Here is a 72,089-nt window from a genome sequence, read left to right as displayed (position 1 = left end):
TATTCAGAACTTCTCAGCTCTTGGTGCGCGCCCACGGCGTAATGTACGTCGTCCCCTCCGCTATGAAGCTTATGAGACTGACTTCCCCGGGCTTGGTGCAGGTTACCAGGAGGAAAGTGGGACAGGAGGCGACAACCGTTCTTCCCACCATCCTCCGTCTGATCCCTCTGATGACGGCTCACACGGCCATGTCACACCATTGAGAGCAGAGTTAGAAGATATACAGCGTGAAAGGTTCCTGTTCCAGCAGTCGCATGACGAGATGAGAGCCGGGCTGGCTAATTTCCAGGCCCTTCATGCTAGTTTGCTGCAGTTGCTGGACCGTGCAGAGAGTCTGCAGCTCAGTCCACCGCCCAGAGTCCCTGCTGTTCATCTCCAGCCACCCCCTGCTGAAGAGGAAGAGGACTGGCCTCCACCACCTCCTCCTGTTGTGTTCAAGGAGGAGTCTGTCTCCAGCCAGGGTCCAGTTGCGGACCGCATCGATACGATGCTGAAAGAGCTCCAGGATCTGAAGAGGGAGTCTATGGCTGCACAGGAGAGTCAGATCATCCCCCCACATGAATCTAGGCCAGGGTTCACTTCTCCTCAGCCAAGGATCACCTACCCTCCAGCGCCGCCTCCGAGAGCACACACCCCTCCATTGCAACCACTGCCAACTCCACCCCCGTCCTCATCTACTCCTTTCTTGACCTACAGGGGGCCTTGTCCAAGCATTCCCAAGCTCTCACGCCGTGATCCTGGGGAATTTGCTCGTCTAAAGATGGCGCTAGAGAACTTATTGCCCCCGGAGAGTTCAGAGCTCTTCAGGTACCAAGTCTTGTTAGATCACCTACACCTGGAGGAAGCAAAGTTGATAGCGGACGCTTACCTCCATTCTGCCACACCCTTCAGTGACACTATGAACGCTCTTAACGACAGGCTTGGGCAGCCCCACCAGCTTGCCCTGAGAAGAATTGCTGCTGTCATGGACTCACCTGACATCCGCCGAGGGGATGCAGCCGCATTTGAGCGATTCTCTCTCCACATCCAGTCGCTCGTGGGCATGCTGAAGACTTTAGGCCCTGATGGGGAGGTCGAACTCCAGTGTGGCTCCCATGTGGCTCGACTCCTTAGTAAGCTTCCTTCAGAGCAAAGAGCTGATTTACGTCGGTGCATGTATAACCATTCTGGTCAGGCTTACACCCTGGATGACCTGGCTACCTGGTTAAAGTACGAATCCTGGTGTCAGGACTATGACGGCCTGCCCACTCCAGCGATCACCAGAGAGAAGCCTGATGTCAGACCAAGCAGACGCTCTGTTGCGGTTCTTCACAGTGGAGAGAGCTCACCCAGGTCACTAGGTACCACTCCAAACAAAGCTAGGCAGCCACCCTACTGCGCCTTTTGTGATAACCGTGCCCATCACCTGAGTCAGTGTCAGGAGGTCATCAAGCTGAGTCGCGAACAACTCACAGACTGGATAAAGACTAACAAGAGGTGCTGGCGTTGCGCACGCTCCCATCAGGCAGCACAGTGTACCCTCAAGAAACCCTGCAGCCTGTGTCAGGGTCGTCATCTGCAGGTCCTTCACGACGTGAATTCGAAGTCCTTGAAGCCACATGGCCCAGTGTCTGCTCCCCCACGAGAAGGTGAGAATCCTACGGGCGTCCTGTACCTCGATCGTCCTACAGAGAGCGGCCAAGTCCTGTTAAAGGTTGTCCCAGTCATCCTTCACCATAATGGCAAGACTTTGAGCACTCACGCAGTTTTGGATGATGGGTCAGAGAGGACTATGCTGCTACCCACCGCTGCCCAGAAGCTTGACCTTCAAGGCATCCCAGAGACACTTCCATTGCGCACTATCAAGCAAGATGTGCAAACTCTGCATGGATCATGTGTCTCATTTGAGATCTCCCCTGGTGGCAAACCTAAGCTGAAGTACAAAGTCCGCAACGCCTTCACCACCACCCGTATCGACCTAGCCGAGCACAGCTACCCAGTGGAGTCCTTGCAGCGGAAGTACAGACACCTCCGAGGCCTGCCTCTCCAGTCCTTCAAGAAGGTCAAACCTCTCCTTCTTATTGGCAGTGACCACCCACAGCTCATCACTCCAACTGAAGCTGTCCGTCTTGGTCCACCGGGTGGTCCTGCTGCTATGCACACCAGGTTAGGGTGGACACTACAGGGTCCCTCCAGCCTTATAGGTTCCTCTTCGCTGCCACAACAGTGCCTCTTCACGACTGCCCTTCCTCCCCAGGTGAGTGAGCTACTCAAACATGTAGAGAAGTTATGGCAGGTAGATGTTGTCCCGGTGCCAGAAGGCAAGGTGGTTACCCGTTCAAGAGAAGATAACTATGCAGTTAGCCTGCTAGAGCAGAAGACAGTTCGTGTAGATGTCGAGGGCATCCAACGCTATGCCACCCCCCTCCTTCGCCGCGGGAACATGCCACACCTTAAAGCTAGCCCTAACGCTGTCGTTCCCAGTTTGAGAAGTGTGGAGAGAAGGCTCCAGAAAGATCCAGAACGAGCTAAGATCTACCGGGCGGAGATAGAGAAGTTGGTCCAGGCCGGTTCGGTGGTTAAGGTGTCCCCCTCTGAGGTTGCTCAAGCAGATGAGTCATGGTACATCCCTCACAACCTTGTTAGCCACAATGGCAAAGATCGCCTTGTGTTTAACTGTTCGTTCCAGTTCCAAGGCCAAGCCCTCAACGAACATCTTCTACCTGGGCCTACCCTGAGCGCATCGCTCCTTGGTGTCCTCCTTCGCTTTCGAGAGCATGCCGTAGCCATTAGTGGTGACATTAAAGGTATGTTCCACCAGATTTGCCTTCTTCCCGAGGATCGTTCCCTCCTGCGGTTTGTGTGGCGGGATCTGCACCCCGAGGAACCGGTGGCCGTTTATGAATGGCAGGTCCTCCCCTTCGGTACAACCTGCAGCCCATGCTGTGCAACCTTCGCTCTGCAGCGCCACGCCAGGGACCACACGGAAGGAGATGATCCGCTACGTCACTCTGTGGGACAGTGCTTCTATGTTGATAACCTTCTCCAGAGCGTGCCAACCCCTGAAGAAGCCCGGGAGCTAGTGGACAGGCTAAGAGCCCTTCTGTCTTCTGCTGGATTTGTCCTTCGCCAGTGGGCCAGTAATGAACCCAGCACCATTGGCCACCTACCTGAAGACCTCAGATCCACAAGTGCAGAACTTTGGCTCACTCAAGACAAATCAGACACCTCTGAGCCAACTCTGGGCCTTAGCTGGCACTTCCCCATGGACACCTTGGGTTACAGACACCGCAAAATCAGTTATGGCGCCCCCACCATGCGGAATATTTATAAAGTTCTCGCAAGCCAATACGACCCACTTGGCTTTATCCTACCGTACACCACCCGAGCCAAGATGCTGGTGAGGCGCCTTTGGGATCAACAGAGGGGATGGGATGACCCGCAGCTTCCACCAGAACTACTCCAGCAGTGGAAAACCTGGGAAGAGGAATTGCTGTTCCTTGCACAAGTCCTGCCTCCTCGCCCGTATCTCCCAAAGCACATCATGGAGGCAGTTAGTGAGAGAGAGATTCACATATTCTGTGATGCATCAGAGCAGGCTTATGGCGCAGTGGCCTACATGAGAACAGTGACAGGTGATGGCAGCTCACATCTAGCCTTCCTGATGGCTCGCTCCCGTGTTGCCCCTAAACGCATTCTCTCCATGCCTAGACTTGAGCTGTGTGGTGCCCTCTCCGGAGCTCATCTTTCCCGTCTCCTGAGAAATGAGCTCACTCTGGACATAAAGAGAATAGTGCTGTGGTCTGACTCCACAACTGTACTCACCTGGTTGAGGTCCCAGTCATGCCACTTCAAGGTCTTCGTCGGCACCCGCGTGGCTGAGATCCAGGAATTAACTCACTCGCACACCTGGCGCTATGTGGACTCAGCCCAGAACCCCGCAGATGATATAACCCGGGGGAAGTCCCTTCTCGAGCTGACCAGACCCAATAGATGGAGTCAAGGGCCTCCTTTCCTGCTCCTAGGTCCAGAACAGTGGCCTCCAGAACCAAGTGGCACCCTGGCTGAGCCTCCAGGCCCATCTGAGCTCCGTAAAGAGACCTTTTGTGGATTTTCTACCACCTTCGACCCCGCCACCTCGAACTTCAGCAAATATGACACCTGGACACAGCTGCTGGAAGCTGCTATTACGCAGTTGCATGGGGCGGCCAAAGGCGGTGGAACTTCATCGGCTTATGACTATGTTCGAGCAGAGATGAACATCCTGAGAGAAGCTCAACAGGAGAGCTTCCCTGAGGAGTATCGACTTCTTAAGCAGGGGAAATCCATCAGTCGCAGCAGTCGTCTCCTCGCACTATCCCCTGAGTTCGACCACGAGAATGAGGTCATCCGTGTAGGTGGACGTCTTCGCCGCTCTGAAGATCTCGCCTTTACCAGCTCCCATCCTTTAGTTTTGGATCCGACACATCCAGTCACCCGCCTGTTCATCCAGGACGTCGACAGTCGCCTGCGCCATCCAGGGCCAGATTCGGCGCACTCATTGGATCCTGAGAGGCCGGGAAGCAGTTAGGCGTTTTCAAAGGACCTGTCTTGAGTGCCGCAGATGGAGAGCCCGACCAACTGTTCCCAAGATGGCGGACCTGCCAGTTGCGCGCCTCCGCCTTTACAAACCTGCCTTTTATTCGACAGGCGTGGACTGTTTTGGACCCTTTGAGGTCAAAATCGGGCGCCGTGTGGAGAAGAGGTGGGGCATCATCTTTAAGTGCCTAACTATCAGAGCGGTCCACCTTGATGTCCTAACCTCCATCGATACAGATGCCTTCGTAATGGCACTTCGCCGTTTCATTGCCAGGAGAGGAACTCCAGCTGAGCTGTACTCAGACCAAGGGACCAACTTCCGTGGGGGAGAAAGGGAACTCCAAGCAGCTTTTGCAGCCATGACCTCTGACCTGCAGAAGCTCCTGGCTCCCCATAAGATCGTCTTCCACTTCAATCCACCAGCGGCTCCTCATTTCGGGGGAGTGTGGGAGCGGGAGATTAGGTCTGTCAAGACGGCACTCTACACTACAGTAGGATCCCAACCCCTTCAAGAAGAGGTCCTCCGCACGGTCCTTGTGGAGGTGGAGGGCATCTTGAACTCCAAACCACTAGGTTATGTCCCGTCTGACATCAGTGATCCTGATCCAGTGACCCCCAACTGCTTTCTGATGGGGCGGCCTGACAGAGCACTTCCTCAAGTGGCTTACCCCAGAGAAGAGCTCCTGAGTCGCTGGAGGTGGAAGCACTCCCAGGTGCTGGCTGACCACTTCTGGTCTCGATTCATCCGGCTGTACCTTCCAAGCCTGCAGCTTCGGCAGAAATGGCGGTCATCCCCCGCAGATGTCACAGAAGGTTCAGTGGTGATGATCGTAGATCCTCAGCTGCCTCGTGCTTCCTGGCTCGTGGGCTGCATCTCCAAAGTCCACCCCAGTCCCGACGGGCACATCAGGTCTGCTGACATCAAGGTGAAGGACCGGACCTTCACCCGACCTGTGGCGAGGCTGGTGGTGCTGCCTGCCCTCCCGGACGAAGACAAAGGACAATCACCGTGACTTTGTTTGTAAAATTGCCTTTTGTTGTGAGCAAATGTACTTCATACATTTGGGGGCGGCTGTACAAAAGGCCCCGTAGTTATGGTTTTATTCTGTTCAGCTGTTAGTTCACCTGTAGTTTTTAGAGTGGCCAGTAGAGGTCACCCCACCGCTTTGTATGAGAGACTATGTCCAGGGAGAAACGTGGGCAAAGCACCTGAGCTTTTCTGCTCCAGATTACCGGCAGAGAATTCGTTATTCCGTGAGAAGTGTGCATTAATGAGCAACAGACCACACACACACACACACACACACACACACACACACACACACACACACACACACACACACACACACATGCCCACGTACCTAAACCTGTATGCAATACCTGCTCCTCTGACAATCCCTGTTACCTTCAACTGTGTGAAGTCAATACAAGAGTCTGCACTATCCTCGGTGTCTTCATTGTCTCCCTTCTGAACATTCATCCGGGCCTTGAGCAGTGTTCTGGCCGACACTCCGGGGAGTGGTAGCTGCAAACCTGAACAAGCACCTTACAGTCCTTCCAGTACAAGCTATCTACCCAACACTAACAGTCTCTTTCACTATGATTAGAACACACATTATGAAGGTGAATAAAGCGCAGACCATCTCACCATACAGATGTTTTGGGAGGTCTTTGATGAACTGACTAAGAACAAGAAGAAAGCTTTCCTTTGTAAGGACTGTATTTCATGTTAACGTGTAAAACAATAAGTGCGAATGTTATTCTTCAGTATGTCCCAAGAGTCACAACAAAGCAACGAATCACAGGAAGTTAATAAAGTAAAATATTGGGGTTTTATGACCTGAGTTTGATGGAAAAAGCATTTGACCAACAGCTGAGATGGTTGAGCACTAATGCCTGAATTGACAGACTGTGATGATGGTGTAAGAGAGACGCCTGCATCGCTAAAGCAGGAAAACAGGAGGAGATATGACTAAAGAAACTGAAACAATAGTGTCACAAGTCAGTGATTCATCTGTATTTCATTACATGAATATGTTTGTGTTCTACACACAGATTTAGAACAAAGGATGAAGGTCTGGTTGTTTTAAAAACTCTTAGTAACATTATTATTATTATCATTATTGCTGTTGTAGTTATCATTTGATCATTAATTACATTTCCAAAACACCATGTAATAAAATGATTGATTGATTACAATTAACTTAAAAGAAAAGTTCTGGAAATGGCTTTAAGGCTCCTGTGCTTTCCTGGCTGGCACATCTCTGCAACATTGTGTGCAAGTCTGGCGGTGGAACACGGCACCAGCACTTTATCCTCTGAAGAACCCCGCATGTCTTGGGGTTGTTTTGTAGCATGTCTGTTCTTACAAACTGAGCATTAGTACAGATGCAGTGACAGCTTGTTTCACATTGTTAGAATGATTCTGTTCATAGAGTTTGAGCAGAATTTCTATGTACGTACAGTGATGTGAAAAACTGGTTCAGATCATTAAACAAATTTAAATATAAGACAATGATAACACAAGTGAACACAAAATGCAGTTTCTAAATCAAAGTGTTGATTATTTATGTCAAGATGCGTGGCAAGAACCGGTACCAAATGCAGGATTTGACCATCAGAGTCGGTGTGTTTATTTACAGTGAGAAATGTGAACAATCGTGAAACAGAAGGAAAGAAGTGGTTTCCATGAACGTGCTCCTGACTCCCGCTCCAACACTCGAAATTTACAATTTAAGTTTGTAACAAGACAAGACAAGATCTTCTTCTTCTATAGACATGTTCCCTGTTTAATGGTGCGTTTGGCACCAAACTCAGTATTTAGATCCAGCCGTCAGTAAAAGTGTTTTCACTCACTCCCAGCAGAGGGCATGCAGACATCTCACCTCTCATCTTCATCTTCAGTTCTAAAACAAGCTGAATAAGATTGATGATGAACTGTCCTCCTGAGGTCTTGGCCTTCTCTCTGTCAGTCAGATTAATTGTGTCTATTGACAGTGATCAAATCCAGCACACCTCAGAGCTCCATTAGAGCATACAAAGACTCAATATATTTTATAGAGTCATTCAATTGTTGATCTGTCCTGTTAACATTATGGATTAACTAATCCCTCTCTCTTTCATCCTTTAATTACATTAAATGAGGGTGCTGTACATATTTTTAAACTACTATACAAATAATAAATGTCTTTGTTGCCTCTCAGTCTAAGTTTTATGATGATTTCAGGTGATTAAGTTCAGCGTTTACCCTTAATTATGTGTGACTGTCATCACATGCATCATCCACCATTCATGTCACACCCCTGGCTGAAGGGGAAAGACAGAAATGGACACCTCACTGAAAAAATGAATGTATTTAAAAAACAAAGTCAATGTCTGTAATATGTGAAGTAAATAAAATTCAAATAATCCCAAATGACCTGTAAGAATGAGCGATAGAAACCGAGGTTGCAGACGTCCATATATAGTCTCAGTTGAGTAACTAAGCATGGTGACAAATATTGCTCTAAACAAGCCAGATTTGATTGACCTGACAACATTTTTGATTTGTGCATGTAAAGAAAGTCAATTAAAATGAACAAGAAAAAAAGAAGAAAATGCCCGTGTTATGTAAGCTTTGGATGAGATGGAGATAATAGCTAACACATTAATGAGCCCACTCCTGCAGCATGATAAGTATGAAGGCTTAATTTGTTACCCAGATGATTTCAATGAGAAAAAATACATCTCAGCACAGGACACATGAAGGTGCAGCATGAGAAGAAATACCACAGGAGAAAGATGGTGCAGAGATAATCGTGGACCAAGTAGAAGAAGCAGACAGCAAACTGTGAGCAGACAAAACAAACTAAGAGCTCAAAATTGTTGCGCTGATTGAAGAAAAGTTACATTTGGTTAGTTTGGGCTCTGAAGCTCCAGCTGTGTGGTTAGTTGTTTTGAAGATGAAGATGAAATTAGTTCCAAAAAGAATTGGAGAAATATTATATGTGAAAGTGCAGAAGGCTTTAAAGATCTGGGTGGTTTATTCACAGCAGAAAAAGAAAATAGGATGATCATGACATGATAATGTGGCAAAAAAATGTCTTGTTTCCTTAATCAGCACGACAGTTTAGGTCTCAACTAAAAAAACTTGGAAATGGGTTGCCTTATGCTCAGTGTGTTAAATGTTTAGTCAGTTCTCGGCAGTCTTCCATTGTAATGGTACATTTAATTAATGTAGTTTATTTGAAGAATTGTAGGCCTTAGTGAAATGGAGACACAGCTCCTAAACTCTGAAGACAAACATAAAAAAAAAGACAGCTTCTGAAGTCGTTCAATGTTGCTTAGCCCTTTGAACGACAGGAAATACAATAACAAACGTAAAAGAAATTGTAATTTAAAAATAATAATTTCATTTGGCATCTGTTGAATTTGTTGTCACAACGTCTTAAAATGGGTGGAAGTAAAGGATTTTTAAAATTTTATATCAGGAAAAAAAATTATGTTTAGACATGAAAATTCTTTCATAAATGAAGCTGATAAAAAGTTGAAGGCAGTGGCACACCCAAATGTTCACATTGTTTATGGAAAAGTGCCAACTTGGTTTAATCCGTGTGAAAAGAGAAAATGGGATGATCCACACAGTAATGAGTCCAATGTATTATTTTCTTAATCAGCAAAGTAGTTTTGGTCTGTGCTGATATCTTTGGAAAAAACTTTTGACTGATAAGTTGGGATTTAACATGATAAACTTACAGTAGATAACAAAATGTACCACTGGAAGACAGGAGACATTGTTGCTGTAAATGGGCTTTTGTACATCTGTGTTAATATTCCATTAAACCTCATTCATGATTTATGGTCAGTGTTACTATTAAGTGTTCATATTTCTTTAATTCTCTGATTAATTATGTGTTACTCAACATTAAACTAAAAATAATGGTAGTCATAGAACAAGACGTTTTTAATTGTATTTAATTTATTTATTATTAACCCTCTGGGGTCCAGGGTATAATTGGCCGCTTTTGACTACTTTTGATTTTACCTCTATATTTCACCTTTAAAATATGTTTTTCTTGCCTTGTTTGGTATCATTATTTTCAGCACAACCTCAAATATCTGAAATTTGAGTTATTTTTTCATTTTGGTATACTATATTAGCACAGTTGATCTAAATTCAGACAAAAAATTCAAAATCAGAGTACAAAAAAGTTGTATTTTTTACTGTAAAACCCACAAACATGTTTAACAAATGATTTTCATAACTTGAAATGCAAATACAAATTGTACATTTCTAAAAAATTATGCACAAGTTTTGCAAACAACAAAGTTATATGGTACTATTTACCTAAAAATGCAGCCAAGGCCTCAGGCGTTTTTTATATAACCAAAATCTATTTACAGAACAATCAGGTGTGCTGCATCAAATAAGAAGGCACACAAATTATTTGTGCCAGTCCAAAAAATGTAGTTTGTGTTCAGTACAGAGGCGGAGCCAGACATTTGAAACACCCAGGGCTTAGCCCTAAAGGGTAGTATGCATGTGGGATTTTTTTTTTTTTTTGGGGGGGGGGTAGAAATGACTGAAAGATTAATAGGCTGTGTTTTGAGTTTTGTTCAAAAAAGAATGACTTCATATAGGAAAAAAATATATCACATATGCAGGACACCTTAAACTAGTTTTTTAATTAAGCAGCAAGGCAGAACAAAATCAGGGCTGTATCAAGACACAGGGACTAAACCCCAATTCAACCAGACCCAGGACTGATCCGGAATTAAAATAGGACTACAACAGTTCAAAATCAGGACTACTGAGGACTTAACCAAGACAGAATAAGAATCAGAACTAGATGATAATAGAACTAAAAATCATCATAGACCTGCACTACACTTATTTTTTAATTCTACCAAAGTACACTATTTAGATTGAGAAAAGTTTATATAATTATTTAGCCTTGTTGTGCAAACAAGCCTGCATAACTTAATAAATATAGAATTTGAAAAATAACAAACCTAAAAAGAAACACTAGGTACGAGATACATGAGTACCTATGATATGGTGATACTTTTGGTAAACAATCATTTGACTAAGGCTATGTCCACACGTACCCGGGTATTTTTGAAAACGCAGATTTTTCTATGCGTTTGCACCTTTCGTCCACAGGTAAACGGCGTTTTTGGTCACTGAAAACGGAGATTTTTAAAAACTCCGGCCAGTGTGGATATTTTCTAAAACTCAGTTTTTGCATTTACGTGTGGACGAGAAAAACGCAGAAAACGCAGCGTCAAAGATGTGCGCCTTTTTTGACGTCACAGTGTGCGCCACGTTATTGTTTCGGTGAAATGAATTTCTACAATACTGTTACTGTTAATTGTAGCCTCTGCAGTGTTTAAATGCTTACATATACACACACAGTTACTGTCCCTCCACACATACTGGGTTCTGCTTCTATGCCCCAGCTTTGTTTACTTTTTGCCACCGAGGCTTCTAGACTTTCTGATTGGCCAACATTTCTACACGGTTAGGAATCTAGCGCCATCTCCTGCTTTGGCATGTTCCTAGCAGCGTTTTCCTTCATTTCTGCCTTTATGTGTGGACGGGATTATTTTTTAAAACGAAAGATCTCCGTTTTCAAAAATACCCGGGTACGTGTGGACGTAGCCTAAGAGGTCTGTCTCACCTGCTCTTGTTCCATCTCTGTTCTGTCCTCATTCTCCTCTCTCTCACTCTCTGTTCCTTTCTCTCCCTTTTTGTGCTGACAATCATCAAATATACAGTTGAAACCAGATATTTACATACTCTTCAAATAAAAACACTTTTTTAATTGTAACATCAAATCAGACTAAATGTTTATTTTTTTTAGATTGATAAATATAAAAAACGTATTTGTTAACTTTAAGAGTAAAGAGAGAAATTGTCTGTATTTCTTAATTGTAAATGGCACCAAATTGTATTCAAAACTGAGCCACACTTATGGAGCTCCACAATTCTTTCCCAGGTGTTTTGGTTGATATCTCTTGATTTTCCCATTTCAGAGAAACAGGCTCTGGCTGTGTCCCAATTAAGAGACTGCACGCTTGAAGTACGCGCACTACTATGTACGGTGCGTACTATGAGGACGAGAATAACCGGACGGACCAGTTGCACGAACCAAAACATGCTAACAAGTGCACTGGGACTGGGAGACACTTCAAAGAAGTGGAAGCGGGGCGGCCAAAGAGTAAACTTTCAAAAGTAAGTTCTGAATATTATGTCACTTATTTATGTGCAAATGTTTAATAATGAAGAACATTAAAACATTACTGTTGGCCACATGCCGGCAAAGTTATGTGACATTAGCGATGTTTGTACTTTCAGCATTTACTTTGTTTTAAAGCCTTTACTTTATACGCCGTTCGATAGTTGACCTTAATCTTACAGAGAATCTGATGATTTTGTGGATAATTAAAGTCAGTCATATATCCACAAACACAACAAGCTGAAAGTCAGTGATGCTGCTCGGTTTGCAGTCCTGAATATCACTGCACAAGCAGGATTCACTGCACTGTTAATGTTAGCTATGTTATATTGCTGCCTCTGTTCAGTGGTGTCGAGCCAAACTGACTTTAACGTGTGTTTGAACGAGCTGACGGTTCACTCGTTAAGCTGAAAGAAAGATGCTTTAATCACAGGAGTCACACATGTGTCCACTGTACCATCTGGGAACTCTTCTTGTTTAGCACTTGTAATAACACAAACACTAAATCCTCCTTCTCTTGTGCTGTTTTGTAGCAGTGTGTACTCCTGAGACTGTCACCTGTCTGTCCTGCACTCTCTCTCTTTTTCTTTTTCTCTGATTGTGGAATAAAAGTATGAACATGTGTTTATAAGTTACACTTGTGTTTGAATCCTGTAGCTTATCACACATTTGATTTCCATATGTGACAACTGCAAGCAAGGGTGTAGATTTGGTTTTGGCATTGGTGGGGACGGATGATTCAACCACTGAACGCTGCCCTGTTTCCTTTTTTTTCCTTTTCGTCTTTGCTTCTTGATAAAACAAAAAAAAATGGAGAAATATACTTGCCTACATATGCTATTCTACATGCTTTTAAACCATTTAAAATGACAATTCATAGTTTTATATGTGAATTATATAATGTTAAGTTTCCCGATTCTTTTGTCCCCATGATAGAACAGAGAAAACCGACTCATAGTGTGTTAAAACATTTATATTTCTTTTTATTCAATCATCTTCTGGAAGAGAGAGACCCCTGCACAACTCAAACGCCAGTTGCAAGAGCTCTAAAATTTTTAGCTCAACATGTGTCTTATGTGGTATTATTTCTGTACTTCAGACGTCACACACAGTTTCAAACATTGCTTATATGAAAAGTTCCTCCTTTCTGTGTCTTTATCTATTAATATGCCTGTGCACTAAAACTTCCTGTTTTTTAGTCTGGGTGATCACTTTGTGAGTCAAAAGTGGCCTTGCTCTACAAGCCTTCATTATTAAAGCACATAAAACAATATAATAGGAAAATAAGGATACCAAGGATATTGATTTCATGACAACAGTCATGAAAATAAAAGAATATGACCTTAAGGACTTAACAACATTACTTCAGTTATACTACACTAACATCTCTTATACATTAGCACTAAGGGAACACTGAATGACCTGGTGGTTTTTGTCCATAAAACTACTCATCTAAGATTACCACAAAGTAACAGATCTCTTAGCAAAATTATGCAACCTTTTAGGCACACTATTGCCCCTATCAAGTCAGTGATCTGGGATGTTTTACTCTAAACATGAACTACTGTTACAGCAACAGACATGGACTACTGGTGTCCCACACAACAACTCAATGTCCACTATGTGAAGGAGCCAAACACATGCCTTCTCCTCTCATTAACTGAGATAAACTGCTGGCATATTTGTTTTACATCTATACTGTCCAGTCTCTCCTGGTGGACATGGCAACACGTTATTCATGGTTACATACAATTTTAGACTGATGTGGGCCAAAGCCTGCCGGGAGTTTGCTGTTCTCCCCGGTTCAGGTATTTGAAGTTTGCACAGCTACGTTCTCGCCTAGAAAGACTAATAAGAGGGACACTGAAATTCGGGATTGTCCGAGAAAAAACGGGAGGGTTGGCATGTATTGCCTTGCATAGCCTGTAACGTTATTATGATGGACAGGTTTTATGAGTGAACTTGACTTTAAGTCACTTACAGGTTTCTTTGAAAAATAGAAAAAATAGAAATATATATATGGTGGATACAATCATGCATTCCAGATGCAAGAATCCATTTGAACTAGCCACTCAGCAGTCTAAAAGCAACACACACTTACACACCTTGGAGGGACGAGAAAGAGAAAACACACTCTGATGTAAGAAGCCAAACATAAAAACAACAGACATTGATTTTTGATCATAACAGCATTCCCCCAGGGATCAATAAAGTATTCTGATTCTGATTCTGATTCTGATATTAAGCATGTAAATATGTTACTTGTTTAGGAGATTACAGTGTCCAATTAACATATATTATATATGACCATGTGATAGGATGTTAGGTTGACTTTCTGACTTTACATCATGAAGTCATCGGTTTGTCTGCTTCATCTCCTCCTCTGCATGTATAAATCTTTGTTGGCAACAAATCTTATAGTGTTGAAAAGCCTGTTTGTTTACCTTGAAATGATGCCACATTTGTGTAGAAAATGCATTTGTGGGTTGAGCAGCAGTGCAACATATATGTGTGTGTGTGTGTGTGTTGTTGAACCGATTTCTTCGGCCTGGTCCCCACACAGGGACCTCCAGAATGGGGAAAAACAATAAAACAATGCACCACATTTGATGAAGTTCAATTCTGAGACACAAGATGGCAGTAGTGAGACTGTTATGACAGTTTAAGTTCAGATTTCCACAAAATCACCACCTTGAGTGATTAATAATAGCGACTATTTCTACTACTACCACTGCTACTAATAATAACAAAAAAAAAAACCTACTATATTGTTGTTGTTGCTGCTGTTGTTGTTGCTGCTGTTGTTGTTGTTGTTTTTTGCAAGTTCTTTCACATGACTCTAATTATTGTATGTATGCCTAGATGAGAAATTGAACCAGCTTTATATGCAGTATAGATTCTCAAAAAAAAAGAGGGGATTCAAGAAAGTTTTTTACAGAATAATGTTTTTAATGCTTTGTCAATGTGGTGATGAAGGAGTGTTGGAGATTTAGTGTCTCTGTCTGTTATATAACAACAATAACAAAAAAATAATGTGATTAATTAGATTAATCAACTAAAGCAGTGGTTCTTAACCTGGGTTCGATCGAACCCTAGGGGTTCGGTGAGTCGGTCTCAGGGGTTCGGCAGAGCCTCCACCATGACATGCACGGCTCATTTTGTGCACCAATAAAAACATATCTATGTCTTGAATTTGAAAAAAAAAATTTTTTTCACTAAAGAGGGGTTCAGTGAATGCGCGTTATATAACAACAATAACAAAAAAATAATGTGATTAATTAGATTAATCAACTAAAGCTATGGAATAAACACAGCAAAACTGATTTCTGATCTGATGCAAGGAAAAAATGCAAATTCTCAAATAGACATATAAACATAGAAATATGCAGCACTTGCTTTCCCCCCACTGAATGCTGCAGCTTGTCCAGGTATTTAAATTTATGGCTGTTATAGTACAACTTGAGTTCAGCTGCTCCAGATGTTAAGATCAGTGCACCTGAAAGAAACTTTTGGTGGACAACATCAGCAGATTCTACCAAGATTTGAAGTCATCTGAAGTTTGGTGCCAGATAGTCACATAAAAACATGAAGTATAGGGGTTAGAGGACAAAATGATGATTGGAGTTCATGCAAAGCAACTTTGAAGCCATGAAAGAGGTGTAAAAATACTACATTGCACTATCTGATCACCCATAATATCTGAGTGACTCTCTATTCATACACAAATGGTGTAAATCATTAATGAAGAGGCCTGGATTAGGAAAATAATTCATCAGCTGTAGAAGTCATTTTAAATGCAATGTGTTATTTAAGTTCTTCTGCATTATAATGGAATACAAAAATAAGGTAATATGATATGGAAATACTCCATACTCAGAGTTCTTAACCTGAGCTGCAAAAAATCTTAATTATGTTTGGGTTGCTTTAATAATGCTTAAAAAACTGTGCTGTGTATTTGAAACAGTTGTTTTACATATGATATGCTGAATGATTCATTGACTCATTGAGGAATGAGTGCACGGGAGCTTTTGCAGAGCAAAGAAATCAACATTGTCTATTATGAACACAGCTGCTCATTTTCTACTCACTGTGCTGCCCATTCCAAAAAGCGAATAGTCAGTGGAAATGCAATGTCTCTTTAAAAGGTAAAAGCAGTTGGAGTCCATCATAGCTGTTTTGTTTTTCTGATGTTTAGCTGCAAATTATTATTATTAGTAGTAGTAGTAGTATTAGCATTATTAAGATGGTGGAGAAGAACTCCCCTACTGGTGGAAGAGGCCTCTGGCAGAATCACACTCAGGGATAGGCAGTCATCTGCACTTTACATCAATCATCACTGACCTGTTATCTAATAAGACTTTAACCTAGTGACTGAGACCATAAACTCCACAGGAAAGTGATTACTGAGGTCATAGATCAAGGGAACCAAGTGCCATTTTCCAAAGATTTCCTTCCAGCTTATGAATGCCAAAAACCGTAATTTTCCATAGTTTAATTGACTGTGGCTCTGAAAGTAAAGTTGGTTGCCTATTAGTTGGAGAGTGAGTAAGTGTGTGATTGTTGGAAAATAGCTCTGCATGATTTGTGTGTGTGTAAATGCGTAGAGAATGTGGCTTTTAGTAAAAGCATTTTGAATGCTCGGTTGGAACAGCAAGTGTACCAGTCTAGGGTACCAGTTTAGGGTGGTGATTAGTGCTGACGCTTCACAGCAGGAAAGTTCTTGGTTACAACAAGTATGTAGGTTCCCTTCAGGTAATCTTTCACCTGTAGTCCAAATTCATGTATGTTATGTTAAATGGAAACATTAAGCGTTTAAATTGTGTAGAATATACAGAATAGAATATTATTTTATGGGTAAATGTGACTGTAGTATTTTAATGCGCTTTGAGTTGTCCATAAGACTAGAAAACGTTATATAAATGCCTGTCTACTCACTCGCCCTTCCATAGTAAGTACAAAATTAACGGTAAATGGAGACCTATAAAGATTATGCTAATCATGAGTACCACATTTTTTATTCTTGGACACTTTTATTCAGTTAAAATAATCCTCATACATCTTCTGCTGTCTAAAGCAAGACATTTTATCTCCCTTCTTTTCCTTTTTAAGGCAACTTTCTTCTGACTGGCTGGCCCTCATAAACAGCGTGAGCCTCTTGAACACCAGGTAGGCTGGGTGGGCGGGGCTTCTGTGCTAACTGCAAGAGCTGGGTGCTTGAGATGACCATATTGGCGATATCTTCTCTCCGTGATGTCACACAGATCTCACTGCTTGAAACTGAACATTAAGAACAGTCTGAGCCCAAGCTTTGGCTCACAGATATTACATGTTCATATAATGAACTCATTATTTGATTATCATATTGTATAATTTTTCTATGATAGAGAATAAGTAAAAACATAATTGGTTCCTTTTAAGGTCCATGCAATAGACAATGTTGCAAAGTGTTGCAAACTTCACTTGTATCTATAATTAATCAGATAGTGACGGCAAAGTCTAATGTATAGTAAACTTTTTGGGTCCACCTTTATCCATTTTATTGATTTAGAGGCAGAACGGATCATCTTGATGACACTGGGTGGAACTTAATCTCTTGTATGTATAGCAAAAAATTTAATTTTGTGTAGTAACTTTTTTGTTCTTGTAGCAATCATGTGTGTTTTGTTGCCAGCTGTATCTACACAGTATGCATGGATATGTTTTGCCCACGTGAGAAAAATCATGTGTCTGTTAGGAAATAGGAGTTTCTGCAAGCTCGGCCAGTAAAGGGGAGGAGGACCTCGCTGCTTCAGCCATTCTGCGCCTGTGTGTTATTCTGGGTCAACCATTTCCCTGGAATGTTCTGCCTGCTGCCAATGACAAGTCACTACAAAGGAATGCACACACAACAGCACAGAAACACAAGGATGACTTAAAAAGGCCTGAATATGAGGACATAGAGCATTTCTCCTGTGACTGCAACCACTGGCAACACATCCAGAATGCTTCCTCTATTTGGCACTTAGAGGCATAAATGTTCCAAATGATACCTACAGTTATGAAATAGGTGTATACAGTATGGATAACCATTTGTGTTAACGCTACAGAATGCTCCCATGAGGATAATTAATTTGATAAGAGGAATGGTTTTAGAGAAGCAGAAGTACGTGTTTTTACCAAAGGCAGAGTATAGCACTGCTTTACCCTCTGTCTCCTCATCCTCCCCATCAACAAGCTTTTTTCATTCCTCCCCGAGCACAGATTGTTGCAGCAAGGATGGCTCTTCTGCCTCACATTCAAAATGGGCTTAATCCTTCAGCCGTATACATTGTCAGATTTGTTTGTGTAGGCAAAGGAATGTGTGTAGGAAAAGGAGGTGTTCTTTGACATTGTGAAGTGACTGCAGTACACTGGAATTGTATGTGATTGTACTATGCGGCAGGTTGTGGGGGGAGGAAGCAGCAAGGCAGCTGCAGCATGAAAGGTGGAGGTGGTGGTGGGGGGGTAATATGGATAGTGTAGAGAAAAATGAAGAAATGGGAAATCCGGGGAACCTGTTTCCAGGGCAACAGAGGTCTGGAAAAATACAGGCAAGCTGGACTTTTTATTCTCCACACTGCACTAGCCCTCTGGCAAGACACTGCAGACACCTCTAATGACTCCAAAACACTCACTGGCCCTGCTGCTAAAATACTGCCAGGCATCAAGTGATATACGCACCTTTTCTTAGTGTGTGTGTGTGTGTGCATGCTGCCTAGGAGCCAATACTGTCAAACATGTGCATTGCAGGTGCATGTATGATGGGAATGAGTGAAAAGCACACATGTTGCATGGTGCATGAATCAAACATAAATGATCATTAGCAGGTGACGTCATGGTCGATGATGCCCCCCCCCAACTCCCAACTCCCTCCCTCTCGCCACAACACACACAGGCAACATCGCTCCTTTTCTTGTGTAATGACCTGCTGCTCTGGTCTGCAGTCACTCAGCCGCCAGACTTGTAGGAGGAGGGACGTGAAAATGCCTTTCTCTGTGGGAGACAATGACTCTGTGATCTCATGAATATATTAGAGGGTCACTGAGCAATGAGCAAGGTATACAGAGCAGCCATTCTCTGCCTGCCAAAGCACACTGCAAAAACCTATTGTAATTGACTCAGCTGGAGTCATCGTGTGTATTGACACACACGAGAATAGCTGTGTTAATATATAAACACATTAGTTTACCTTTGTGTGTGTGTGCAATGATAATTGCAAAAATGCATTATAAATCGCCCAACTAGCCTCTGCTCGATAATACGGCCATCAAGCAGCTTTGTCTTAATGACACGACTGCGACACTAGTAGCTAAGCTAACGTTGTTTAGCTAACGTAACTACCTACAATCAAGCGGCTTCGTTGTCTGGCAGCTGGAGCAGATACGGGGTGAGTTCTGCGGGCACTTATTATCAGGAATACCGGTTCCAGGAAATTAGTAAGGCGCTTTTATTATCGCGTGAATAATTACTTAGTTAGTTAAACTAATTACTTAATTAGTTTAGGGTAGGAAAATAGAGTGTTACACAAACTTATCAACGCGAGCTAAGCATCCTCCATTTAGCTAACGGTGCCAACCGGCGGCGTGTTCACATCCCTCCACAGCTCTGTTTCCACTTCTCTGCTGGCATTCACAAGACAGCGATACACGGACTTGCTGCTAGGGTCACAACAGCACGTTGCAGCTAACCAATACGGGACTATTGCATTGTTTCCCCCCACCGTTTCCTTGCTTTTAAATCGCCATTCGGAATCAAAACAACCCGAGTTTGATCATCAGTCCAGGCAGGTCGGTGAAACAAAACATCTGCTATTCTCATCTTGTTTTTTTTTTAAAGTGACGCTTACACACTCGCGCAGAGGTTGAACTCCTCCACACAATCTATGCTGCTGATTTTTCCTCCCGTTCTGCTGCACGTACATTACAGCCGCATGTTTTGTTTGTACTGCGATACTCTTGAGTTGAGTGCTAGTGTTGATTTGCATGTTGTACACGGCTCTGATTATCACCTTATATTCACCTTATCATGTCTAAATGTATGTCACCATTAATTTGCAGTCCATTTCGTTAACTGGGTGTTTCGGGACATTTATAGGCATAGGTGGTCGTTGTTGTTGCGTTGCGATTTATATTTCTGAGCTGAGGTAGCCAGTGCCCTGTTTTTTGTTTTGTTTTTCCTTGGCCATGACTTCCTGGATTGTGTGAGGGGTACAATAACATGTTGTTCTGGCATGAAGACAGACTGTTATTTTGGGTCAGCGTTGACATGAAAAGACAGATTCTTACCTTTGTTAACCCCGTTATACGTTCAGAAAAGGCTCAAATGAATATTTATGGTGAAGACTTTTAGCTGCTTTTTCCTGATTTATTTAGTTTTTAAGATGAAGTTGGGCATACATTCTAGTTGGTGACTTAGTGAATGTAATTCAACACTTTTTTTTTTTACTTGTGTCTAGGATTGTATTTATGCCTAAGGTATGTGTGCTAACGGAAAAGGGGCTAGTGGAATAACTAGTCTAGTACAGTATAATATAGGATAGAAAAAACCAAACAAACAGAAAACATGAGTGAAGTTTGTTTAGGATTGAGTTGCACTTTGTACTCTGGACTATGACTGCAACTTATTGTTTTCATTAGGGGTGCACTGATTGTGAAATTTTTCTCTAGTATTAATGTTTAAAAACAGCTTTTGTTTTCCTTATTGTTCAGTGGAAATAATTTTTTTTCTTTTAGATTTTTTTTTCAAATTACTATAGACCACTCACACTGGTAAATGCCATATTATTTTCTGTTATTCTGATACCAGTCAACAGGCTTAAGGTTTAAGAAAAAAAAAGCTTTGAGCTTTTCTCTACACTTCTGTCCAAAATGTTTTCAGGTTGTTGTCACATGTGATGTAGGTGATATTTGGGAAGCTGACACCAAAGATTCGACCTTTTTTTCCCCTTGGAAGTGACAACTGTTTGTTTTCAAAGTTGCTTGTTAGTTAAATTTATCAATTGTTTCATCAGTTGGTATATATGAGGGGAATAATGAGCTTTTAGCTTGTTTTGGAACTGCATTTGTTTTAATACTAAAGACACAAACAGACAAGAGGCATTATTTCTTGTTAAAGTTGGCCCACAACTTCATCTAGGATTGCTACAGACAGGCAGACACACACACACAGCCCGCTTTACTAGCAGTTAAAGTAGTTAACAATAAACAACAGTAGGAGGAATTTGGAAAGGTCAGTAAAGTTTCCTTCTAAACAATATTGTCACATTAAACATTTTCATAAAGGTTAACCTGGCCAGTGTACACACTGATGTTAGCTGCTTAACTATTAGTAGTTACTAGATCGCCACAAGCGTAGTTTCAGGGGCTCAAAAGCTAGTGTACTCCAAGTTCTGGGCCTACACTCTGATAATTCTGAGGGTTGCAGCTGAAGGTTAACTTAAGCTAGTGAGTAGTGGCTATGGCTAATAATAAAAAGCTAATTTTAATTTTGGAGCTACCCAGCAAACATCAGTCGTGTCCGTCTGTAACATTATAATTTATGGTGTTAATTTGACAGGATAACACAACTATTTGTGTCTGAAAGTTATTTCAAGAGGAAAGCTTAGCAACTAGAGCGAAAACTGGTATCTTATCTTACCAGCTTTATTTGATCAGCAATGAAAATGTGAAGCTGAAGTTACTAGAAGCGCGCTTACCTCATACAGTCTAAATATAATCACTTTTATTTTTTGTTAGCGTTAGCATGCTGTCTTCACAGATGCTTGCAAAGAACCAAAGTTGTGTTAGCAGCATAATGCGGTTGTTTTTGTCCTGGATGCCGTTTTCCACTTTACCATTTATCTCGTCCTTTTGTGCAATAAAAATAAATATCCATATGTCTCTTTATTTTCCTCCACTGACACACAAAGTAAAATCAGCTGATTGTAGTGAGAGTGCAAGAACTGATAAGTGGGGTCAATAGGCAAGGAACTGTAAACTGGTTTTCCACAACCACCGGTTCTCGATTCCCATTCCTACTCTTCACCACAGTGAGGATTGCAGCATATTAGTTTAACATTGGTATTTGGTTGCTGCTCTGTATTGGCAGATACTGTGAGCAGTGAATGTGAGTGCGAATGGTTGCCTGTCTCTGTGTTAGCCCTGCGACAGACTGGCGACCTGTCCAGGGTCTAGCCCGCTTCTCGCCTTATGACAGCTGGGGTAGGCTCCAGTGCCCCCCGCGACCCTGAAACGGATAAGCGAAAGTGGATGGATGGTAATCTAAAAGTGCTGGCTGAGTCTGCACTTGCTCAACTTACCTGTTTTGTTAGAACAAGACACAGTCAGAGCTTCCATCCCATCTCCCTCTTGTCAGAACCTTTCTTGCTGATGTGCTAAAGAACAACTTTTTCATTTTCCATCTTTGAATCACACATGTTATCCAAGGTAGAGGAAACTTATCTGTGACAATGCTAAATCACTGAAGCTATGTCCACCAAACATGGAGAGCATAAGTTTTCTAGCGAAACTGAAATAAGCACAGTTTTCATTGACAATATTGGACTGCGGCCACAGAATGGCTGTAATGTAAAGGATGGCTGCACATACTAATTGACAGACAAGAAGCTTTATGATACCGCTCACTGAGATTTAAAAAAACAAAAACAGAACATATATTTTTTTCTTATCAGTGTATAGGGGTGGCGCTTTTTGCATTTTTAAAATTTTGGCTTTGAAAGGTATCATAAGTCTCCAGTTCTTGATCTGAAGGTCAAAGTCCCAGAGACCTTGACCTCAAAGTTAAGATCAGAGGTCAAGTTGTCTAAAAGATCTAGACAGTTGGATTTTCAGATACTGTGAATTAGGAGTCAAATGTGTGTCAAATTGTTAAGTGGCTTTTTTTGGAATTTGCATCAGAGGTTTACTTTCTTTTCAGTTGTGTGTGTGGGAGAGAGAGAAGTGAAGTGTTAAATAGGGCTGCAGTTTCTAATTTTTTGTGATGGATTAATAGTGTTTTGTTGAATAGTCCAACTTGCACATTTTCAGAAAAGCAGCAATTATTTGCATTTGACAAGCTTAAATTTATTAATTTTAGGCATTTATGCTTAAAAATTAAAAAAAAAAACTATCTGAAATTTTCTTAAAACGTTCTTAAAAGCAGGAGCTGGAAAGCAGGAATGCAGGTATAGGAGCAGAGGGTCAGTTGTGAGTTGATTGAGTGGCTTTGGTGTTTTGGCTGGCAGTGTGTTGACAGTAACAGAGAAGCAAAGAACATATGGTGAGAAATGAAATGCTGCTAGACATCATTTTGTCATTTCTGTACAGGTAGTCTGTGCTGGTTGTGTTCACATTAAACCTGTGATAAAGTTAGACATCATAGATGTTTCATATTTATTTTTGTGTGGTTTTTGCCATCCAGCTGTAATGAGACAACAATAAGTTGTAAAGTGCTGGAAGTGCTTTTTGATGAATGAGAATTCAAGTATGGTGGTTACATGATCCAAGATTCAACTCTCTCTTTCTTTCTTTTTATACAAAATATGAAGTGTCTGACCTAAATCTACAAAGTGCAAATAGAAAGCCAGAGAAAAGATACAGTGGGAGGGGACGTTCAAGGCTCTGATGTTGGAAAATTAGCATGTCAGTTGGTAACTGTCAGATAAAGAAAATCTTGAGTGGGAGAACCCAGGAGGAGAGCAGTGGCAGAGCAGTGAGGAAGAATGTGCTGGGAAAAAAGCATCTGTCATTAAAGGAGGAAAAGGCACAAATAAAAAAGCAGCGGTGTTAATATATTGACCAAGTCAAAGAACAAGTTTAATCTGTTCTTGCATGTTCTCATGTGGTGTAACCTTTTTTGAACACTGTAATTAAGACATGCTGTGTGTGTAGATTAAAATGGTCCAAGCGTCACATTTGTCTGCACAGTAGAGCTGCAGAAATGTGACATTTCAATTTATGGAGGTTTGATGCTTTTTTTGTCACATATGACAGGGTGTCTTTTACAGATGTACCAATATCAGGTAATTTTAACCTTTTTCTTGTATAATAATATATTGGCAAATATAAATTGCATTTATATTTGCATGGATGATAATTAGCTGTTATGTCAATTTTGCTTTAGCTACACAATAAAAGTAATTGAGTTGTTTTAGGCTTTTAGCTTTTCATCACACGAAGTCTTATTTCTTTATATTGTTCTTCTAAGGAGCCACACTTTCTTGCAGTTTTTCTGAAGCGGTCTTGAGACGGTAGTTCAAAGTTTTACTTTTACAGACAGACATGTCTATAGGAGATGAAAGTCATACATTCTTCACTCTATTGCTAAGGGAGAGGCAAGCCACCCTTGATAAAAACCTAATTTCTGTCACTTGGATACGCAGTCTTGCTCTTTGGGTCACTACCCATAGCTCATGACAAGAGGTGAGGGTTGGGCCATAGTTTGACCGGTAAATCAGTAGCTTTGCTTTTACGCTGAACTCTCTTTCTACCATAGCAGACCAGTACTGCATCACTATAGCCACAGTCCCAACCTGTCTGTCAGCAAGACCATGAGATGCTTAAACTCCTTCACTTGGGGCAGCACCTCGTCCTTGAACCAGTAGACCATGGCTTCAGACTTGGAAGGGCTAATTGTTATACCCATTGCTTCACACTCAGCTGTGAACTGCTCCTTTTAAATCTAAAAGACATGGATTGAAAATACACTATGCTTCAAAATGGATCGTGTTTTTTTTTTTTTTTTTTTTTTTTTTTTTATATATATATAATACTTGTTTATTAAGGCCCTCTTAAAATAAATTTGCACAAGTAAAGACAGTGACAAAATCTTTTAGAGAACTGAAATATCAATTGACTGTATATTCAAAACACTAGCATTTTTCTACAATATTACAACTTTGAAATGGCACCGAATAGTAGGAAGGACACGGCAACCTGCTAGTGATCAAAGAAATCAGAACTCAGAACAGCGCTATATATGCCTTTTTAATCAACTTCACACTACCATAAACCTCCAGCAACCAACTGGGAGAGTAATATACATTGTTCCCTATTGTCCCCCAGTTACATGAGCTTAGAGTCCGGGTGGCTTAAATTGATGTCACTTAAACACAACACAGAGATGTTCTGGACATAAAGTTAAAGTGGTTGTTTCTTCACATTCTTTTAATGGCTTGAGTTCATTTTGTAAGGGTTTGGACTCCTTTGAACACAGGAAGCAAAAGAAGTACCTTTTGTATTGGTGCCCTTTTATAACTATGGGCCCTATTGGCTGATGGAGTTAATGGTTAACTCGTGTTTTTTTTTTCATTAAAATTTCTTTTAGATTAATCTTTAAAATGACTGTAAATTTATTTATGTATTTATTATTTGTAAAATTATGTTCACACATAAGGTGTGTTCAGATGTGTTACCATACTCAGATGTTTGGGTGACAGCAAATTATTTACCCAGGCGATAATAAATTTGATGTTTTGTTTTGTTTTGAATAATGCTTTTTATTTTTTAATAATGAAAAGCATCAAATTGTCTAATTGAAATATTTTAAACGGCAAATATTTCATCTTTTCATCCTTATGATTTTTTCTAAATGATCAACTAGCTTCACTTGTGTTTTGGATTCAGAAATAATCAAATTGATAGTGATCTCTGTCTTCAAATAAAAATAAAACAGGAAAAAATTCTGCTTAAGCTTTAAACGTTTGTGTCGGTAAGTGACTATTGTACATTGGTGTTCTGAGAGAAGACGGTGCCTCTCTGTTCTCTTAAATTTCTTTTGATATCAGCAGGCTAAATATAGCTCGCAGCACCCCTCCCCCTCCTTGACGAGGTATCAGAGCCAAGAGAGCAGTCAGTGATAGGCTAACATTTTGATGTGCACAGTGACACACACACACACATTAAAGTGAGTTGCTCAGAGTGGGACGGCACTGTCTTTGTGCACAGAGTACGGGCTACAGTGATGATAAATTGCTGCTGTTTGCGGCACCAAATGAGATTTGAGTATTCGTCTTTTTCTGTGCGTCTCAGGGCTGCCACTGGAGGATGGTGGGGGTACTCCGATGAACCTCCTCAAGTGCATGAAACCCTCCTTGCCTCCACAAAGGTATCCACACACTCACACAAGTGTGACCATAAGCTCAGTGTCCTCAGGTGAATCATGTGACCCTTCACCTGCTAAGCCAAGCAAGAATGAGTCTTGCATTACTAGGCAAGCCACTACAAGTTATAATGGAATGAAATTTTTCCCATTAGTTGTTCACTTATTTAATATGATTTAAATATACAAATTGGTTATTTCATTAAAATTTTCAAATTATTTTTATGTATGTTTGAAGTGTTCTTAAAACTACTCTTTCCACATCATATCTTCTAAAATTAAAATATGAATAACTTAAATAACTTTCATTTTCAAGCAAACGTCCCAAGCATTTCAAGGCTCAAATAGACTAAATCAGTTTTCTTTGGATTTTGGAGAGCAATCCTGCAGTAAGCTTTTTAAAGGTCTTACACCAGATTTGTCTATAACTGATTGGTTGTCTGTGATACCTACACTACGCCTGGTACAATAAAAGAAATAGTTATGTTTTTCAGAATTTTGAAAGTATGGTTTATTGTGAAATTCCCAATATAAAATCTTTCTTTTATGGCTTTATGCCTTAAAGGGACATTGTCATCTCCAGTTTCATCAGTGCCGTCTCACTTGATGGGGAAGATGTTTTTTTTGAGACACAGGTTCAGAGGGAGAGTGAAGTCAGCGCTGCACGACTTGTAGTGTCAAGCGATAGGAGTGTGCACTGCGTGTGTTAGCTATTCTGACCAGTATCAACCCTTCTTCATTCTGTCTCCTCCTGCACTCCATGGTCACATTTTGCTGTTTTTATGGAGACAAATTCATAACACATATGAAATTATGATAATTTTTATTATGAACTATTAATTTAACAAAGTTCCTAAACATTACATGTTAAGCAGTCATTCGTAAGCAGTCTGTTTTGTGCTGGCTATAGCTGATGTTCCCCTGCAGGCCTTTCCTCATGCAGTCATGGAAAATCAAAGGAAGAGAAGTCCAATTGCAGAACCATGCTGGCAAATATAAATCAATGCAGATGGATAGAGAATGGATGGAGAATCTTTTGACTATAGACATGCTCAGTAAGTGTATGTGCTGCACCTCCGACCAGGAAGAAAACTTGGATGCATGGATCTGTAAATAATAAAGGAAAAAAAAGAAGCAGATAACTGAATTCCCTCCAGTTTGAACTATTAAAGGGAATCCAGAGTGTTTTCTGTTAAGTCTTTTTGGATGCATCTGGATTCGCTTAAGCCGAAACAGTCTTAATTGAGTGCAGCCATACAGCTTGATGACTGCTGTTTCACTACAGAAAGAAGTGGAAGAAATGTGTAGGCAGCTCAACAACAAGCAGTAATGGTTAAAAAGGGGGAAAATGGGGAAAAAAGTTACAGAAACATATTGAATCTGATTATTAAGTGAACAAATGCCAGATTAAACTTCTATGTCTTTACCAAAATATGGAAGAGTAATTTAAAAATATTAAAACTAAAACATCCATAATGGTGTTGAAGGTTTCAGTGTCAGTAAGCCTTTAAATATTGTGCTCTGAGACCGGTGCTGTCCTTTCCAGTAAATGGTTTTCAAGGAGGAAGCAGAAACCTTAACTGTGAGATAAATAAACCATGTTATGGTTCATCATTAGCTCGCCAAAGTAAAAGGTGCAATGATTACCTTTTACTCACGTCCTTGTGCTACAGCAGTAAAATGAGCTGTAATAAGGTCTGTTTTCATCATCTATTTTCGTTAGGAAATAATAAAGTTATGTCTGATATTCTGACATTTAATGTTATTGATATCTAGATGAAAGCTCTCTCTGCCTCTGCTGAACCTCCACAACTATCCCAGTGACTCGTATTCATATCCTCCTGCAGCATTGGCGGCTCCTTCATAAATGAGCCAGTCTCCTGGCAACCAGGCACCAATCAGCACGCAGGATCTCTCTCTGTAGTAACCACTGTGTGGGGTGTGACCAATCACACACACAATCAGGTAACACATGACTTGGTATCCTGGGTATCCTGGGACATTGTTCTCCTCCTGTTGGCTGTAACTATACAAAAGACTAATTTCAGAAGTATATACAAAGCCTGGGTTTAATTCAGAGTATAAAATCAAGGGCTGCTATTCTGACTGAGAATCTAGAAGTGAAATATTTCCCTTTACTAAAAGGGCTAGATTTTGTAAGAGGTACTTGTGCATATTCAGTTTGTTAACTAAAATAGATGGTAGTCAGGCAATCCCCTGTTTGGAAGCTTATTGTAGTGGATGGGGTCAGCAGCGAAACGGATGTCGGCCCCTCCAAAAAGAGGAAAAATCTGGTGTAAGTGCACACTGTGTATGAGATTTTCAGCCCTGTTCAACAGGGGACTAAAATAATTGTATTACTCTCCTTAAAGCCACCAGAATCACTTGACGAAAACAGTAATTTTGCCTTGCACGATATGAGAGCTGCTCGAGCACCAGTGTTTCAGTGTGTTGCTCGGTATTTTTCATCATGATTGTTTTTTTGTTTTGTTTTTTCATAAATGTCCCGTAATCTACTATTAGAAAAGTAAAGATTAGAAAACAATAAAGTCATCAATGGGCTAGCTGCTTTTCTCTGAAAGACTTTTACTTTCAGGACACTGATATGGCTGAAGTTGAGCTGCTCTCAACGGTTACATCCACATTTCATTGTTAAATGTCCTATTCCTAACCTACAGTGCTGTTATAACTTTCACAAATACTGTTTCGTCCCAAAGACCAAAACATGTTTGAGTCTACTTAGAAGTACATGTGTAAAAAAATTACTTAATTATTTTAAAATAAACTGTCTCTCTTTAACTTTCAGTTTGAGTGTTAAGAGTTAACCTAGGAAGCCCACACTTTGGTCTAATGAATGTCTCCCACCACCTTGTCTGCCTTCATATCTTCCCGTCACTTTATGGTTTATATGACTGTTTGGGGTGAAATTATTCCTCCTATTCCTATGTAGGTGTTTGGTGCACCCATGGGCCCTGGCGATAGCTCTGGCAGTCACATGATGCCCGGTGGTAGCCCTGGTATGGGTCCTGGGATGGGCTCCCAGTTCATAGGTCAGCAGTCATATGGAGATCCTGTCTCGAAAGGTTATGGCCAGCCAGTCATGTATGGACGTCCCAGCACTGCTTACAACCCAGCCTCCGCCTACAGTGGAAGGTATGCCATCCTATTGTTCTGATTATTGGCCAGTCTAGTTGGTGCTGTGAAACCACATTTTTTTATGCTCAGAGAAAAGGCAAAGAGAAACTACTAGTTGTAGTAAATTATGATCACCAGTTAATAGGTTAATATGCTTTTTCATGTCAAGTTAAAAGACATTGTAGATCCTTCAACACCAATTATTAAAAAGATGTAAGTGAATGTATGTATGCATACATTTTACCTTGAACGTCATTAAAAGATATATGCTGTACAGTCATTCCACCCTGGAAAATGAACATTCAAAGAAATCATGTGTATTTTAGTACTGACTATTTACACAGGCACAACTCCCCTAGCTTGCTGACTACATCCCATAGAGATGGTTTTATACTGTCCGACTACCAATATCACCGTAAGCAACTGAACTCATCTTTATCATTGCCAAAGTAACCTTACAGGGAGTGCAGAATTATTAGGCAAGTTGTAATTTTGAGGAATAATTTTATTATTGAACAACAACCATGTTCTCAATGAACCCAAAAAACTCATTAATATCAAAGCTGAATGTTTTTGGAAGTAGTTTTTAGTTTGTTTTTAGTTTTAGCTATTTTAGGGGGATATCTGTGTGTGCAGGTGACTATTACTGTGCATAATTATTAGGCAACTTAACAAAAAACAAATATATACCCATTTCAATTATTTATTTTTACCAGTGAAACCAATATAACATCTCCACATTCACAAATATACATTTCTGACATTCAAAAACAAAACAAAAACAAATCAGCGACCAATATAGCCACCTTTCTTTGCAAGGACACTCAAAAGCCTGCCATCCATGGATTCTGTCAGTGTTTTGATCTGTTCACCATCAACATTGCGTGCAGCAGCAACCACAGCCTCCCAGACACTGTTCAGAGAGGTGTACTGTTTTCCCTCCTTGTAAATCTCACATTTGATGATGGACCACAGGTTCTCAATGGGGTTCAGATCAGGTGAACAAGGTGGCCATGTCATTAGTTTTTCTTCTTTTATACCCTTTCTTGCCAGCCACGCTGTGGAGTACTTGGACGCGTGTGATGGAGCATTGTCCTGCATGAAAATCATGTTTTTCTTGAAGGATGCAGACTTCTTCCTGTACCACTGCTTGAAGAAGGTGTCTTCCAGAAACTGGCAGTAGGACTGGGAGTTGAGCTTGACTCCATCCTCAACCCGAAAAGGCCCCACAAGCTCATCTTTGATGATACCAGCCCAAACCAGTACTCCACCTCCACCTTGCTGGTGTCTGAGTCGGACTGGAGCTCTCTGCCCTTTACCAATCCAGCCACGGGCCCATCCATCTGGCCCATCAAGACTCACTCTCATTTCATCAGTCCATAAAACCTTAGAAAAACCAGTCTTGAGATATTTCTTGGCCCAGTCTTGACGTTTCAGCTTGTGTGTCTTGTTCAGTGGTGGTCGTCTTTCAGCCTTTCTTACCTTGGCCATGTCTCTGAGTATTGCACACCTTGTGCTTTTGGGCATTCCAGTGATGTTGCAGCTCTGAAATATGGCCAAACTGGTGGCAAGTGGCATCTTGGCAGCTGCACGCTTGACTTTTCTCAGTTCATGGGCAGTTATTTGGCGCCTTGGTTTTTCCACACGCTTCTTGCGACCCTGTTGACTATTTTGAATGAAACGCTTGATTGTTTGATGATCACGCTTCAGAAGCTTTGCAATTTTGAGACTGCTGCATCCCTCTGCAAGATATCTCACTATTTTTGACTTTTCTGAGCCTGTCAAGTCCTTCTTTTGACCCATTTTGCCAAAGAAAAGGACGTTGCCTAATAATTATGCACACCTGATATAGGGTGTTGATGTCATTAGACCACACCCCTTCTCATTACAGAGATGCACATCACCTAATATGCTTAATTGGTAGTAGGCTTTCAAGCCTATACAGCTTGGAGTAAGACAACATGCATGAAGAGGATGATGTGGACAAAATACTCATTTGCCTAATAATTCTGCACTCCCTGTAGAAACACTTGAAGAAGTAGGCTGGAAGCCAACATCAGTTAACACTGGAATGATGATAGTTGATCTAACTGTGGTACAGAAGGTCATCATGAGAGATAGGTCCTGCATTTAGTAACCTTTTACATAACCTCAGTAAATATTTCTTGCCCACAGTTGCTAAACAACTGCAAACAGCTATGCAGCCCACCACATTTCTTTCTTTCCATTTCTGTTTTGTTTTGATTCCCTGCTATAGTTTTTTCTGCCTCAGGCTCTTCATATATCGGATGGCAGAGGGTGATCTCCCAAATCAGAGCCATATCAAATATAAATATCTTGTTTTGACTCTAGTGGTTAGGACTGAAATGCTTTTTTTAATTACATGCATGTAATGTAATATGGTTGCTCTCACCCACGACTCTGACTCATGCTAGTGACAAAACGTCACATAGTTATGTGTAGTTTACTAATCCCACTCATCTCCCAGTTTTCCTTTCTCTCCCCACAGTTACTCTGGAAACAGTGGAGGTGCCGGTCTAGGCGTTCGTCCACCCTCAGATTTCACTCAGGCTGCTGCTGCTGCTGTTGCTGCCGCCGCTGCCACAGCAACTGCCACTGCTACAGCGACTGTTGCAGCAATACAGGAAAAACAGAACCAGGAGCTGAGCTATGGCCAGGTAAAGGTCTCTGAGAAAAATATGTGCATCTCTTTGTGTTAGGGGAGGCATGCAAGAAGAGAAAAGGGAGAAGCTGCACATAGCTTTCATGGTTCAGGTGCAATCATTTGATGTAATTAGCTGATTTTATTTTCCATAAATGATAGTGAGTTGAACATCTGAACTCTGCGTTGGATGTTACCAGATGTTTCTGGTAGTTGCAGCTCTAGTTTCAACTTGTTCGTGTTGATCCTGATTGCCAAATTTTTGACTTTAGCATCCAAGGTTGGACCTGTTACATGTCCCACTCTCTGCCTATAATCTCCTCTGAAGTTATTAATGAAGACACAAAAGCACAAAGAGAGCAGCAGGCAGTGATCATGTGCATCCTCTTTTAGCTTAAACAGACATGTCAATCAAGTATTTGCAATAAATGGCAATAAGTCTTTAACATCACTGTGGAGGAATTTTGGCTCACTCTTCCTTACAGAATTGTTTTAATTCACCTACTGTGGTGTGTTTTTGAAACATTCAGATGTTGACTTGTGTATTTAAGATACGTCTGGTGCATGACTCAAGTGTGTTTGAGCTTCAGGATTTTCTGGTAGAGAGCAGAATTCATGATTACATCAGCTATGGCAAGTCGTGCAGATCCTGAAGCAGTAAAGCAGTCACAGAGAATCACACTACCACCATCATGTTTGACTGTTGGTATGATGTACTTTTTCTGAAATACTGTTTCATGCTGAATGTAATGGGTTGTAAGTCTTCAGAAAAGTTCTGCTTTTGTCTTGGCAATCCACAGAATATTTTCCCCAAATTTCAGGGAACAACGAAGGTACTTTTTTTTTGGCAATGTGAGATGAACCTGACAGTTCTTTTTAGTCAGCAGTGATTTTTACATTGAAACTCTGAGCAAAAATTGCAATCTGTTAATATTTTGTCATTGTTGAATCATCATACCTAACTGAGGCCTGCAGTTTTTTAGATGTTGTTCTGGGTTCTTATGAGACTTGTGTGACTTCTTAATTACACTTGGAGTAATTTTGATAGGCTGAGCAATACTGAGCTTATTTTCCTTAAAAAATACACTTTAAATAAAAAAAAAATGCTATTTTTATTTACTTGGGTTATCTTTGTCTAATATTAAACACTGTTTGATAATCTGAAAAATGTACTGTATCTGAAAGTGTGACAAATATGGGAAAAAAACCCAAAACAAAACATCAGGTAGGGGTCTTTTGATCCACAGCACTATATTGATATTGATTAGACTTAAGTTAAATGGGATTCCCATTTTAAGTTACAGGTTGTATTTATTTCAACTACCAAAACTGCGACTGGGCAAAAGTAACTTTCACAGCTCTGAGTTGCTTAATAAATGCAGACCCTGACTCGCTGTGACTGAACTCTGTGAACCGTCAATGCTGTGGAAAAGATCCAGTTAACTTTATAACATTTTTGTTTTTTTCTCCTTTCCTTTTCAGTTGGGCGGAACATCCTCTTACAGCACCCAATTCCTATCTCATGCGGGCCCCCGTGGCCCTCCAGGGATGAACCCTGGCGGGATGATCTCTTCAAGGTCTGGACTTCCACCTTCCACCGGAGGCTTGTATCCTTCTCACCCTGCGCATATTCAGAGGATTCCACATCAAGGAGGCTATCCAGGCGGACAACAAGGACTCAAACGGCCTTTCCATTCCGAGGTCTGTGATCCCACCAAATGTTTGCTCAAACTCAAACTATATTATAGTATATTGTCCTCCATCCATCTATTTTTTTCTGTATATGTTTATCAGGGACTTGGGGTGGGGTGGGGTAGCTACCATATTCTAGCTACCATAGGGCAAGGGTCAGGGTACACCCTGGATTGATCGCCAATCCATCACAGGGCTAACAAAGAGACAACCATTTGCACTCACATTAACACCTGTGGGCAATTTATAGTCACCAGTTTAAAAACATCATTTCACTTCCTATCCCCACTAATTGTCTTTGGACCGTGGGAGGAAGCCAAAGTACCCGGAGAGAACCCACGAAATCATTAGGAGAACATGCAAACTCCACAAAGAAAGGCCCTGGTCAGATGGTGGAGTCAAAATCAGGACCTTCTGTTAGGCAACAGTGCTAACTACCTCTCATCTGTCCTATTTTGGTTTATTCAAAAGGCAGAAAGAATTAGATACTTACTTGATAACTCATGCAATATCATACTTTCCCATTAAATTATGGATTAAACAGCTCTAATTCCACTTTACCGTCTCTGTCTTTTTCCAGGGTTTTTCTGGACCACAGTATGGCTCTGGTGGGATGTCGGGGTACACTAACCAGCCTCTGCAATACCCCTCTGGTTCGCAGCAGAGATGCGCCACCTCACCCTCTTACCTCTCCAGCCGGATGCCTCACGTGGGACACTACTCTGCTGGATCACACAATCCAGCACAGTTTTCCCCTGGAGCTGGACAGCCCAATCCTCCTCAGTATTATAAGGTGACCACAAAACAGAGCCAAGCAGCTTTGGGATGTTTGAGATTAACATAATTTTTAAGGATGTTTGACTATCTTATAAATTCCTAAATAAAACTTGTAATGTACAGAATAAAAGCAGATGCTGAAACTATTTCACCTGGCACAACTATATCTAGAATGTTGGTTATTGGCTGGTAGTTAGATGGTGCCAGTACCTTCTGGGGGGGGTCCTTGGGAATCAGAACTATCTGGTTTTCAGTTAGCCTGGGTCTCTCTCATCAACTAGCAGGTGGTTCATTTGTACTGCCAGATGCTCATGGATCGCAGTCAGCTTCTTCAGCCAGTAGGCTGAATCATGTTGGGGCCTGGTGTTGTCCAGTGCTTCATACTGGAGACCCTTTCTTGGATGTCTGCCATTGTAATGGTTACTGAAACCTGCTCGGGGAGGTTGCTGTGGTCTGCTCTTAGATCCGCTAGCTAGCCGGTGATACATACTAGGGCTGCCACGATTAGTCGACTAGTCACGATTACGTCGACTATTAAAATCGCAGACGACTAATTTAATAGTCGAGGCGTCGTTTGAAGCTTTGTAAGATCCCGAAAGACGCAGGAATAAGTAGTAGGATTTAAGAGTGTAATAACGGACCGAAACAGAAGATGGCAGCACTGCATGTCCAGGGATGCCAGCTGCCGTTAAACCCCGAAGAAGAAGAAGCAGAAGCAGTTAGGGGTGGGTTTTGATTATCAGTTTATCAATTAAAATCGATTCTAGCTTGGATAACGTGATATCGATTCATTAAAATCCTGAATCGATTTTTTCAATATAAATTTATTTTGCCCAAAACGCCAGAATCTCAGGTTAAACCTCACAAAATTTCAACAACCACCAAAAAAGCTAAAACAATAAATGAGAGCAGGTACACGGATTCTGCACAAAGACGTAAACACAAAGCAAGGACCCGCTGACGCATCAGAATCAGCGAGATGTCGCCTTTCTCACCCGACGGCACGGACACAGTCGGGCTGAAAGCCGACAGCTCGCTGATTCTAATGTTTTGGCGGGTCCATGCTTTGTGTTTACGTCCTTTTTGCGCTAGATTCTGAAGCTGTAGGTTTTATCTCTCTCCAAACAATATTGATTGAACCAGCAGCAAAAAAAGATCCAAACTACCCTTCACATAAACATCGTCATGAATTTCCTCTTACTTTTGCTGTTTTGCTTCCACCGAGATAAAATCACACTTCATGCACAGCTTTCTCTCTCTCTCTCTCTCTCATAGTACACTTCAAGAACAATTTCCGTCTAAAAATCTTTTTTGTGCATTATTCGCTTGCTTATTACGCACAAGTCTCCTTTTACTTACTTCCGGAAAAAAAAGCCTCATTTCTGTTGTTCAATAGGCTTCTGAACAAATGTAAACTTTTTAAAATTATGCAAAATTGCAAAACGCTTAGCTGTGTCTTTAAAACCTCTATAACTTTGCCCTGCTTCACCTCAGCAGCATCGGGTAATGTTCAGATGTTGATTAATGGTTTTCTTTCGTTTTTGATCTACTGCTGAATGTTTTTATAAAATCGTTTTTCTGTGTTTTATCCTCAGCTACTTTGACACAAAGGCATCTGTGATGCTTACACCTTTGATAAAGTCTTGCAAGTGTCAGCTTTCTTTTTATAGATATAAAAGCATGGAAATGTACTGGTGCATGATCTGAATTATAATATTTCTGAGTGTCTGAGCAAGATTTCCCCGAATCGAATTGAATCGAATCGTGGATTGAATCGATTCGGGACGTTGTGAATCGGAATCGAATCGATTCTAGTAATCAGTGACGATACCCAGACCTAGAAGCAGTGTCCGGTTTCATAGCTGTCCAAATTTAGCGGCTGCATCCTCCTGTGCCCGCATTTGTAGGCCAATTATGTTACAGCGATGCGGTGAAGCCTGTCCAAATTCGAAGACTCCCCCAAATCCGGCCGAAAAATGCGTCCTTCATTTCCCCAGATTTGAAGGATGGGTCGGGTGTATCCTTCGTGGCCCAACCTATCTCAGAATTCATAGCGCAGCCCAGCCAATTCCAGTTTGCAACAATGGCGGCAGCTACTTCGTTTTAATATTGCTCTTATTACTCTTTCTGGGTCACAAAATAAACTTTTAACATATTTTCAGGCGAGAATGTAGCTGTGTAAACGTCAAATATCTGCTCGATTTATCAAGACATCACATATTTGCAAAAGTGCGCCGACGTTTTCGGAGACCCATCGATAGCTAGAGGGTTGAAGGCTCACTAGAGCCGGCGAGAAACGCGAACTCCCGGCACATCATGTTCAAACCCCCCGCCGTTTTACTCTACTCAGGTTGAACATGATATATAAGTCACTCAGATAATTTAAAAATGTTATTGTTTGGCGTGTTTTATTTGTTCCTGAGTAAATTGGTTTGGCTAAGATTAAAGATATAGTTTTTACACAGCTGAATAAATGTCAAACAGAAGTGTGAAATGGTAGAGAATTTACTCCAGTGTCCTGTTACTAGTCCACTATCAAAATAATTGTTTGTGACTGCCCTAGTACATACAATGCATGGTATGGTTTCTCTTGCTCCTCTTTCTTGGGTTTCTGCTCACTGAGCACGTGGTCGGTTATAGCCATCTTCCTGATGTACTCGTGGATGTCTGTTGTCTTATCCTGGACTGTGGTACTGACACTCACTATGCCCTGGTCTCCTTCCTTCCGCTTAGTGTACAGTCTCAGGGTGCTGGACTGGGGTGAAACCCTCCATGCATGGTCAGGAGCTTTCTCGTCTTCATGTCAGTGGCTTCTATCTCCTCTTTTGGCCAGCTTATTATCCCAACAGGGTAACTGATCACGGGCAGCAGGTAGATGTTGATAGCCCAGATCTTGTTCATACCGTTCAGCTATCTCCTCAGGATTTCTCTGACCATCTGTGTAGTTGGTGGTTGCAGCTTTCCTAGCAGCCTGTTTGGTGTCCATTTACCTGTGGGATTTCCAGATATTTGTAGCTGTCTTTGGTGTTTGCAATTTTGCCTTCTGGTAGTACGATCCCCTCAGTTCTGACTACCTTCCCTCTCTTTGTTACCATGTGACTACACTTCTCCAGTCCTAAAGACATTCCATTGTCCTTCAGTCCAGGTGTGGGGCATCAAGTCATAGGTCTTGTAGTCACAGGTTGGTCAGTCTGGTCTTGCAGTCTAGGGCGAGTGCTTTGTCTACTTGAACCAATTTATTTATTTTTTACAAAACAGAAATGAGAGGACAATTGAAACCACTTGGCTGTTTTTGTTAAAATAACTAACTGAAGTTTATTGAGTTATAAAGATGAACTATTTAGAGTCTAGTTTTGCCTCTATATAACACCAAAGTGGATTTTAAACAAAATTGAAGGTACAAGCATCCAAGCCTGACACCCTGGCGCATGTCCAGGAGGGTCCTGGTCAAGCCGAGCTACAGCTCCTGCGCGCTGTGAGTAAGCAGATTCACGCGATTATGCGTTTTTCCTGTTGCCACTTGTGTTGCCCTTTAATATCATCATAGTCTTTAACTGCACTAACTAAATATCATGTTGAGCAGATGAAATCCCTTGAAGGAGGGACTTGCCTCCATTTGCCTGAAATTGGTAACAAATATACAAAATTTGCAGCCAAAATTTCCCTTTAAATTAAAAAGGCTGGCTTCCTGTTGGGTTTGGGCTATAGTTCCAAGAGACTTTTTTCTACAGCTTGAGACATTACATCAGGGTAAATGGTAATGGTAAATGGACTGGTTCTTATATAGCGCTTTTCTACTCTGTCTGAGCACTCAAAGCACTTTGTACAACTAATTCATTCACCCAATCACACCCATTCACGCAAGCATGTCTAAGCTTAAGTGCTAAGTATCTAACATTCATACACATTCACACTCCGATGGATGCATCGGAGAGCAACATGGGGTTAGTATCTTGCCCAAGGATATTTGGCATGCAGACTGGAGCAGCCTGTGATTAAACCACCAACCTTCTGGTTAGTGGCTGATCTGCTCTGCTACCTGAGCTACAGCCACCCCAGGGTGTGCCATTAAATAAAAGTGTTCACACTGAAGTGTCATCAAGGTCTGATTTGACGTGAATCTGGTGAACCAGTATTTCAAAGTATATTACATGACTTTTCCTGTTCCCACTAGGTGGCACACCAACTTTTGCTGAGATTTGACATATCAATGTGTTCATTTCTGGACTCTCATGACCCCCGAGAAGCTTAGGAGAGACAGTGTTATGTTGGACAATGTGTCTTTGAGTTACAGCAGTTTCGTGCTTCATGGCAAAACATTTAAATTTGCCAAGTTGAAATGATAAAAGTGGTGCCAAAATTTATTATCTTTGATTCAAAATGGTAGACTTCCTGTTGGGTTTAGGGTATCACTCCTAGAGGATTTTATGTGTGTCTACAGATGCTACATGTCTGCCAAATTTCATACATGTACATGAAATACAGCATGTGGGCTCATTTCTTTGCAATTTTTTAGGGGTCACTACAGAGTTATTTTGCTCTGTCCATGTCCCAAAACCAGTAAAATACAGACATTTTCACCAGTTTTGATGCATGTGCAAAATTGAATTCGTTTTTGAGTATGTTTAGGGTTTTAAATATTCTATTCGCTTCACAGAGTAGATAGAGTAGGGCCTTCACAATTTTGTGCTTGGACCCTAATAATTAATACAATGTGAGTGAAGTGCAGACTCTCACCTTTCATCCAAAGGGTTTAACAACAGAATTGCATTAATTGCAGATGTGTTTTCTCCACATCTTTGTGTCGACATACCTGGGTACTCAATGTCATGTTTGGTTTCTGTGGTCTTCAGTCAGAGCCTTTCAATGGTCAGGGCAGCATGGCAACTGGAGGACCAGGAGGATACAATGCCTTCACACAGGCTGCAGTGAACGGGGTAAGTCCTCCATGCACTCACCCCATGCTGTCAACACTGAACACCTAAGCTCAGTTTCTCTTAGTTTTGTTATACTAAAATTCTATGGCTTCCTATATTTTATGAAGATTTTAATATCTAAAAGTTAGAAGTTTAAGTATTTTTTAATGTTTGAATTTAATTCATGCTGTTTTTGATTCATTCTACTTAGAAGTCGTGATGTTTGGTTGCAGGACTGTGTGAGGATTGTAAAGCAGAAGCTAGTTTTCTACTGCTTACAGTATCTAATGTTCATCATGGGGCATCATATAATTTGATAAGAATTTAGTAGTTTTAATTCCATTATCGATATCACTTTTAGATTTGATTCCTTGTCAGTTCGCATTAGGTTCTCACCAACTCTGATTTAAGAACAACATATGAAAGTCATTACAGTCGTGCAATTATTTGCATGCTGTCAAATTTTTGTGCGTGATGGAGATGTTGCCCCTGTTTGTTATGATCGATGTTGGGGTCGTTACTCCAAAAATTTATTACACATATTACAAAGAGAAATTTTTTTTAAGTTATGCAGTAGTTAGTTAATTACACACTGAAGAAAGTATTTTGTGTCACTACTCGTTACATTACTTTCATGGTTCTCTGTAAAATTATCTGAAAATCACTGTCTCATAATTAGCATTTAACAATATGAATCTATAGGCTACAGTCCCACACACTAACATAAATCCCTTTCCTAATGAGGACACATGATTTGTCTCTCAGTATTTACACAAGCTAACAGTATAAAGTAAAGAAGAAAACCAGTACAAAGACGCTTCAAAGCAATCACCGCAGTGATTCTACTGTAGAAACATGAACAGGGAGAAAGGTATTCAGGCTGCAACCTGAATGCTCATTCTTTTGTTGCCTGTTGAAATTCAGCGTCTGGCTGCTGAGGTTAGAATTCAGTTAGCTTTAATATTACTCAGGGTTCTTGACTAGCTTAGCATTAGCATGCTGTCTGTACAGGTATTTACAAAGAGCCGAAGTTCTGTTCTGAAGTGTAATGCAGTTATTTCTGTCCTAGATGCTTTTTGAACTTTTCTAATGCACTTAAGTTAAAGTACTTAAATTAAAGAACAACATGTGCTTAAATTAGATAGGGTTGTGCATGTAGAGAGGTGAAAAATCGATTTAATCCATTTAGTAATAAGGTTGTAACATGACAAAATGTGGAACAAGTGAAGTACCGAAAATACTTTTTAGTTAGGTTTGATGCTCTAAATATTCCTCATCCTCGTCTCTCAGCCAGTTCGGGGTGGGGTGCTTCCTGGGTATCCCACCTCACCAATGGGAGGGAATCCTACCCCTCCAATGACACCGGGGACCTCCATACCTCCCTACCTTTCTCCAGGCCAGGAAACCAAACCCCCCTACCTTACAACAGAAACCAAAGCCAACATCAACACCCAGCAGCCCGTTACAGGTGAGACTCAGCTGCCACAGAGTAAGTACACTGCTAAAGATGATATACAGATGAAGTTTGACTGGAAATAACAAATTACTTGAATTTAGGCTCTGTAGCATTTCCTTAATCTTGTGATGAATGGCACTGAAAACTTGCCTCTACCTCAGCTCTCACAGTGTTAATAACAGAGTAGAAGAATAATTAACAATTGAGAAAACAAACAAACATCAAAATGTTTAATTAAAAATTGATTGAGTCATAAACATTGTATCCACAAAAGAACAACTGATCACAAAAAAAATGTAAATGAGAACACGTGCAGGTCAGAGGTTTTTAGTATTCATCTAAAAAGGTACAGTTACTTTTGTTTCCTTTCAGACTCCTCTCAGGATAAAATTAGGCATAAACAAAAGTGTCTGTTTTATTTGAAAAAATGGGATCACAACCTCGTGCTTCAATTGTCTGTCAAGGCACCAGATAGACCTTGAATTCACTGATGCATCAGAAACTGCAACTTTTCATTCAAGGTAACCCCAGTGACGACCTGCGTCTGACTTTCCCTGTACGAGATGGTGTAGTATTGGAGCCTTTCAGACTGGAGCACAACCTGGCTGTCAGCAACCACGCCTTCCATCTGCGAGACTCTGTCTACAAAACACTAATGATGAGGTATAAAGACTGACACTGCAGTCACATGACGAGAGCAGAACAAAGTGAGAAACAGTGTTTGGAACAGTTTGAAGCCTGAGCTTTGGCTTACATAGATTACTTGTGCATACACTGACCATGTTTAATATCATCCACCATTGGACCAGGATATGACAGAAAAGAAAAAAATGTTATAGGTTCTTTTTGAAAATATTTGAGGGACACTGTGCTTGACTGTGGTGTGATATGTAAATAAATTGCTCTCTTCCTGAGCAATTTAAAACAGCAGAAAGAAAACAAATGAAGAATGTCTGACAGCCCCACCCAGTCTTTTCCCCTGACAGCTGTTTTGTGTCTCCCTCCACAGGCCAGATTTAGAGCTGCAGTTTAAGTGTTACCACCACGAAGACAGACAAATGAACACTAACTGGCCTGCCTCTGTGCAAGTAAGCATCCATATCTGTTATATATTTGTGGACGTCAATATACACACGTATGTACGTTTGGCTTTTTGTATGGACATTTATTATCAGTGCATTCATATGTCTGTTATTCATAGGTTTAACGATTAGACTAAGCACTAAACTCTGACCCTAAATCGAATTGTTACTTTAAACCTGAAGCCAAGTCTGAACCCTTAAAGAGGCATTTGAATGGATATGAAAGGGGAAACTTTGTGTCATCACACTGATGGTCTAAAACTCAGTGGTCTATAATAGAGATAGCTGGATATGTTTTGTATTTATTGGTTTGGTTTCCTGCGACTAATTATAAACAGTTCTTGAGATAACATTTTGAAGAGGTAACTGTCCCCACATTTCAACTTTAATTACCACCTTTAGAAGGGATCTTCTAAAGGTGGTAATTAATTTGCCAGGATTTTGTTGACGTTTTCTCTTCTTCTCTCTTCTTCATTTTCATCAGGTCAGTGTTAATGCAACTCCTCTGTCCATTGAAAGAGGTGACAACAAAACCTCCCACAAGCCCTTGTATCTAAAGCAAGTGTGTCAGCCAGGGCGCAACACTGTACAGATCACAGTGACAGCATGCTGCTGTGTAAGTTCCTCGATGTGACTGTTTCCTGACTCAGTCACAGAAATGCAGAAAATTTAGTACAGTATGTTACATTGAACTAATGAATTAACCTCATTTTGTACTCCTGTTTGCCCCTCATGTCTCTTTGTCCCCAGTCCCACCTGTTTGTTCTACAGTTGGTGCACCGGCCATCTGTCAGGTCTGTTCTGCAGGGTCTGATGAAGAAGAGACTGCTGCCGGCCGAGCACTGCATTACAAAGAGTGAGTTATCAACCTCATCAGTTATAGCAGGGCCCACTGGTTTCCACTTAACACTGTGCATTCATTCAGTGAAGCCCTGTACAACTTGGTATAGTGTGTATGTGTATTTGTATTTTATGCAACACTAGCTGTGAGGTCGCATATTGATTACCAAGGTTCTGTGACTAAGCCTCGAGTTGAACAGTTTTGGTAAATGGACTGGTTCTTATATAGCGCTTTTCTATCCTATCTGAGCACTCAAAGCACTTTATACAAGTAATTCATTCACCCAATCACACAAGCACTTTTTCTAAGCTGTTAGTGCCTATCTAATATTCATACACATTCACACTACGATGGATGCATTAGAGAGCAACATGGGGTTAGTAAGGATAATCGAACCACCAACCTTCCAATCAGTAGATGACCTGCTCTACCGCGTGAGCTACAGCCACCCCAGTTTTACCATAGCCACCTTGGTTTTTTAAAAGTATGCAGGATATGTGAAGAAATAGATTTGAAAAGCAGAGAGACAATTAACACTTATAGTCTAGAGATATGATAATGCTAATCATTGGACACGATAGTTTATGAACCGAATTCCTTATTGTATTCAGTATTGGTGAAAAGTAGCAACTGGCAAATGGACTGGTACTTGCATAGCACTACTGAGTACTCAAAGCACTTTGTACAACATGTCTCATTCAACATTCATACAAGCACTTTTTTCTGTCTAAGTGCTTTCTATCTAACATTCATACTCTGGTGGATGCATCAAATAGCAGCTTTGGGATTAGCAGCTTCCCCAAGGATATCTGGCATGCAAACTATCATAGTCAGGGATCAAACCACAAAGCGTTTGATTAGTAAATGACCCATTCTACCTTCTAAGTTACAGAGAATACAAAATGAAGAATGAAGGAGCTAACTTTGTAGACTTCCAGTTGTGAAAAATAAAATTCACCATTGAAAGAAAACTGATTTGGGGATTTATTGAAAGAAACTTTGCAAGGGGATCAGTACAGGACAAACAGTCTTCACACCAGCATTGATACAGAAAAATCTTTGTCTATTTCGGCTGTAGAGTTTTCTCCTCAAAGGAGTACTAGGAGCACTCGGGTAGTCATCTTTTTCTTTTTTATGGTCATTTTGTTTCAGTAAAAAGAAACTTCAGCAGTGGCACCATTCCTGGAACCCCTGGTCTGAATGGGGAGGATGGAGTGGAGCAGACGGCTATTAAAGTTTCTCTCAAATGCCCCATCACATTCAAACGAATCCAGCTGCCAGCCAGAGGCCATGACTGCAGGCACATACAGGTAAGGTCATGTGTGCACTTATTACTTACACCTCCAGATAAATTCGGTGGAGTTCTTTCAACGTGGAAATCTTTGATCTTTTTTTATAGTGTTTCGATCTGGAGTCCTATTTGCAGCTAAACTGTGAAAGAGGGACCTGGCGATGCCCTGTTTGCAAGTAAGTGCATTAACAATGACTTGTTGCCCTTTTTTCATAATCAGTAATCAGCATAAAGTTTTCACCAGCTGTTTGCTCCTCTTGTTCACAGTAAAACAGCTTTGCTAGAAGGACTGGAGGTTGACCAATATATGCTTGGGATTCTTGTCTATATCCAAAAGTAAGTGTTGTTACTGTAAATAGTTACTTAACCAGTGGTATTTCCATACCACTGGGTCATGATACTCACCCCCCAAGCAGTCATGGCAGATGCTTGCTACTCCCCCAGCCTGGTTCTGCCAGAGCTTTCTTCCTGTTAAAAGGGAGTTTTTCCTTCCCACTGTCACCAAGTGCTTGCTCCAAGGTGGTAGTTTGATTGTTGGTGCTTTCTCTTTATGTCTCTACAGTCTTTACAATATAAAGTACCTGAGACGACTACCGTTGATATATACAAGTAAAATGACATTGAATTTAATTGATATACGCACTTCTGTACTGCTGTCATTTTTAACAAAAAACAAAGTAATTCTTTATTTGCCATAATCCTGAAAAATGATAAACTGCTATCTAAAGAGCTTGCCAATTTTCAGTTCACTACATTTTTGTGGTTAAAAAGAACAAGGTTCACAATAATGCTATATACACACACACACACACACACACACACAACAAAAATGTTGAGTCACCTTTTATTTCTTTATATTTTGCTTCCAATTATTCTTTTAAAATCTTTTAAAGTTTTGCTTTTTCACATACTTTTTGCCCAGTCTTTACTTGACCATTTTCAGAGGACTATTTTTTGTTCGTTGAACAACTTAGCTCTGACCTTTTGAATCATTCAAGTGTAAAAAAGGCACCCAACTCATGAAATGAACTAGTCTTGTCGCTACACATAACAGAAAACTAAGCCAAGAACCAGTTTTAAATAGTATTTTTAGGTACTTTAATAGCAGACCATTGCAAACACACTTAATTAGTTCACATTTTAGTTGAATTTATGAGAAATGACAAAGATAACATAGTTTGAAAGACATAAAATAGTTTTTTTTTCACCAACAATAGGATTCCAAAAGCGCTATTAGCAGAAATAGCTATTATTGGCATTTCTTAACATGCTGTGTGGTGTGTCCTTAAAAAACATGAGGAAACAAAACAAGTGGAGGACAACAAGTGATGGATCTAAACAGGAGCATTAGTTTCCATTCATCACTCCAGTGTTGTTAATTGGGAATCATCAGATGGTTTGGGTTCTCTCTTTAATATTGGAAGCTCATCATAGTATAAAATGCCTTAAAATGACTGTTGCTGGGAACTGGTGCTATATAAGTAAAACTGCATTTAATGAATTATGGACACATGATATTAGAAATGGACAGAATTTGATAAAAGCTCCACATTTTATTTATTTTTGTTATTTAATGTCCTCAATTTTCATGTCTCACCCTTCCCTCCCTTCCTCAGTTCAGACTATGAGGAGATCACTATTGACCCAGTATGTGGTTGGAGGCCGGTGCCTGTTAAACCTGACCTTCACATAAAAGAGGAGCCTGATGGACCAGTCCTCAAACGCTGTCGCACAGTCAGTCCAAGTCACATGGTCTTACCAAATGTGATGGAAATGATTGCTGCTCTGGGCCCAGCATCATCCCCCTACCAAAGTCTGAATGCAGGAGGCAGGAACACCCCAGAGTACAGTCGGCCAGGTATGAAAGAGGACTTTTTTTTGTTGTTGTTATAATTTGAAGAGAGGCGGTTATAATTAACATACATAAAATATAATGAGATTTTTTTGTTACAGTTTAAGTCTGATTCCATTTTATTCACATTCCCTAACCCACCTAACCTCCAAGATCAAAATGTAAAAAATAATTACGGAATACTTCTTGGAGAAGTAATCCGTAATTAGTATCTAATTACGATTTTCAAGTAGCTTGACCAACACTGGTTGCCAGTATTTCCACTGCTGCACAGCAAACAGCAACTGTTGTTAAGAGCAAACTTTATTTTCGAAATTATAAACAGATACATTTTAAAACAACACTTAAGTTGCTGCCATGGTGTAACTCTGTTTAATGCAATAACCTCCATTAAAGTGACCAGTCACTTTAGGACCCCTCTTCCTTTGGGCTCCGCATCCAGACAGTGAAAAGTCTGATTTGAGCGAGCAGCTTTTAGCGCAAAAGCTACCCACAAGAGTGTGAAGCTGCACCCATACACACAAAGCAGACTCACGTGTGCAAAGGCTTCTTTGTGAGTGTAGCTGCTAAGTTCTATTCACACAGGATGTTGAATTTGCACACAAGGAATTTAATTGCGCGAGTGGCAATGAATACCTGCACCATGAAATGAAATTACCTTCTCAGATTACTAGGAGGCTGAGTAGCACTGGCGGCTGCCTGCATGTTTGATTTTAGTGTCACGGTTTCCTCATTAGATTTGTGTTGTGCTTTTTTACATTTTTCCAGCCTTAATAATTGGCTCGTTTTCTGCCTACCTATGATATAGCATTCTTGGTCCTCACTCATTAGTCTGTATCATTTACAAATTGTGACAGTTATCTATTATCACGATACCAAGGAGGAAAGATATCAGCCAGCAATGATTTTAAGGTAGCAATTGTTGCTATCTGTCTGTCCGTCCGTCCGTCTGTCTCTCTCTCTCTTTCTTTCTCAGAAGGGTTAAAAGGCCTTTTCCAGACAATTTGAAGCTTTTCCCCAGTAGAAAACAGACAGTTTGCCATCTTTCCAGGAGTGATCGTTCCAACAAATTTCCCCCAAAAAGCCAAGGTCATACAATGCTCAGAGAAATGGCACCATGCCCAAGAGCTACATCTGAGATACTACAGAGCAGAGTTAGCATGTTAACGTTTATGACAATCAGATTAGAAAAACACTGCACAAGTACAGAAAGCCTCATCTCACTAAAAAGAGCATGGCAACACTACTTCACTTTCCAAATTTGCATTTGAACAAACCATGAGACTTCTGGAACAATGTCCTGTGGACAACAAGACCAAAGTTGAGACCTTAAAAAAACTGTGCATAAAGACATGCCCACAAACTTCAATTAACCGATGCAACACTGTTAGAAAGTGTGGATTGATCCCTGGATACTCCCACCTACATGTCAACCTATACTTGAATAAGATACTGAACCCATGTTGCCCAGATACATGTTTAAAAAAGTGCTTTGAGTGCTCAGTACAAAAGCCCTACATACTGTACATACCATGACTGTAACTGTATTAAAAAAAAAAATTATAAAATGATAAATAACAATAACTAATATGCTCCCTCAATCCAATAAGGTCTGTTTAGTACTCTGTTAAGTCAAATGAGTTAAGGTAGCAGCTTATGTGTCTTCATTTATTTTTACTGATGTAAAAACACAAAATTACTTGATGTGAAACACTTTCCCAAATTCACTTTACCACACCGGTCCATTATCATACCAGTAATCCATACCCTGTGGTTTAAGGGATTATTATAGGGATTACACTGCTAAAGAGCTGTATACCAAAAAAGCTGTCTTAAATAGCCATTTCATGTCAAGATTTTTTTTTGGTTGAGATTTTAAATAGGTCTTAAGAAAAACGTAATTTTGATTTATAAAATGGTTTAAGAGCCCTGATCTGATGTGGAACCACTGATTCTAATCAGATGGATTTAAAAGCCTGACAAATGTATTGCTGGATCTACTTTTTTCGGTGCAACTTTCTTTGACAGCTTTTTTTTTTCTTTAATTGATACCATTTTAAAGAGGACTGTTTGCTTGGTCAGAAATGCCCAGAAAATGAAGTTTCCATGGTTTCCATGCTATCCCCACTTGTAACTCATGATATATATTGTGCATCATTGCAGAAACTATAGACAAGCATAGAAGATAGATGTGAGGTGACCTAAGTAATATTACAAGCACTGCAATAAAGATATGCTCTTTGACTCTTCAGCAGGAAGTTTTCTCTCTCCACTGTTGCCTTGAGTACTATTATGCAACAGGGAAAAAAAGTATCTACTGGCCCATTTTTATTTGCTCAATGGAAATAATGTTTGCTATTATTTTTGTTGTAGGGAATCAGGGATTCTCCAACCAGCCAGGATTTACAGATTTCCCCAACACTCCTGGGACCCCAATACTAGGAGAGTATGCACCTTCTGGACCACCACCTCCACTCCCTTATCAGTCTGAGCAGGTTGGATATCTTTAATACCCAATTAATATATATGTAAATAAACGGGCAGGAAAAAAGAGGGACCTTATGGCCACAGCAATGAGAATTAGGGTCAGTTTCCTCAGGTATTTTCCTTTGATGCTAAGTAGACTTCAGCGATAAACAAGAATAAATGCACCACAGTCAAAGGCTTCTTATATACTGTACTGTTGTTTATGTAACCCTAATTGATGCAGTCCATTACTTGAAGAAGCACACATAGTAGTTTATCTTAGGGCTAGCTACTAGAAGCTACTGGAAGTCTGACTTCTTGTTTCAAATTATTTTGTCTGTTATGTTTTCTCAACTGAAAACCTCTATCTCAGAGATTCCTGCTCTTAAATCCAAACTTTTTAAAAAACATTTAAATCTTCAACGTAATGTTAAGTCTTATGTGTGATTTGGCGCATCTCAAATAAATAAATAAATGAATAATCCAAAAAGTAGCTATATTAATGCTGAAACAAGGTTAAAATATTCCCTCCAAACAAAACGTATAAATTCTAAATGTGCAAATCAGTCCGTGCATGATTACATTGCTCTGCCTGTTAAAAAGTCACTTGCACAAATCTATCGCCTGTCGTCATTTACTGGATTGACGATTGGAAAAATTTTACGTCGCCCAACCTTAATGTCCATGGGGGAGAGCTTTATCAACAGGAAAAGCTATATAAGATATAAAAATACAGTTAAAAGTCCAAGCTTGATACCCTCCTTTAGATTTTCTAAAGCTGTTCAGTGGGGGAGATTTGAGTCTTTGTCAGGCCAGTTCAGATCCCTGGGCCTTATGTTTGACGCTCCTGATTTAGATTATGAACGGAGTAAACGGCTAACCTAACCAATGAGTGCTGTAATAGGATGTTACTGAGTGGATATTGTGCACTGTTTTTTCTCACCCACACCGTTTGGCAGTGACCCCACTTCTCCAAAAGTTGATTCTGTTCATCTGGACGTAGCGTTTTGTGGGAGAAACGTTTCATCACACATCCAAGTGACTTCTTCAGTCTCAGCTGACTGCAGGTTTCCCCAATCTTATAAACAGTACATTTGCATAATGACTGAAACCAGCCAACTGAAGGAACAATGGGCTGGGAGGTCAGTTCCTTTATCATAATTATGCAAATTCTCATGACCATTTATCAACAACCACTGATCAATGGCCACGAGTACCATTCACAGAGAGTCGGGGAATGGCTGCAATCACAGCATTGTAAAATGGCGAAAGATGTACCCTTAGGCCCCATCCTCAATTCAGAGATGGTCTTGTTTTGCAAAGGGCAGCCCATCAGAAATAATGTGGGCTTATGTGGGAGCATGGCCTTAATGGGCTAAAATGGCTTTTTTTCACATAGAGGATGAACTGAGGTCTGCACCAAGCCCCAATATAAGATAGATGAGGATTATTATTAACTGTTAAGTAAGCAGAACTGTTATGGTAAATTTAAGTATATAAAGTCTTTTATGGTCTCTTAGAGCTCCTGGGTAACACACTGTTCTCTCACTGCCTCATTAAAAGTGAGAAAAAAAAGAGTGTTTTGTAAAAGTTTAATGTTCTTTATTTTTGGAGAGCAGTTTTCTGATTTTAGACTTCAAAATAATGCACACCTTTCATGGTCATGAAAGTGCTTGGCAAAATAGACAAAATGTAAAGTTTCCCCCTAATATTTTAAAAGTTATCAATTAGCTTTAAGAGTGTTTGCCTTTTGATTGGTTAGTTATTTGTTTTGGTTTGAATCATTTGGCATCCAGCTTATAATCATGCTTCTCTGCGCTTGGCTGTCATCAACAACATGTTTGCTCACACTTACAGTCATCGGCCACTAAAACAAATCCTGTCACATGCAGCTGCTTCGTTATTGTATTATTTGTGGTGAATAATGTTGTCCATGTGATACTGTAAAATAAGCATTCCCTTCTTGTTTCCTTTTTTATTTTATTTTTCCTGTCAGACGGCTCATTCTGGACAAATTGACCACTCTCATAACATCCTCCAGCAGCATGGCTCAGGTGTGCACAGTAACCCGAGTCTGTGTGACACTAGCAGCCCTCTGCCACAGCGGAGCACCAATACCCAGAATACCCTCGGACAGAGCGAAGGCACCTTTGGTCTGAGCGGCCCGGGACTGCCTGTAGGAGAGGGGACAGATCATACGCTAGATGTGAGTAGAGGCCTGTTGATGTCGTACTAAATTTTCAGTTTAAAAAAAAAAAAAAAAGAATAGTAAAGAAATCATAAAAACGTATAAACATAGTGTAGCAAAACATTTCCCATAAAGGAACAGAAATATGAACATGATCCACAGAAAGAGTGGGGTAAACAAGAAGTTTAGTTCTTGTTTGTGTATATAAAGATTTGAATACAGTTTTAATAAGATTGCTGTATCTCAAACTTTCAGTGTTTATTTAATTTTAAAAACATTTTAAGTGTCTATTTTTTTTCCTTAATTATCTGTCATCAAGCTTCTTCCTGAGCTGACCAACCCAGATGAGCTGCTGTCCTATCTGGGCCCTCCGGACCTTCCCAACAACAGCAGTGATGATCTGCTTTCTCTGTTCGAGAACAACTGAGTCAAACTTCCATTCCAACCTCTTTCTCTCTTTGCTGTAGCTCGGCTCAGTTTTCACCAACTTCTTTGTGTGTGTTATGTTGTTTTTTGTGTATCAGTTGCTCTGAAGTGTCCTGCTGCTGAAATTCTTTGAGTACAGTGTTAAGGTGTACGTAGGAACACTCTCGAAATGTGAACACTATTATGAGTTTGAAGAATGCAACAGTACACAGGCATTGACTCTACAGACCAGCATTTGAAACTATAGCACAAATCACTGGCTGGAGTATTTTGTATTTAATGATTAAATTGTTTTTTGTTTGGTTTTTTTTATTGGTGTACATTCATAAAGGAGTTCCCAAAATTTGACTGGGGATTTTCATACATTAACATACACTTCTGCACATCGTGAGTGCTGCAAATTGTCTGCAGATCGTTGTATTGTAACTTGTCCACATGTTAAGTATGATAATGGAAACAAAAAGTTTCATGCAAGAATATTTTTGTATTCTTGCCTTAAAATTAGGGTTTTCTGTAAGGTTATTATTGGCTTATTTTTAATGCCAACTCAGCTTAAAAAACATATATATTTATTTATATATACAATTAATTTGAATTTCCTTCCATTACATAGCACCTTTAGTTTAAAGCACCCCTATTATGCTTTTGGGATTTTTCTCATTCTGTAGCTTTCTTTGTGTGTGTTAAGTTTACACAGTTCTAAAAGTAAAGGTTCAAGCTAAACAGGGTCACTCCCCCATAGGATACACTGCTCCTAAATGGTATAATGATTATTTATAAACTTGTTTGGCTCTAGCCAATAATATCCCACTAATTACCAACAGACTCCAACATAAACTTCACGACTCAAATACTGATATGGCTTCAGATAGCATATTGCCAGTGACGAGAAATTTGTCTGCATCTGCATTGTCTGGTAATATTAGCCAAAAGAAAGACAATTTTATGCTACAGAATATGTGACCAACGGCCAGGGTTGTATCATGGCTGTGCAGGTTCATTGTTGCATTTAATTTTTGAGGGGAAAGTCAAATCCAACTATGAGCTCACTTTCTGAGTTGAAAAAGTTGAAAGCAATTGTTTTTCTAAGATTTTTGTTAGTAATACAATGGAAAGCAATAGAAAACATTTAGCACTGGTTATTTACATAAACACATTGCCCAAGAATGACCAGTTAAATCAAACTGGGGCTTGGGATAAGTGTGTTTTCGATAGACGGTATACAAGTTGGAGCCCCGTTTGAAGGTTTGAATTTACTGTTTTCAGCTTTTGGTTAACAAACATTTGAATGTGACAAGGAGGGGCGGGTCTGACTGCGAAACTAGTTGTGTATTGGCTAATGACATGTCGATCACAAGTCATATAAACTTTCATTTTGAAGCATAGTGTGAATAAGATTTACAAAACAGTATTTTGTAAACTAAACTCAGAAATAAGTTACTGAGGTCAAATCACATATAGGGTGTAAAGAGGTGCTGGAGCAGTTTCCCTTTTATTTGTATGAAAATATTACATGGGACCATCATTGAAAGAGCTGATATATATATATATATATATATATCTATATATATATATATATATATATATATATATATATACACACACACACACACACACACACAAGAATAGCTCTGACATTCTCATATTATAAATCATAAATTTGTAAGTGATATCTGTTGGAAGTTGATGTTAATCCAAACAAGCATTGTGTGATCTATTTATAAGAACAGCCAGATCTTCTGAGATTATAATGGGGGAAGCCATGAGTGGTGTCAATGGTGAGGTGAGGTTGATCTAACCTTATAACGCTGTGGTCAATTTATGAGAAAATTCAAATTTACAAGATTGCAAAGGAATGTGGTATGATCCAAACCCAGTAAACTTGGGGTCATTTAAAAGTATTTATAGTTATTTTCAAGCAGCAGTGGTTTGATGAGTTTGAGCCAACCTTGGGAAACTGAAGATGATTACATTGGACATTTTTGGTAATTGATAATATTATTAATTAAATAACTAAATATTAATCTTACATAATTTAGTTTGTTTACATTTATTCAGGTAAAGATTGATGATTTTGTGCAATTTTATTTAAATTAAATACTATAAGTAACTATATTTATTCATACAAGTATTTCTTGCTTGAGACCCACTAATTGGTAGCATGATGCATTTCTTAGTTGTGGTCATCTTCTGGGAATTGATGATAATGCAAGATAAAGAAAACTGACAAACATTTTCTTAAATACACACATGATTACAATGTAAAATGAGAGTGGTTAAGGTGTAGAGCTAAAAGACACATGTCGTCATAGAGTAAATGAGAAAAAGCCCAAAGTATGAAGGCATTGCCAGTAGGCCTTTTCCACAACATAAAGCTGGGAGAGCACTGACATTCATTGTCTCTCTGACATCCTTCAGCACTGTGAAATGTACAAAGCCTCATTTTCCCTCTGTTGGTTTACCCTCTTTTGAGGGCTTTCAAAAATACTTTATATGAGCTGTGTGTCATGGCATTTTTCTGCCATTTGAAAGTTAGTATGTTTTTATATTGTTTTACATTTATAACCCATCATGGCACGGGTTTACGTATTGTATAATCAACTGTTTTCATTAGAGAACGTGTGTGTGTATCAGACAAATTGTTAAACATGATCATTTTAATGTTATTAGTTGGATAAAGGATCATTGTTGGCACTGTATACTGTATGTTTAAAAGTGTTAAACCAATTGTAAAAATCAAGGTCATACATAAAAGATGCATGTGTGACAAAAAAATGGACAGTCAGCAGTCATCAAGATAAAGTTGAAATTATTCTTAATGTGGTTTTTTTAAAGTTGACATTTTTTTGTATGAACTGTTTACTCGTTGTGGTCCAACATTGTGTTGACAAAGCAACAGAAATTCTTTTCCACGTTGAGCTACGCAAAATTATATTTGAAAAGTATGAACAAACAAATTTACTACAAAAAAACTAAACAAAAAACAAAAAAGATTTTTAAAAATGTTCTTCCTATTTTGTAACACATTGTAATTGCCATTATTTTCTATTTATTTTTTAATTATAATTATCATTGTATTCACAGTTGCTTTGTCCCCTTCCTGAAACTGAATCAGAATTAAACATTGCTATTTGACCAATGGCGTTTTTCTATTTAACTTTAACATTTATTTTAGTTTTAGCTTTTTGAATGTATTTATAGTATGTAAAGCTTTTTCCATCAGAATGCCAACTGCTGTTTGGGTTAGTCATCTTTATTAATTTTGTTTTCACTAATAGTTAACTATTAGTCTGCTTTTAGCTGGATATTTAAACTCTGTGTTATAAATGGATAAAACTAATAGCATAAATAATTTTTTGAAATAGTTTGTATGTTACAGCATTTTTGGGCTCAGAGCATAGCCTTTAGAATTAATCCTACTTCTATTAGCAGGCACATCATCAATAAACAGTAGTGGTCTGGTTCTACTGGCAACCATGCCTATGCCATAACATTGCCTCCACCATTTCTCTCTTTCTCCATACTTTCCCCTTACTAGCATGCTGTCCCAAGTTAATCTTTGATTTATCTGTTTTTTCAGTGTAATGATGGCCACCTTGACATTTCTGTGGACCTCATATTGAGAGTTCCATTGAGCAGCTACCAAATGGAAATCCAACATTTGGAATCAGCTTCAAATCTTTGATCTACTTAATTTGTCATAGACCTCTCCTGACCATGAAACTGCTTGTTAGTCAACTGTACAATTAATGCTGAACCTGAAAATGGGGGACTATGTATAAAAATTCCTAAATTTTCTGTTCAGACAGTTCATCGTGCCATCCACAAATGTTGGCTGAAGCATATGCAAAAAAGAAGCCATATGTTAAAATGATCCAGTAGTGTCACCATTGTATGTGCACCAAAGCTCATTCAAAAATGGACCAAGGCAAAGTGGAAAGCTGTTTTGGGCTCAGATGAATCATCATCTGACCCCAAATGTAACTGATGTAATGGTCTCGATGGACTTTGGTCTTGTCTTGGTCTCGCTTTCTCGGTGTTGCTGTCTCAGATCGACATAGTGGTCGGGGGAGATTTGGAGTCAACAGTATCCATGACACACAACGTAAGTTCTCTAAGAGCTTCACTTAATTTCCTTTCGCTGCTCAGCTCTCACACAGTGGCTCAGCTATGCTTCAATCCCTCCATATTGTGGCCAATCACATGCGAGCATATAGGATAATATCATTATGTGAAAAACAGAGAGGGTGAGAGACGCGACAGTCAAGTGGAGCGTGCGTCTGTCCTCTCTGTAAGTGAGTGAGACAGTAGACAGCGGGGAAGAGGGCTGTGCGAGTGCATCGCAAAAACACATAAATTTGCCTGACACCCGTAAACGAAGCAGCATCTGGCTGCAGTTTAAAGACTTTTTTTGTCTCGGTCTTGTCTTGGTCTCGATACCCTCTGGTCTTGGTATTGTCTTGGTCTTGGTTTAGGTGGTCTTGACTACAAGTCTATCAAAAGGGAATAATTTAGGTCAGGCACCTAACTGTTTTGCTTCCTGCCCAGCCCTTGAGGGTTGCCGTGGAAATGTCACACGTAACCTCGATTATCTTAAATCCAATTGGTCAGCATCGGAGTCTTTGAAAGGGAACGGCTGTGATTGGCTGTAGGCCATTTACATCGCTGCCGCAAGACCCATCCAAAAATAGACCCGAGTGTCGCTGTCAGGTTCAGTACGTTATTCTCTATCACGAACGAATCGCGAGCACATTTGTGAACATGGGAAACCCCAGAGTTTTCTTTGACATAACAATTGATGGCGCTAACGCCGGCAGAATTGTAATGGAGGTAAGAGATTTCCTATTATCATTTATTTTGTCACTCTGCGTTCCAGAGCTACAGCCTTCGTCATCTTTTAAGGAGTAGTCTCAATTTCATTCCCAATAGTCTGATGAGATTTAAAACCTCGCTGCTTTATTTATTTATTTATTTATTTTTTAACTTTAGCTAAAGCAATTGCATGTAGGTGTCAGTGTTATCGTCAGGTGACAATATAAACCGAGGGCAACCTAGTGCTACTGTGGTTAGCACTGTGGTTTCCAATCTAGCCTTTCTGTGTGCGGCCTATGGCTTCTTCCAGTGTCTCCGTGGGTTCTCTCCGGGTACTCCAGTGTTCCAGGTTAACGGTTTTTTTACATGAACTACTTATATTTGTATGTTCCAGATGTTGCATTCGCAGAATCGTCAATTCCTACGAGTAGTGCTTGGGGAAGGGTGGGGTTGCTGTCTCTAGTATAGGGTTGAGTGTCGATAAATATGCTGCTTAAAAATATATTAAAATTTAAGCAAATAAATAAAAGCAAGTATCCTTTAGCAGGTCTCAAACTTGCGTGTTTTTATGGTAAATGGCCTGTATTTATATAGCGCCTTACTAGTCCCTAAGGACCCCAAAGCGCTTTACATATCCAGTCATCCACCCATTCACACACACATTCACACACTGGTGATGGCAAGCTACATCAATCAATCAATAATCAATCATCAATTTATGACATCAATAAATTCTCAACCTTAAAACAGAATCCCCTGTTTCCTTTCCACTAATTGAAATCTCTGTGTTCTGTAGCTCCGGGCTGATGTGGTCCCAAAGACTGCAGGTAGGTGAGGTAGAAAAACATTTTCCGTGTCACTGTGCGTCCTCAGCTTCCTCACACCCAACAATCAATTTATGTTTCACTGCTGAAAAGTTTTCGTTCCCATTCAACCACAGCGGGATTTATTCTAAATATCTGTCAGGGCTATGGGTGATAGAGATTGTGAAAATAATACATGAATCAACTGACACGTGGAGATACTAACACCTATAGCTTAATACTAGAAAGAGAAGGATCTGTGTAATGCTTTACAAATTTACTAGATCACCAGCCACTAAGGTTTATGCCACAGCTGCCTAAAAGTTATATTATTATGACATTATTTATTGTTTCTGAAATGAATAATTCACCATAACTTACTTAATCAAAATGGTATTTCTAAAAATGTTAAAATATAATTATCATTGTTATCCATGAAGTTTCAAATTTACTGTAAAGATGATAGAACTTTATTAATCCCTCAGGTAGGTTCCTCCAGGAAATTGAGTATTCAGGGTTTGTTTGTTTGTTTGTTGTTGTTGTTTGTTTGTTTTTTTACCAAAAGCAGAAAAATAGTTTGCTTATTATTTTTATTGACTTTAGTTGCTTTATATATTTTTAAGTAAGCAACAATATGCTAATTTTACAGAAAACTTCCGTGCTTTGTGCACTGGAGAGAGAGGTTTTGGCTACAAAGGCTCCACATTTCACCGTGTGATCCCTAAATTCATGTGCCAGGTACAGTCGAGGCTTGGAATATGTAGTGTCCTCACTTTCACCTGTATGTATGTATTTATGTATGTTTACCACATGTGCTTCATTTTTTCTCTTCAGGGTGGAGACTTTACCAACCACAATGGAACAGGGGGCAAGTCCATCTATGGAGAGAAATTTCCTGATGAGAACTTTCAGTTGAAGCACACAGGCATGGGGACACTGTCCATGGCCAATGCAGGGCCCAACACAAATGGTTCCCAGTTCTTCATCTGCACAGCCTCAACTGACTGGTAAGCTCTACTTAGTAATGCTGCTGCATTCAGGTTCTATTCAGCTTATTTCAGGTGTCTTTCTCGCATACTAATACTTTCCTCTGCTCTCCAGGCTGAATGGGAAGCATGTGGTGTTTGGCAACATTGTGGAGGGTATCGATGTTGTCAAGGCAATGGAGAAGCAAGGCACAAAGAGTGGCACAACTAAAGCCAAGATTGTCATTGCTGACTGTGGCGAACTAAAATAGTGTAACTCATTCCCTTATCAGATATAGCCTTTATTATCCACGCCAGTCAGTTTTTATGGTTCAGCATATCAACAGTCAGAATGGGGAAAAACACCAAGTTGACCAACTTTCTCCTTCTAAAATGTTTCTCTGCTGTGTTGTCATTTGTCGTGTTACTTTTTGTTTGTTTGTTTAAATAATTTATTTTGTTTTATTTCTTTTTACCTATAACATTATCCTTTTCATGATCACATTTGTTAACAAAATCTAGATAAAATGGTGGTGGTGTTATAAATAAACTAATTGAAAGCATGTTTTTTGTGTATGCCCTCTTTTATTTATACATAATCAGAATCGTGTTTATGTGCCAAGTATATGTGCAGACACATACAAGGAATTTGGTTCCGGTAGATGGTGGCTCTCAAGCACAGCAATGTAAATCACACACACACACACACACACACACACTTGCAGGTTTTAGATATCACCCTGGGTCAACACACCTGAATCACATGATTAGTTCGTTACCAAGCCTCTGGAGTTCTCCAGAGGCTTGTTGAGGAGGTAATTTAGCCATTTGAGTCAGCTGTGTTGGCTCAAGGACACATCTAAAACCTGCAGGACACTGGCCCTCAAGGCCTGGAGTTGCCCACTCCTGTCATAACAGAACCAGGTACAGGAAGGGGCCTCCATCTGTCGTGATTGGGGGTGATGGTTGACATCCATCCATTTTGTTTTGCTTATCCAATTGATGGTCATAGCAGAGATGGAGCTTGTCAGTCAGTTGCAGGGATAATGCATAGTGACAGACAACAGTGCAAACTCATATTCACACCTACAACCAATTTCGAATACCAATTAACCAAAACAATAACAACTCCAATATGGTAGAACCCAACTGAGTTATCGATGGGCTGATATATCCGCCGATATATCTGCAATCTTCTGCCCTGAGCCGCTGTTTCTGTGCTGCCCAGCTGTGGTGACAGTGGCACAACATGTCGCCCACTGATTTTTACCATCTCTGCAGAAACTCTGACATTGGCAAATTATGTATTCGGAGCAGGCGGTGGTGTGTCAACAACAGGTGGACACACTGCAAGACCAGGCAGTGCTGAGCCATTACAGGGGGGGCACGTGATGAAAAGGTTTAGAGACAGAGAGAGCATGTTCTAGGTTCCTTTTTTTAAAAAGGGATTTTCAGAACTGTTGATATATGAAGCAATCCTCATTTAAACATGGGTCAACCCTGTTTTTGGCAATTATGACAGTTTTAATAAAACCTGCAAGTTCCTGCATTTATGCTGAAAAGCAAGGAAAAGTTAAATGATGCTTGTACTCAGTGTTCGGGAGTAACGGAATACATGTACCAGCGTTACGTATTTAAAATACAAAATATGAGTAACTGTATTCTGTTACAGTTACTGTTTAAAAAGATGGTATTCAGAATACAGTTACTTTGTTGAAATAAAGGGATTACACGGCGGTCTTTTCCTGTTTCATATGTTAAGCTGTCCCCTCTCTATTTTTGGTAACTGCATGCTGGTGGAAAACCCAAACAAAACACGCATTAAGAGGCTCTAATGCCTTGGTCTCAATCTCACGGCCCATGTCACCTCTACTTGCGGCCCGCATGAGTCATTTTACCCACACTGGCTTTTCTCTGGGATCTTTGCTCCAGTACGACAGTCTCACGTTTCTGTGGAGAGTAAGTCTGACTTTGATTCTGATTTTCAGGGGGATATGGGGATCATAAATCACAGGTTTGACACAAGATGTATATTATCACCTTATGGTATTATCATCAGCTGTTTTTATGTCTCTGAAGCGAGTCTGTGTGTTCTTCAAGTTGAATGTCCTCTTTCCTTCCATGAACATTAAAATTAAAAATATAAAATATTTGATCTGACACAACACAGTTCGTAAAAAATGAAAACAGTAAAATATCTCAGTTAGAATATTTTTATTACATTTAGTAGAGAATTTATCAAAACAAAATTAGCAATGTTCAGTGTTATTTACAATAAAAACAGACACACAAGATTAAAAACCAACTTGAAGTACACAGATTAAGGCATTAACATCTCATTTGCTAGTGTCTCCTTTAATGAACCGCACAGAAAGTGATACAAAAATAAATTTAAAACAATTCAAGTTTTTCTATAGAAAGGGCTCTATAACAAAACAATAGAGATAGAAACAGGAATTGAGAACAACATCAATCACAGCACAAAAAATTCACGGATACAAAACATGCAAATGCAATACAGCATAGGTAATACAATGGTAATACAGGTCCCATCTAGAAATTATCATATATATATCTATATATATCTATATATCTATAAATATCTATATATATATATCTATATATAGATATATATATATGCCTCTCCTGTGCTTTAACTCAGTAAAACTAAGGATGCTTTGCCAAATTTTGCAAACCATGCTCCTTTTTTTCCAAATACTAATTGACGCATTAAAGCAACATCATCATATCAATCATATCAATCAGAATCCCATATTCTTACAATAATGTTCATACAGTATATTCAGGGTAATAATGATCTGATCCTCTGTTGAATTTGGTTTGCTCACTTACAAAGAAATGAACAGTCTCTAATTTTTATTGTAGTTGCATTTTAATGGAGAAACAGAATATCAATCAAAAATCCAGACAACTCCATTACTTAAAAGTTATAAATTGAATAGCATATCATTTAGTGGAATAGGTAAATGATCCCCTATAACCTACAGCCAGAATTCTGGCCTCCACAGATTGGTTATGTGCCCATGTAGCACAAAGACTATATTCAGTCTATCAAACATTACAATTTCTGATCTCAAAGCCTTCAGGAAAAGCTTTGTGAGAAAGCTGCTGGTGTGATGGAATAAAAATATAAAACGACTATCAGTCATTCTCGGTCTCCATGTAAGATCTTGCCTTAATAGGTAAGGATGATCATGACCCAAGACTACGATCTGAAGGCAGTTGGGACCACAGTCGCCAAGAACACCATTGATAACACTCTAAACTGTAATGGATTAAAATATATGCTGAGCCCACACGACCCCCCTGGTCAAGAAAGCACATGTGCAGTTTGCACACTTCTAAATGATTCTGGGAACAGTCAGGTGAAAGTGGGGTGGCTGTAGCTCAGGAGGTAGAGCAGGTCAGCTACTAATTGGAAGGCTGGTGGTTTCATCCCTTGCTGCCCCAGTCTGCATGCTAAGTATCCTAACCCTAACCCCAAGCTCATATTAATGTGTGTGAATGCTTAGATAGAAAGCACTTAAAGCATAGAAGACAGTGCTTGTGTGAATGTGGCTTGTTGTATTATGCACTTTGAGTGCTCTAGGAAAGTAGAAAAGTGCTATATAAGAATCAGTCCAAGTCCAGTGGTCATATAGAACTAAAATTGAGCGTTTCAGGGAAGAAAGATGTTGACCCAAAGAATACCATCCCCACAGTCAAGCACGCAGCTGGAAACATTATGCTTTAAGGCTGTTTTTTTTTTTGCTAAGGTTACAGCATGACTTCACTGCATTAAGGAACCAATTGGCAGGCCATGTACTGTAAAATGTTGAACAAGAACATCCTTTCCCAAGCCAGAACACTGAAGGATCGTGGATGGGTCTTCCAGCATGACAAATACCCCAAACATATAGCCAAGACAACAAAGAAGTGGCTAAAAAAAGAAGCATATTAAGGTCAGGAAGTGGCCTAGCCAGTTTTCAGATGTCAGTCCTATAGAAAATCAGTGAAGGCAGCTAAAGCTTCAAGTTTCCAAAAACCTAAAGGATTTAGAAAATTTCTGGGCCATAATCACTCCTGAGATGTTTGTGTGGCGGGGTGTTGTCTTTGGCTCTGCCGTAGAGGAGGGATGGTGCAGCGGGGTAAGGGTGTAGAGTCAGGGGAGGCTGGCAGACACAGCAAGGACCTATCATCATAATCATGCATCCACTTTTTCTGCAGTAGCTGAGGAGAGCAGTAGCAAGAAGATCGAGGGCAAGAAGCACTGCCAAGTGACCAGAAGCTGGAAAGCTGCTCACGCAAGCACAAGATTACAATGCACATTGTAAATGAAGACTCTGTAATTACACTGCCAAGCGTGGGTCACACTTGCTACAATGCACAAACCTGGTGACAACTACAAAAAACATCTCACAACTACATCTACCAATAAGGGCTTCTTTACCAAGTACTAAGTCATGTTTTGCCTGAGGATCAAATACTTATTTCACTCAAACCATAATTTTCATGTTTTTTGGATTTTGGTTGATATTTTTCTCTGTCCATTAAAATGAAATTACTACTACTACAGTTCATTTGTTTTTTAAGTTAGTAAACTTACACATTTAGCAGGGGCTCAAACAATGACTTCCTCCACTATATGTATGTATATATGCACCCTATCTCCTCCTTAAAGGATGGGCCAATCTGAATGAAAAATGTCACAAAGAGCAATTATTTTAGCATTTATTTATTCTAAATGTAAATTATTTTGATATTTCTAAACAGGACGTTCATTTCATTATCCCCCTTCGAATGCAATGTTACATCTTCCGTTTGCATTTCTTTCACTTATCACTTTTTATGTATATTGCCCTTAAGTTAATGGTCACTAAAAATTGTACCTGCGATGGAATTGGAATGACGGAACTGAAAAAGCACCACAGTCCTTGCAAAAAACACACATAAAGTGGGTTTTTGCCAGTAGAAGTAATTTTTAATACTGCAAGGCATAGACATTAAGATGGACAACATCACAGCTCCCTATTCTTGTTAGCATAGAGGATATGAGCCTGACTAAAACATATTTTATCAATTGTAGCAAATATGTAGTCAAATTGACTTTTACGCATCACTGTGATATTTTGTCACTGTTTAGTTGCTTGATTCTAAAAAAAGGTATCTGATGACTGAAAGTGACAGGTAGCTCCTTTGAACAAATAAGTAATGTAGACATGTTTTAGCATCTGTTTAGATATTGTACATAAAAACATTGGAGGACTTTTTAACATTTTTTAATAGTTTCTCTTATGGCTGACACAGCATTTTAGATATACAACAATAAACTACTGTTATCAAGTGAGCTACCATTTGGGTCAGGCACAAGTTGTGGCTACAATACTATGGTAATGTCATGCTAGTTACACTCAAAGACATGGACTAAAAAGGCAGGAAGTGATAATGGGTATTCCATCCATCTTTATATGCTTTCTATAACAGAAAGTTATAGTCTGATGTGGCCATTTGATTATCTATTGAGCCCTAAGCACCCAGTTAAGATGCAATTAATTCCCTATAAAATGCACACAAATTGTCACTGAAAAGTCATGACAGTTGAGTTCAGATTGCTTGTTGTTCTTTTTTGCGTTCCAATACTATGGTTCAAAATACAGGTATGTATTTTGTGAAATACACCCTTTCTTGCCAAGAGCAGTGTTGCAGAGTAATGGAATACATGTACCGGCGTTATGTATTTAAAATACAAAATATGAGTAACTGTATTCCATTACAGTTACTGTTTAAAAAAGTGATAATAAGAATACAGTTACTGTGTTGAAATAAATGGATTACACTGCAGTCATTTCCTGTTTCACAGGCTGTCCCGTCTCTAATTTTGGCAATTCCCCGCAAACCCAAACCTGGAAACCCAAACAAAACGCAAAATACAAGTCTCTAATGTAAGCGTCCTGTTAATGTTGGTGGCGTCAGTTACACAATGGACCTGGAACAAGCACAACAGAGTCAGCAGTGCGTGGGAAGGAATGTATTTCTTACTTGGAGATTCTGACAACACTTCATATTTGCCAGCAACCAAGCTGCTGAGAGCAATAGTAATAGCACAGTCTGCTCATTTCCAGATTCTCATTTTTATTCTTCAATCATAATAGATTATACTATTTCTTTTATGCTGGGTGTAGGTGCAGGCACTAAGTTTATCCTCTGTCTGAAGAACAGCCAACTTTCTTTAGATTTGCTGCTCCTTGCAAACAGGTTTGAACACCATATGGGTTGGGAGACTAGAGCTGTGTGCCTGAGATGACCTTATTGGAGATATCTGTACTCACTGAGATAATAAAGAGCTAAGAGTAGAAAAAAGCTGTGTGAAACTGTACAATGTGAAGCCAGAGGTTTTACTTGTAAATAAAAATTACTTGTAAATACACTGTCATCAGTGTATTTACTTTAAACACTTTAAACATGTTTAATATGAAAATCCAATATTTTAACACTAATGCGTCTACATATGCATATATATATAATGAGCATAGTACACCCTCTTTAATATCCACAGACTGTACAGATCCTCATTTTGGGGGGTTATTTTTATCTCCATTTGCTGAGAGTAACAATGCTCAATTCATTCCCCCTTGTACCTCAACATGGTGATGTTACACAGCACAAATTCTACAAGCCACAAAATATGTGTTTCAAACATCATTCTTGAGGTAATCATTAGTAACACACTGGAAAGTATTTGAAATGCTGGTTAAAAGCACAGAATTGGCTCTTCTAAAGGTTTTTTTTTACAAGCCTCACTTTTAACATCAAGACAAAACAGCAGACTTTACCCGACTTATGCACGCAGCATGATTACTGTGTATGTTATCCAGGCAGTTGGTAGCTTTTGCAACGGCACATCTGTGGTATTGTCTCTCACTGCATGTCTACTCAAAATGCTTCTTGAGCTAGCATACTACATCTTCACTTCGAGTAGTACTCTGGACAGCTAACAGTCACTGTAAAGTTAAGGTGATACACTGGACTGGGAGATACTTAGAGAGCACGAATTTATTTTGATAAATTACCCCATAAAAAGGTTTACTTACACAACACCAAATTGTAAGCAACTAATTAATTAAAGATGCAACAATGGCTTGGCCAGGGACCATCTACTTGGAACAGCCTTACGCTATTCAGAGCTCAGAGCCAACCAGAAGCTGCTCTGAAAAAAAAAAACAGTTACAAGAAAAATTATGAAAATTAAAAAAAATGTTAAAGAAAGAGAGGTCAGCATAATTTTATCTGGTAAATTTATAAACATACTGGAAATAATGCAACTACCTGATATTTGTTTTGTTATATAAATCCACCTGCTTACTTTTGGTAAGTTAAGATATGTCAGATAACAGTGGGTATATACCAACTCATTTCTGTTAATTATTTGTACCTCTTTTCACTGTTTAAAAAAGAGAAGATCCTGTTATTTAATGCAATTTGGGGGATTTAGGAAGTTTAATTATTTCTTTTAGTATGAAAATAATATTTTACTTTGAGAAAAGTTGAAAAGTTTGTTTGTATATGCTGTAAGTTATAGTTTTTAGAAAAAAAAATCTGAATCAGCAAAAAAAGGAACTTGGAAGCAAACAACCAAATTGCAATTGGTGCATTTGCTTTTGTGTTCACAAACAAATAATTACATTATATATGCTGTAATTACGCTGGAATTCTATAAGCTACATAACTTTGCTGGATTAGACCCGGGTTATAGGGCACTTCACAAATGTAAAAGTGACTGGAACCACGGGGGAAAAAATCACAAAGAACATTTTTGGGGGTTGATATAACTTATTTACGCTCTATATTAACTAGAAAATACAACAAGGAACGTGTCTGCTTAGGGTCAGTTGTGATCAGTTTTTAATTACTGACACTCCTGAATCATAACAGTGACCCGTGTATTTTATCCATAAGATTCGGGCTAAAGTTGTGGAACATTTAAAGAAATTACTTTCAACATGATGAGGGAATACATTAAATTGATATGGAGTATCACACAGGGCCTAATGTTGCTGTCACACAAACATTTAAATTTCCTAGCACAAACAATTTTCTTCTGCCAATTTTCATCATGTTTTTTTTAACAGGCTGAGGTTTATTTTAATATACGATTCTATTCTACTTTTACATATTATAATTTTTGATCATAGTAAAATACCTTTCCTTTCTGCAAAGGACCTCATAACTTCATTAACCACTTTAAAACATCTGCCAGTTTAATTTCAGGCATGAAGTGGATTCACAAATCTTTAAGACTTGCAAATCTATACAACTATTTTAAACAACAATGCCTGTTTGAATTTTAGGCTTAATGATTTGATTTTTGTAATATCACTCGCACCTTTCACTTTTCTTATCTATTTAAAAATATATTTTGTAATGCAGTTACAGCCAAGTACCTTTGTGTTACCTTTGTGTAAATTCCCTCTCATTTTAACAACTGAGAGGGAATTCACACAAAACGTTATAAACCTAACGTTTCTGGACTACCAGGACCAATAAACAGCATTATAAACCTTGTGATCTGAGTAGTTCAGTGTATAGTTCAGTGTGTGGTTGGTTAGCTCAAACTAAGCAGCTGAAGTTTTTTGATATTGTTACTTCTCTCTGGGTTGAGGCAGTTTTGTTTATTTCATTTTGTTGTAATCATTAAAATACTGATATAAAACCATTCTTGAACACATACTTTCTCTTGCTAGAAAGTCAGACAACACTCAGAAAGTATGTCAAGACAACAGTAAACTCACATCTGCAACCTTGGCACAACTCATATGTGGAACTATTTCTCTACAAAGACTAGATAACAAAAAAGATTAACATCCTATTCAATATCACAGTATCTGCTGGGGTTATTTTGTGACTCTTTGCTGGGTTCAGACCCCAGATATGTTAATCAGGTTGGCGATAACCTGCCTCAGGTTGACTATTTTCTTCTGAAATTTAAAAAAGTCAGACAGGAATCTCTGTTAGACGTGTTCTCTACAAGCTTGACTAAAAAGAAAAACAATGGATATGAGTTCGAAACTGCAGAAGCGTCCAAAAACATGTGTAGATGAATCCTGTAAAAGCTTTTGGCATAAATTTTGTGGACATCTGTGGCTGGCAAGATAACTGCAAACATGGTACCATGAATAAACATGTTAGCACTTGTCAACCATAAGAATGATTGTTTCTAGTCCTTTATACTTTTAACGTAGGTGTTTTCCCCTTGTCAGCCATAATTGTGCAAAAATTGTTTACCGAGCATCGAAACTAGATCTCAGATCAATAAATAGAAGCTAAGTTAAGGCTACGTCCACACTAATGTGTTTTCTTTTGAAAACGCATAGTTTTCTCTCCCGTCCACACTGAGATGGCATTTTCCCCAAGGAAAAACGCAGCGTTTTGAAAACGCTCTCGAAAATGCATATATTTCAAAACGGAGCTGTCCCGTCGCAGTGTGCACACTCGAAAACGCAGACTTTCTAAAACGATGATGCATTTTTGTCCTGTGATGCATTCATGTGACCAATTAAACAAAGATAGTGGAGGGCATTATACAGCAGTTGTTTTGATTGCTCTCAATTTTGACAGCCCTAAAAAAGATTAATATCAGTTTGTGCATGCTCCAGATAGCTTTTCGTCAAATTCTTTAATTCTCACCCACTTTTGCGCATGCGCAGGACTGGAACGTAAGCGTTTTTGGCCGTTTCAATGTGGACGCACATTTCAGACGAAAACGCCGTTTTCAAATCTATCCGGGCTAGTGTGGACATAGCCTAAATTAACATAATTCAGAGGTTACACACCAAACTCCTGTTTCACATCTGACTCAAACCCCGTGCAGCAGTTTCCTCAATTTTGGACTCGCAGTCAACTTTTGAATCCTATACGTCAAAGGTAAGGTTTTACTACTTAACTTACATAGGTCAACTGATGTTGCTGTAAAATTTCTACCATTATGTGTGTGAATGAATCTGAAAGGCAGAGGTCAGTTACAAATTGAAAAAAACACTTTGAAGGAAATAGTGGAATTATTAATAAAAGTTTCTAATTTTTTAGAATCTTAATGTACCAGTAAACTTTGATCTTAAGGAATATAAAATTATTTGGTGCTGCTGTTTCAGAGTCTACAGAACTACAAAGATTAAACAAACTGAGCAAATTGACTATGAAAATAATGGCATCACTTGATCTGTGGTATCACTGGCTACCATTCAGAGATGCAAAGTCAGAAATTCACAGGTTGCTCCTAGTTTGGTCCCAGAATATCTCCCAGTGTAATGGGCTGCTACCTCAGGTGGAGTGTGTCTTGACAGTATTTTCAGCTCTATGGTGATGTCTTTCGGCTCTCTCTCAGGATGCTGTCCAGGCCATTCAGCTGGCGGAGGAAACCTCGGTTAGGGATGACACCTCTGTGGTCTTTTACTGTCTTGATGGCCTCCACAAGCGTCAGATTTTGTCTGATCATCAAGTAGGCTAGCACCAGAGTAGCTGAGCGGCTCACTCCCACAGTACAGTGGACCAGAACCTTACCTGCACATACCAAAAAACATAATCACAAGTCCACGCAAATTAAACAACCTGCATAGAACTCAGTAGCCATGCACACAAAGAACCCAGCACATACACAAAACTGTTTGCTTTGTATCCACTGTGGCAGAAACATCAGCATTGTTTTAAAATGCATTTTTTTACTATTTGAAAAATGAAGTTTGTCAACAGTTATTGTTTGCTGTGTAGCAGTGGAAATATCAACAACTGCCACTGGATTACATGAATCTTTAAAACTGGAGGATTCTAAGGCGAGCTCTGAAGCCTCAGCACTCCTGTTCCATTAGTCTTGTACAATATCAATATCTTGTACAAACAAACAAACAAACATAACGAGGCTCAGGAAAGTAAGTGTGCATTGTGATCCAGCAATTATAACTTTGGCCAAAATACAGACATTTCATTCGCCAATAAAAAGTTGCTCAGCCTTCAGCAACACATGTAACTGCACGTATCATGACTGGATGAGTTTCAGGTTTTGCATTTTTTTCTGTATTAGAGTGAAGCCAGTGATAAATCAATACATCCACCCATGTACAGTGGAAATTACAGCTATAGTTAAAATGGCAAACTTAACTTTCAAAAAGTCAACAAATCCTGAAGACAACAAATTATTGATGTGCAGCACACATATCAAATCTTTCATAGTGATTTTGTAATTTATTCAAACTATAAACAGGCAAAATAAATAATAAGTTATGGTGTGTTTTAGCTACAGTGAATTTGTTCCAGCTCGGGTGGAGACTTTAATGAGTAAATACTTTTATAGAGATTCAAGTAGATTTTATTGCAGCACATTTATACTTTTATTTCAGTAAAATGTTACTTTTACTGAATATACATACACTATTGTATTACTTTTATATAAGTAGCAGATTTAGGACACTTCTTCCAAAGCTGTAAAATGCTGATAATCAGCATTTGATCAGAGCATTTGTTCACTGTTTATCAAAACAGTGAAGAATACTTTACTAGTAAACACAGATCTAAGTACCACCAGATTTACATAAGATGATTTACGTAAAATGATAGAAACAACCTGAACTGTTCAGATCAGACAAATGAGCTACTTATTGTTGTCATATATTGTAAAAAGACAGTCTGTCACATACTCCTCTCTGTCCACTGCTCAGCGGACGTGTAACTTTATCTAGATGACCTATAATACTGGAACCTGAACCCGCAGTGAGTGGAACTCTGCAGCCAGAGGTGTACAGCTGTGTTTCACTGAGTGACCATTTGGCAGCAACATAAGCACTGGAGAGGCTTCCAAATTTAGTTTCCAAATTGTACACAAATACGGTTCAAAACAACGCTGATCATGGCGCCACCTTGCTTTAATGCAGTAACCTGAAATGTCCATTAAAAGTGACCAATCACATTAGAACCCCTCTTCCTTTGGGCTCTGCTCCAAACAGTCAAAATTCAGTTCATTTGCAGGAGCAAGAGTGAGAGTGTGAATCAAAGTTCTGCATGCACAGGTTGTTGAATTTATGCAGAGGAATTTAATTCTAGATTACGTTTTTTCCTGCGTGGAATTTTTGACATAAATAATTCCATAAGATTACAAAATGTTAGGTCAAAATGTTTTGCTTAAAATGGTCAGTTTGTTCTGCAATTGGAATTCCCACCATCTCTGGCTCCAAAAACAACATGCCAGTGGCCACAAAACTAACATTACGCCAGATTCCAGAAATCAATGGATGATGTCACAAACTTCCATTATTTTTATACAGTCTGCAAAAGAGACATACAGAACCAGAGTGTGAGCTTGTGGATGTTTGTTTATATTACAATCTTCAGCGTGGTTTTAGGATAGCTGTGCCCCTGATCACTGCTATTAAACACAAATGGTTGCTCCCCTCATCCCAGTGCAAATTACTAGGATAAATTGATGATTTACAAAAGACTATTAGCTACCCTAAAAATATTTATACATATTTTATATAAATGAAAATAGTTTCATGTAATCAGTGTAAAGCAATATACTAAATATTTGTTCATACTTTAAAGAAAAAGCTAAATGACCAGTTAAGACAAGGGCTGTGCCCCAAATTCCTCTTTTCTTCTTCTTCTTCACTACATTAGACATTTGCATCATTATTTAGACCTGTTGAGCCACACAAGTCTAACTATATAACACAACATTTAAGTGTTTTTGAAGAAGCAACAGCATGTAGTGGGAAAATTTATAAACTAAAAACAGGGCCATTCAAATACAAATGATGAATCTGCTAAAGCAAGGTTACATTAAGCGTTCCCAGTAGTTATATAAGACCTTTCCTAGATCAAAAAGAGATTCATTTAAAATGTAGAAGACCGGTTCTCTCACCCCAACCGGTCGCAGCAGATGGCCGCCCCTCCCTGAGCCTGGTTCTGCCGGAGGTTTCTTCCTGTTAAAAGGGAGTTTTTCCTTCCCACTGTCGCCAAAGTGCTTGCTCATAGGGGGTCATATGATTGTTGGGTTTTTCTCTGTATCTATGAAGCGCCTTGAGGCGACTCTTGTTGTGATTTGGCGCTATATAAATAAAATTGAATTGAATTGAATTGAATTGAAACTACAGTCTGAAAATTTTTTAGGTCTTAGGTCTTTGGGCAAGACACTTCACCCGTTGCCTACTGGTTGTGGTCAGAGGGCCCGGTGGCGCCAGTGTCCGGCAGCCTCCCCTCTGTCAGTGCGCCCCAGGGTGGCTGTGGCTACAATGTAGCTTGCCATCACCAGTGTGTGAATGGGTGGATGACAGATTGTGTAAAGCGCTTTGGGGTCCTTAGGGACTAGAAAAGCGCTATACAAATACAGGCCATTTACCATGTACCATTTAGGTCAAAGAACAGTCTTAGGTCTTAAGTCTTAGGTCAAACAACAAATGTATTTGTTTACTCTAGTAATATAATAACTCATTTTTACTTAAAATTACTTTAGTCAATATCTATCCATCAGGCCATCAGGGTTATATGGGGTTCAGTCTTGCCCCGGGATCTTTTTTTGATATGCAGAACACAGAGCTTCTAACTGCTAGATGACCTGCTATTTGAAATGATAATTTTCCCTCATGTTATCAATTAATAATACATTTTTCATAGGCATCTTTCAAAAGAATCAAAGATACCTTGTAAGCAATTAAATAACAAAAAACACAGCATGCAAAAAATAACAATTGGAAGAGTGCATAGATTTAAAAGTTAATAGATCATAAAATTAAAATCAAACACAGTAGAACAGAGAATCTACCCACACAGACCCCCACACACCCAGACTCAGACAAACCTCCACTGGTGAGGGCTTTGTGAATGAACTCAGAAGCAGGATAGAAGTTAACACTCATGTCAAAAGTTGGTGAGTCATGAGCCTCAATGCCAAGATAGGTGATGTTCATCCCAGCATAATATTCGGCTCCCCCGCGCCACTTCGTCTGTGCGCAGTTGAGGATATGTGTAATGCCAAGTTTGGCCAATTCTCGTCGATCTGATGCAATGTCCCTGCAGAGGAGAGAAGGTATTTCCAGCTCTAGCAGTTAAACTGTTTTCACTTGACTACATAACTTGTATGATTTATGCTGACATGTAACTCTTATGTGACTCCTAAGCTTATGAATGAGACAAACAGATACTGCTGGGTGATGGAGCTAGATATAGATGTTAGATAAATACGCTTGCTTTAGACTAAACAACTTTCAGCTTATATGGTGGAATGCCAGAATATTTACTTCATTAAAATTAGTTCTCATTGGGTGCTCATTACTGACTCGTAGTAATGGGTATTTTTATTTCTAAGTAATACGTTACTAAGAAATTAATACTTTAAGTATTTATTCACTGTTATTAAGACACTCTGAGTATTTACTTCTTCTGCCACCGTTTAGAGGTTAGAAACACTCACTGGTCTCCGATATAGAGTCGTGGCCACACTTCGTCTGCATGGTTGCAGGCCGTTTTGCCCGTGTAAAGGAGCCTTTCTAGCTCGGAGACGGTCAGGATCGGGGAGGAACGTTCAGAGTCTTTTCGGCTCGGAGACCTGGAGCTGCTCCGGGACCGAGAGAATCGAGACATGAACGCCATTAAATCTGTGAAAACAGAGATGAAAAGAACGGGTCTTTTATTATTATTATCATTATTATTATTATTAAAGAAATTCACACGCGCGTGCGTTCAGAATAAAACGAATAAAATTAAAATATAAACTGGTCGTGTGTTGTAATCCTTACGTTTATTATTTGAATATGACATTTTAATAACAAATGTACCTATAGCTTTATGTAAATAATTCGTAGCATGTTAGTTT

At 39.7% G+C, this 72,089-nt stretch overlaps 3 protein-coding genes across 10 annotated transcripts in view; 2 read left to right on the top strand and 1 right to left on the bottom strand.

The window, feature by feature from the left end:
- The first annotated feature begins 18,849 nt into the window (after nt 1-18,849).
- LOC147326412 (zinc finger MIZ domain-containing protein 2-like) lies at nt 18,850-50,998 on the top strand. Of its 6 annotated transcripts, none has more exons than XM_086301661.1 (21): nt 18,850-19,179; nt 25,799-25,874; nt 26,796-26,923; nt 27,716-27,833; nt 28,819-29,021; nt 31,513-31,681; nt 33,148-33,366; nt 33,938-34,150; nt 38,988-39,071; nt 40,341-40,518; nt 41,028-41,169; nt 41,516-41,594; nt 42,073-42,204; nt 42,339-42,444; nt 43,582-43,739; nt 43,829-43,896; nt 43,988-44,056; nt 45,337-45,578; nt 47,946-48,067; nt 50,035-50,244; nt 50,546-50,998. In XM_086301661.1, exons 3-21 carry the CDS (start codon nt 26,889-26,891, stop codon nt 50,651-50,653), a joined length of 2,655 nt encoding a protein of 884 aa, XP_086157787.1. In that variant the 5' UTR covers nt 18,850-19,179; nt 25,799-25,874; nt 26,796-26,888; the 3' UTR covers nt 50,654-50,998. The 6 variants fall into 6 exon arrangements, with proteins under 6 accessions (XP_086157787.1, XP_086157786.1, XP_086157785.1 ...); XM_086301660.1 differs by having other exon boundaries at nt 26,779-26,923; XM_086301659.1 differs by lacking the exon at nt 26,796-26,923.
- Nucleotides 50,999-55,298: 4,300 nt separating this feature from the next.
- LOC147326411 (peptidyl-prolyl cis-trans isomerase-like) lies at nt 55,299-57,795 on the top strand. 2 transcript variants are annotated; one of them, XM_086301657.1, is made up of 5 exons: nt 55,310-55,482; nt 56,261-56,291; nt 56,917-57,005; nt 57,102-57,274; nt 57,369-57,795. In XM_086301657.1, the coding sequence occupies exons 1-5, from the start codon at nt 55,414-55,416 to the stop codon at nt 57,502-57,504; spliced, it is 498 nt and encodes a 165-aa protein (XP_086157783.1). In that variant the 5' UTR covers nt 55,310-55,413; the 3' UTR covers nt 57,505-57,795. The 2 variants fall into 2 exon arrangements, with proteins under 2 accessions (XP_086157782.1, XP_086157783.1); XM_086301656.1 differs by having other exon boundaries at nt 55,299-55,482; nt 56,917-57,274.
- Nucleotides 57,796-65,665: 7,870 nt separating this feature from the next.
- Nucleotides 65,666-72,089, bottom strand: part of dusp26 (dual specificity phosphatase 26) — a 7,213-nt gene continuing 789 nt past the window's right edge. For both annotated transcript variants that reach the window (XM_086301654.1, XM_086301655.1), the window contains exons 2-4: nt 71,688-71,871; nt 71,076-71,287; nt 65,666-67,789 (exon numbers count right to left, since the gene is read on the bottom strand). In XM_086301654.1, coding sequence (XP_086157780.1) covers nt 67,584-67,789; nt 71,076-71,287; nt 71,688-71,871 — 602 coding nt within the window. In that variant the 3' untranslated portion in view covers nt 65,666-67,583. The remainder of the gene's footprint in view (nt 67,790-71,075; nt 71,288-71,687; nt 71,872-72,089) is intronic.

The sequence above is a fragment of the Aulonocara sp. 'chitande type north' Nkhata Bay genome, linkage group LG7, assembly GCF_057382095.1.
Source record: "Aulonocara sp. 'chitande type north' Nkhata Bay isolate Kocher_YH1m ecotype deep benthic linkage group LG7, A_spYH_male_GT1.1, whole genome shotgun sequence".
NCBI classification, from domain to species: domain Eukaryota; kingdom Metazoa; phylum Chordata; class Actinopteri; order Cichliformes; family Cichlidae; genus Aulonocara; species Aulonocara sp. 'chitande type north' Nkhata Bay.
The sequence above is the reverse complement of the archived record's forward strand: the minus strand, read 5'-3'. Positions and strand labels throughout refer to the sequence as shown.

What these genes read in the sequence shown, in the direction of transcription:
- LOC147326412 (XM_086301659.1), top strand. Translation starts at nt 25,831, where the DNA reads ATGAACCTCCTCAAGTGCATGAAACCCTCCTTGCCTCCACAAAG. An exon ending in ATGACTGCAGGCACATACAG is followed by an intron (nt 43,740 to 43,828) that starts GTAAGGTCATGT and finishes CTTTTTTTATAG; the next exon opens with TGTTTCGATCTGGAGTCCTA. An exon ending in TGGCGATGCCCTGTTTGCAA is followed by an intron (nt 43,897 to 43,987) that starts GTAAGTGCATTA and finishes TCTTGTTCACAG; the next exon opens with TAAAACAGCTTTGCTAGAAG.
- LOC147326411 (XM_086301656.1), top strand. Translation starts at nt 55,414, where the DNA reads ATGGGAAACCCCAGAGTTTTCTTTGACATAACAATTGATGGCGCTAAC. An exon ending in CCGGCAGAATTGTAATGGAG is followed by an intron (nt 55,483 to 56,260) that starts GTAAGAGATTTC and finishes TGTGTTCTGTAG; the next exon opens with CTCCGGGCTGATGTGGTCCC. An exon ending in TGCACAGCCTCAACTGACTG is followed by an intron (nt 57,275 to 57,368) that starts GTAAGCTCTACT and finishes TCTGCTCTCCAG; the next exon opens with GCTGAATGGGAAGCATGTGG.